Below are 72,089 nucleotides of genomic sequence, written 5' to 3'. Positions count from 1 at the left end.
TCAGAATCGCAGTTTTACACTCATTTTGCACAAATGTAAATGACTATACAAATTGCAGGGCTGTAGAGAATCAGGTCCATATATTTTTTTTAATGATTAGGCAAGCTGCCATGCTATGGCTTCATTCCTCTATATTAGACAACACTGATGGAATTACACTGAGTCTCTGTTGTTAAGAGATTTCTTCTGTTTATTAGGGTTGGTGCAGGGAAGAAGACCTGGGAAGATACTTCCTTCTCTTTAATGCCCAAGTGCTGTGCTTGGGAGACAACCCTGGGAGAGGGACTGGCTACTCTATCTAGTTTAATAACCTAAAATCTCCCTGGGGGCAGAAAGTATAGGAGGAAAGGGATCGGCTAATTATATTTAATTGTCTTAGCCTGGAGAGACCGATTAGCATAATTAAGATAGCCCTGTGACTGGTAGCTGTACCAGAGGAAAGTGTTCTTGGATGTACCACATGAACTACAGCAATGAAAGAAGTTAGGAACAGGAAATGTGCAGGGAAACATCAAGTTTCTTTGTCAGAGAGGCAAATGAGTAAGAAGGGAAGCATATATCACTGCTAAGGGCTCACAACAATTCTGAACAAAGCACGTTTCACAGAGCATGGGGAAATTGTATGTTAGTGGGCTGGAAGACTTGCCAGGGTACAAGGGACTCTAGAGAGCTGTGAGTTGCTTGCTAATAGAATATGTGGGCTGGATAAGAGCAAGAGTTATACAGCATGGGCTAGTCATTGTTATATAATGACTGGCCCAAGCCGAGCTGTGTGCTGAAGTTGTAGAACTGCTTTGACTAGTGATTTTTTTCACTATAAAGGATAAGCCTCTGTGAGAGCTAAAAATGCTTTATGTATTTTGTCTACCTCTGGCAAGAACTTGAGATCTTTTGTTCCCTTTAGTAACATTTCTAGAGCTTGGCATAAGACTAAAGTATTTTGAATCTGAACCAGGAAAGCCTGTATAAGTCCTTGGTATAAAAGCTTCATTTTGTAGTTTAAACCACATTTTTCTTCCAATGGAGAGAAAAACCAGTGTCCACTCCTGAAAAAAGAAAAGGAGTACTTGTAGCACCTTAGAGACTAAGTACTCCTTTTCTTTTTGAGAATACAGACTAACACGGCTGCTACTCTGAAACCTGTCCACTCCTGATCACTTTTGATTACTGGATATCTATGGCACTTTTTGCATATTTATTCAAGTTGGAGATAAATCTGTTTTTGTAGTACTCTGAATGTGTGTGTAGTTTCAGTTTGCCAGGGCATGCTTTAATTTTTTGCCATAACTAATAGGTAGCTTTGTTATGTTGCATTTCACACAGTGAATTGTAAAGAGTAAATGTGAAAGGTAAAGAGTTTTTTTGCCAGTACAACTCTTTGGGAAAATTGGGCGGGGTGGAATTTCATGAACATTTTTGCAAAAAATATGTTCCTTTTTAGTCAGAAAACATCTAAATTTGAAACTTCTCAACCAGCTCTAATATAAAGTACTTAGGGATTGTTCCTGGGATAAGGCGGGGTCAATAAATCCAAATTAACCTTTTCTGTGAAAAACTGAAATTGGAGTCTGTCTCATGGTGATCTTCATTCCCATGCCTGACTTGCCCAAATAAAAAGTTTCTTCATGGGACAGTTTGTTTCAAATTTTGTCTCTCTCCAGTAACTTTCTTGTGCTGCTGTTATCCCTCTCTTGATAGCACATCTGAGTGTATCAGCTGTACAACGTCTTCCCTCCTCCACTCTTCAGTTAACCAGATTTAGTAGTTGAAGAGTTAGGCACTGGAAGTCTTTACCTAAACAAACCGAAAACAGAGGGCTCCACTGCTCTGATATACTGCTTTATTCGTTTTCAGCAATTTCAACACAATTAGTTCAGCCATCCCCAGAGCTTCATCTCCTCTTTAAGATGCAACATGTGTGAGGAAAGCATACCAAACACCACACAAAACACTGATGATAAAGTATTCAGAATAAATCATTGGTAAAAGAAAGATGACGCAGAATTTTAATCATATTGCATGCAACACCTGTTGAAGATTGTTTGGAGGGAGGAGGGGGCTGGAGTAAAAAAGTGAGTCTTAAAGTAATCCCTTTTTAAATAAGTGTGACATATAAGAGTGCTGCAAAGAGGCTGACAGGAATTATTTAAGAGATGTTCTCAGCCCTGTGTTATGCAGGAGGTCATACTAGAAACTAGATGATTGCAGTGGTCCTTGTGGTGTTAGAATCTCTGACCCTAGTCACATAGCAGGTGTCAGGTTACATCCCTGTCCCTTCCCCTATCTGCTTTTAACCCAAACCCTCCAACTCTGAGGGTTTTTAAAGCAAAATTGTAAGCTGTTGAATGTTCCAAACTTAATTTTATTACTGAGCAAAATGATCACTTAATGATAGTGAAGAATGTGGTAGGACATATTTCATTCACCCAAGACCGTAAGAAGTTAAGGGTAAAAGCATGATTCTTCCTACCTCACCTGCTGGCACCACCTCCTTCCAACAGTTCCTCCCTCCTCTCACAGGAAAAGCTTGAGAGAAGAAATATGCCTTGCAATGTGACCTAAAGGCCAATGTGGACTTATGTAACCTTATGAGAAACTAGTTGTACAGTTGAGGTCTCCTCATAGATTATCAGAGTTGGAAGGTCATCTAGTCCAATCCGCTGCTCAAAGCAGGACCAATCCCCAATTTTGCCCCAGAACCCTACATGGCCCCCTCAAGGATTGACTTCACAACCCTGGGTTTAGCAGGCCAATGCTCAAACCACTGAGTTATCCCTCCTCCCTCACTAAAGATGGTTTGCATCCAGCCCCACTGCAGTTAAATTGGGAAAGAGTCATGGGGGCGGAGGAGGAGTTAGCTCAAGCACCACTGATCTCAAAAATTGTTGTATCACATAAGGAGAGAGGAATTGTGAGGTACCTGTAACCCAGCCCATGTAGGGCTTTATATTAACCATACCTGAGACTGCACCTAGAAACAAACTGTGCGGATAATGGTGCACAGATGTGTAGATACAAAGACAAAATAATTGCTGCAAATGCTAGGTAAGCTATTAGGCACCCTGTTTTGCCTGACATTTTGTTTTAATTGGAATCACAGCACTCAATTTTTCTACCTCACCTGAAAATGCACTACAATAGATAACTGTGGAACATAAAGGATTAACAACAAAGTACACTTCTTTGAAGAGCTGGTGGTGTGAAATCTAATGAGGCAATACGACTGTTTCCCATGAATATTGTTCTTTAATTAGCTAAATTAAAATTTATCAACATAAAAGCTCTCAACTAATTATATTTCCAATTACATGCTATTTTTCCCTAGTCATAGACACAGCCAGTTCTGGGGGCAGGCCAGCAGGGCGGTCACCCTGGGCACCAACTTCTAGGGAGTGCCAAACTGCTGTGCCTCATGGCTTTTTTTGTTTGTTTGTTTAGCTTTGCTCTGATTGGACCGCCGTGGTTTTTGTTTGTTTGTCTGAAAACATATTCCACCCTGGCCAACAACATTGTTAATGCCACTCTTGATCTGAGATACCTAAATTATTAACCTAATAGGGTCAATGACTATTTGTGTATTTTATACAATCCTTTAGTTTATTAAAAATCATAAATTCTTTCACATGCACTAGTTTTCATGGTTAGTGATAGGATGTATTGATGGGGAAGAAACATGCTAAAGATAGGATTTTCAAAAAGGTTTAGCATTGGCCTAACTCACCTCCCACTGAAGTCAATGGTAAAATTCCCTTTGATGTCAATCAACGCGGTTAGGCTAATGTGCTGAGCCTTTTTGAAAATCCCGCCCTATCGTCTTTTCTACGTTAAATCGAACAGGAGATTAAGAGTTAATAGTTCTAGCCCAGCTCTGTACTGATTTGGCCACTTATGCATGCAGAAGGACAAAAAAAAAAAAGAACTAGACAACCTAGATTACCAATCTGTAAAAGAGATAGAGTGACCCTTACTTACTTCATAAATATGCATAAGGTGTCTTTTAATGGGAACTGTTTTGCAACTTTAACTATAGCAGTGCCTCTAAGAATACCAGGAAGTTAGGAAATATTTTGCCACCTCACTTCTTACATATTTTTCAGATTAATCTAATCATGACCTGGGAAGGAAAATTCTAACTATCGAGGTTACATTTTGATGTATGTATTTTTTACATTTGTGTTTTTAAGAATAATTTAAAACCCATGTCTATATCATGATGTGTATTGGATCCTGAGAATCTTAAATCCTCTGGCAGTTTGATACACTTTGCTACTCTGTATCAATCCAGGCCACTGCTTCTTTAATGTGTCTTTAAAATGGACATGGCTCAAGTCAAAGTCCCTTGAAAGAGAAGAACAATATTTTTTAAAACTCAAAAAAAAATGGTAACATAAAATAAAAAATAGTTCATGGTTGAAAAATAATATTATAGGTCTCAAACCCAAAGAGATGTTTTTAATTCATTTTAGGATGCCATTTTACTATTATTATTTTTAAAACAAAAAAAAGATGTTTAGAAACTGATGACTGTAAACACAAATATGTTTTCATATTTTTAATATGCCAGTACTGACAGTTGAATGTGCTGTGTGTCCATATTATGGTCTGCTGTTTGACTTGAACCCTCACTTCAGTCAGATTTTTTTTCTTTATGTAATTAGAGAGGACCTAATTAGTTTAAAGCTTACCCAGAATGTGAAGAAGTGCAGTCCCTACAACATTATTCTCCCCCGCTGCTTGGGACATCACAGTGCAATTGGGCTCTGTGTGCCAGAGAGATGTAGTTCTCTACTGTATTCTCTCTAGCTGCTCCCACTATTATCCTGTCCAAAATAAACATTTCTTCCAATAACATTAAATCTTCTTGTGATGTGCATACTGTTTCTTGAAATCTGTAGCAGGAAGCCAGGCAGCAAGGACTGGGGGGAAGGTTCTAGTCAGAATCTCTACAATGACAGAGATGGGGATAGAGTCACAGGGACAGTATAGCAATAGGCATTATATTGTTTTCCTTATTTAAATAAAGTTATTTTCTCAGTATTAGAAATCAACTCTTGCTATGATTCTTTGCCATTAACATAGGAGACAGTATCTTTGAGGGGCACTACTGCCTGCCAGTGAGGGATTCAGCCAATGAAATCAAAGTTTATTGCGGCTACCTTTCTCTCCATGCATATGGAAACTGCTTCCCTCATCGATTACCAGGATGCACAGGATTAGGAGACTGTGCTGCCTTGGATGAGCAAAATCTGAATGCACAAAATGCTCTAGACTTGGTCATGTGACTTCCACCAAGTACCACTTTGGTTCAGCCAGGGGAGAGACGGTGGTGCATCTTGGAAGACTTAGTCCAGTGGGAAGTCAAGCTCATAGGGGAGAATGCGGGCATGAGGCAGGCAAACTACAACTCCCATCTGGTACCACAGCAGCTCAAGTGGAAACAGACTAATGTCAAACCAAAAGCTTTGATTTGTGTTGACAAACTGAAATGTTTCAATTCAAGTCAACCCAACCCAAAGCAAGATATGTAGTTTAACTTTTCCTAATGGAAAATGACAAAAAACATCAGCCAAATCCAAGTTTTCCATCTATTACATTTTGTGGGAACATTTTCAATTGATAAAACATTTTGATTGAAAACTCCTGACTAGCTCTGCTTCCTCGTTCTTTGGAAACTCTGATCCCAAGAGGAACCGGTAACGCAGTTCCTTGCTAGAGACTTCCCCTCTTCCCTTCCTTTATAACCCCACACTCTCACTATAGGCACTTGAGATTGAAGGAGAGGGAGTTCAGAGCCTGTATATGCTAGTGCTTATCCCTAAGGCCTATCTGTCATAGTGCTCAGTTGCTGACCTCTGCAGGAATATGGTAACACATTTTTCCATTTTAAACAAGGCCAAAGTGTTTATGGATCTTTAGTGATCAGAAAGCATACATAACGTTAAGAGCCACACTAATAAGGATATAGTACTTACTCGACTTAATTTTCTCCTGACCTAATAAACAGAATCAGTCTCACTAAACAGATCTAACTCCTACACTGAACCATTCTTCACCCAGGCTGACTCCCTCAAATGCCTATTGCCGGAGGAAGGCATGAGAGACTAATCCTAATACTTTAATATTACTATATACCCTAATAATCTTTTACAGTAGAAAAGGTTTCTCTGTGGGCTGAAGATTGTTCATCATACATTTCAGTTATGGGGTTTCATTGCTTGCTGTGCTCTGCCCAAGACTGCTGTTACCAACTTGATAAACATGTTCTTACTGAGCTCAAAATCCTTGACTGTTTTTTGTCACCAAATACTGAGACAAGTACTTAATAAAAAAGTGTCAGCTTACTTTCAGGTCTTGTTCATAAACTCCAGGGGGAGGAGGTACATGTTGCATGCTTACCAATTTGCACATATCTAGAGAATCCATCAGTATCATATTACTGTCTTACCTGTCCTACTGGCATTTTGAAACACATCAAATAGCAAAGTAATAGCAAAATCCTCCAAAGCTCACTGAAGACTCCAGAGACCCTGGCCATAAATCTCTTCTGGCATCTAGTACTCCAAGGCATTTTACCTTTTGATCCTAACTTGCAGCTAACAATCTCTCCAAACAAAATTAAATCTAAAAGAAAGTGGGAGCAAGCTCTAGAATTCCCATACTGCCATTCAGAGAGCTCATTATAAAATACAATCGATAGCTGTGAGCTGAATCTTTGCTTCTGGTACAATACTCTGTAGTAGTAGTTATCCTATGTAGTAATGATTTAATTGATTTCACTATAGTTAGTGTAATAGATTCCTTACTATATGCTCACTTCAGAGTTCTTAAATCTAGGAATGCAAGTCATTAATAGTCTTTCAGTAGCTTTTACTTTTATATTTGATCATGTGAATAATTTATAGTCATCCTACTTGAGGTGTAGTTAACTGCCAATATCGAAATCAGTTCCTTTCCTGACTTCCAGTTTATTTAGCATATCTGAACTAATTAAAACACACCTTATCTAACTGCATTCTTTTAGATGGGAAGTAATTTTATAACATCAGTAAATGAGTTGCCATCCATGCAACTAATTAAAAATTCATTCACTTTAATATTGGAATTAATTTTCAGAATGCAATTAAAACTGCTGATAGTCCACTAAAAAAATCTTCTGAAATATAGTATTACATTAAATCTGTGCTCAGGCCACACACTTGCCCTGAGGAAGTCCAGATAGCTAGACATAACCTGGTAGGGGAAGCCATAGTTTTGAAATGGGCCCACATTACGTTTAGCCAGGGTCCTTTCCATTCCTAGGTTTACTGCTGTGTGCCAAAGAGACTTAATAAAAAGTCATTTAAAACAAAATCTGTGCACTATCATTTTTCTTAGATGAAGGAGAATTGGTTTTGAGAAATGTTTATCCTGAGCTCCTAAAGAATGGTACTGTGCTATATGCTTATAGGAAACAAGTAGCTTAATAAAATAGCTTAAAATGACATAGTAAGTCATTCATTTTAGGCCAAATATTCTCCTGCAGGTAAAGACATTTTTTGCTAAATTAGTGCTCACTATTTTATCAAATATTAGCAGAAAAGTTACAGAACATATAGTTTAAATAATTTAAAATTATTCCATTTGACTATAAAGCACCAGAGGTCTTTTAATTGCCAGGGTAGTGTTGGTTCTGCATAAACCTCACTAAATTTGGGATGAAGACTAAAAATGATGTGTGTTATTATTTTGTTTGTAACAACAGGAAGTTATTTTAAATTTAGCACATCCTTCTTTAGCCCATTTGAGTAAAGATTTGGACATGTTATGGCAGAGAAAGGACATATAATAGGAATTGAAATTAGACTTTTCATAGGTATCTTTGTGAAGGATTGAATACTTCTGAGGTTTCCAAATGAGTAAAGAGAGTGTTTGTTATGTGTGACATTTTTTCCCCCATGCTCCTACCCCCTCAGGGGAATTATATTTTGGGGAATTATGTGACTGTAAGAGAAGTCAAAGAGTACATTGGTGAAAAGGAGGTACACATGGGAAGAGGATATGTTTAAAATCAGCAAATGCCTAAGAGGAAAGCATTTGACAAGCCAATACTTGGAAGAGAGTCAAACTTCTGTAGTGTTAGCATAATGTTCTTCTGTGCAGTAACCTATTTTTTGTACACAGTATAAGCATTAGAAAGAATAGGTCTTTCCATACTGTTCCTTATGCCTCTTTTCAAGGAAATGGGAATATACAGGGAGTCTTCGCTACACAATGGTTCCTTTATAGTGTAGCAAAGGGTAACTTTTCCATTCTTCTTTTATGTAGCCATGAAACATACAATAATTTTCAGTCATTTTGGACTGACAGTTGACTTGCTCTGCCAGACATCACTGAAGAGAAAATTCACATGAGTGCAGAAGGGCCCACACACGAAGGCTTCTACACTAATTAAGCCTTGCATTGGGTCTGTGCAGGGGATCTCTGCGTGTTGCAGAGGTGTTTTCTGTAATGGCTCTGCAAAGGCTGGCAGGGAATGCAGTGATGTGGAGGGGGACACACACCAACAGAGGGGCTACACGGAGTCCATGATTACACAGATCCAATTGCTGTATCACCCCATACCAGTAGCTAGAGGAACTCTGAATATAACCTAGCTCCCACACTTCAGTACCACCTACAGTCAGGTTGCATGTTCATGACCTTCATTCCTCACCATGTATGAAACTCAGACAAAGCCCATTTATGCTTTTTGATTGATTTTTTTTGCACTATATTGATGTTGCACATTTACAATATATTAATTTGTTTAACATTTTTATAGTATGATCTATTCCTTTTTCAGGGACACATACGGTAGCAGGAGGCCACAGTGTTATGTTCTTAAAACTGCTGAAGTTCCTATTAATACAGTGACAAATATTTCTATCAATAGTTGGGATTTTTTTTGTAAAAATAGAACTGGTTAAAAATGTGCATTCACTTTTTTGACAAAAAATATTTTTAATGGAAATCTTATTTGAGTTCGTATTTTCTGGGTTTTCTGTGGAAAATAGAAATCCCAAACATATTTGCTAATAATCTTTGGTTTATGATTAGGGTTTTGTTTTGTTTTTTTAATCACATTTTGGATAACAAATATATTTTTACCAAAACCTTACATTTTGCCAAAAAAATTAGAGGGAAAAAACTTTTAAAATTGCCATGAAAAAATATTTTTCCTCCTCCTCCCACCAATCAGCTCTGAAAGTCTTTTGAAAAACAAAACAAAACCAACCTAATTTTTTGCCTTAACTTGAGTGGAGAGTGTCCCTTTAAGCTTATGGACTGTTTAAAACACAGCAAACAAGCAAGTTCCCTCAGTTTGAGTCTTCTTTTTTAATGAGAGCCAAGGGTTTGATCCTACACCACTCTTCTGACTCTTGAGGACTTAGCTCAGGAAAAAAAATGGTTTATAAACTATTCGGTATTTGGAAGCCTTATCACTTGCTGCATTCCACATCAAGAAATCTGGAGTTCATAACAAGTTGATCTTTTATGGATAGGTTGCTGAGAATACATTGGGCTGTTTTCATGTATAATACTCTAGCAGTTTTTTTTTAAAAAATATTTCTCTCATTCAGAGTTTTCCAGATATTATGCCTGGTAATGAAAATGGTATTATCGGGGCCTTATAGGTTTGTTGGCAATTTTATAGAACATAATTTTCAAACAGCAAATTATTCTAGTACAAATTCCATTTGTTTTACATCTTCCTTTTCCCCTTTCAAAATTACATTTTTTGTTGATTCTGATAAAGGCTGCAAGTCTGTCACAGAGGTCACAGATCCCATGCCTTTCCAGGACCTCCTAGACTTCTGCAGCCGGCAGGTGCAATTGACCCCAGGGCTGCCCGAGCAGCGTGGGTGGTGCCGGGGCCAGCCACACTGCACCCCCCTCCCATAACAGCAATGGTTCTGGACGGCCCCGTGGTAGCAGTCCCAGGCCACCCCCCACCAGCAGCAGTGCGGCAGTCCTCAGCCAGTGGGGCCGCCCTCCACTAGTAGCAGCCATGGCAGTCACGCCCCCCGCCATTAGCAATGGCTGCGGTGGTCCCAGGCCAGTGGGACCATCCCCTGCCAGCAACAGCGGCAATGGTCCTGGGCCGCCCCTGCAGCATCAGCAATAGCTGCACTCCCGGGCCATATCAGCAATGGCTGCAGTGCTCCCATGCTCCCCCCGCCCCAACAAGCACCAGTGGGAGCCCTGGAGATTTCCCAGCACCAGTGGGTTGCCCTGGAGCCTCTCCCCAGCACCAGCGGTTGTCCCAGAGCACACACACACACCCCGACACCAGTGGGCACCCCGGAGCCCCCCTCCCAGCATCCAGAGTCCCCCCTCCAGAGCAGCAGCTGCACCCCCAGAGCCCCCCAGAACACCAAAGATTTAGTCAGGGGTATATGTCAGAGACAGGTCACAGAGCTGTGAATTTTTGTTTATTGTCCGTGACCTGTCCATGAGTTTTACTAAAAATACCCATGACTAAATCTTCACCCTAATTATGATCCAGAAAAACTAAACTTAATTCCGAGAATGCATGGAGTTGTCTGACCCCCTCTGTTTGACTACTGCAGTGAAGCTGGCTGGAAGCCACTAGAATCAATATTTAAAAAGATGGAGAAGTTTCTTGGGAAAACCATGAAAATTACCCTAACAGACACAAAACATTGTAATTCGGAAAAATAACTTCATCAATAATATGGAACTCCAATTTCGAATTGACTGCTATAACAGTCTTGTGTAAACATGATGTTCACATTATATATTACCAAAAATGTCTAAAGTTTAAATAAAAATATTAGCAGAATTGTAATAATCTCTAAGCTCCCAATACCTGTATACTTACTTCAATTTCAGATATATTCAGCACACACCCTATCCAAACCATCTGCTCCCAGATTCAATGCTGTTTACACTTCCTCCCCAATCTGATCCATATGGCAACACTCCAACACTTTAACTTTTACCCCTTTGGCAGGTGTGGGAAGTACATGCAACATAATATTCGGACTAACTAGGGTCACGGAGGTCAGGGGGTTGTGCTTTGTGCTTAAGAGGCTTTAGAGAGCCATGCCTCAGGATTAGTGGCTGAGTAGAGAGAGAGGTGTGCAGAGGGACAAGGTGGAGGAGGTTGTAGTATGTATGGGGGGGCGGTTATATTAAGGGAACAGAAATAATTTGGAGGGAACCTGAGACCCTGCACTTTAATGGAGAATGTGGATGGAGGAACTGTAAGGGGAATAAAAAGAAAAAAGAAAAGGAGTACTTGTGGCACCTTAGAGACTAACCAGTTTATTTGAGCATGAGCTTTCGTGAGCTACAGCTCACTTCATCGGATGCATAGCATATCCTGGAAACTGCAGAAGACATTATATACACACAGAGACCATGAAACAAAACTTCCTCCCACCCCACTGTCCTGCTGGTAACAGCTTATCTAAAGTGATCATCAAGGAGGGCCATTTCCAGCACAAATCCAGGTTTTCTCACCCTTCCCCCCCCCCCCCCACAGACACACATACAAACTCACTCTCCTGCTGGTAATAGCCCATCCCTCTTTGAAACCTCTCTTTATAATGCGCATGATAATCAAGGTGGGTCATTTCCAGCACTAATCCAGGTTTTCTCACCACCACCACCCCCACACACCCCCCCCTCCAAAAACCACACACACAAACTCACTCTCCTGCTGGCAATAGCTCATCTTACAATGTGCACAGCAATAATCCAAGTTTAACCAGAACGTCTTGGGGGGGGGGGGGGTTAGTAGGAAAAAAACAAGGGGAGATAGGCTACCTTGCATAATGACTTAGCCACTCCCAGTCTCTATTCAAGCCCAAATTAATAGTATCCAATTTGCAAATGAATTCCAATTCAGCAGTTTCTCGCTGGAGTCTGGATTTGAAGTTTTTTTGCTTTAAGATAGCGACCCTCATGTCTGTGATTGCGTGACCAGAGAGATTGAAGTGTTCTCCGACTGGTTTATGAATGTTATAATTCTTAACATCTGATTTGTGTCCATTTATTCTTTTACGTAGAGACTGTCCAGTTTGACCAATGTACATGGCAGAGGGGCATTGCTGGCACATGATGGCATATATCACATTGGTGGATGTGCAGGTGAATGAGCCTCTGATAGTGTGGCTGATGTTGTTAGGCCCTGTGATGGTGTCCCCTGGATAGATATGTGGGCACAGTTGGCAACGGGCTTTGTTGCAAGGATAGGTTCCTGGGTTAGTGGTTCTGTTGTGTGGTATGTGGTTGTTGGTGAGTATTCGCTTCAGGTTGGGGGGCTGTCTGTAGGCAAGGACTGGCCTTTCTCCCAAGATTTGTGAGAGTGTTGGGTCATCCTTCAGGATAGGTTGTAGATCCTTAATAATGCGTTGGAGGGGTTTTAGTTGGGGGCTGAAGGTGACGGCTAGTGGCGTTCTGTTATTTTCTTTGTTAGGCCTGTCCTGTAGTAGGTGACTTCTGGGAACTCTTCTGGCTCTATCAATCTGTTTCTTCACTTCCGCAGGTGGGTATTGTAGTTGTAAGAATGCTTGATAGAGATCTTGTAGGTGTTTGTCTCTGTCTGAGGGGTTGGAGCAAATGCGGTTGTATCGCAGAGCTTGGCTGTAGACGATGGATCGTGTGGTGTGGTCAGGGTGAAAGCTGGAGGCATGTAGGCAGGAATAGCGGTCAGTAGGTTTCCGGTATAGGGTGGTGTTGATGTGACCATCGTTTATTAGCACTGTAGTGTCCAGGAAGTGGATCTCTTGTGTGGACTGGACCAGGCTGAGGTTGATGGTGGGATGGAAATTGTTGAAATCATGGTGGAATTCCTCAAGGGCTTCTTTTCCATGGGTCCAGATGATGAAGATGCCATCAATATAGCACAAGTAAAGTAGGGGCGTTAGGGGACGAGAGCTGAGGAAGCGTTGTTCTAAATCAGCCATAAAAATGTTGGCATACTGTGGGGCCATGCGGGTACCCATAGCAGTGCTGCTGATCTGAAGGTATACATTGTCCCCAAATGTAAAATAGTTATGGGTAAGGACAAAGTCACAAAGTTCAGCCACCAGGTTAGCCGTGACATTATCGGGGATAGTGTTCTTGATGGCTTGTAGTCCATCTTTGTGTGGAATGTTGGTGTAGAGGGCTTCTACATCCATAGTGGCCAGGATGGTGTTATCAGGAAGATCACCAATGGATTGTAGTTTCCTCAGGAAGTCAGTGGTGTCTCGAAGGTAGCTGGGAGTGCTGGTAGCGTAGGGCCTGAGGAGTGAGTCTACATAGCCGGACAATCCTGCTGTCAGGGTGCCAATGCCTGAGATGATGGGGCGCCCAGGATTTCCAGGTTTATGGATCTTGGGTAGTAGATAGAATATCCCAGGTCGGGGTTCCAGGGGTGTGTCTGTGCGGATTTGATCTTGTGCTTTTTCAGGAAGTTTCTTGAGCAAATGCTGTAGATGCTTTTGGTAACTCTCAGTGGGATCAGAGGGTAATGGCTTGTAGAAAGTGGTGTTGGAGAGCTGCCGAGCAGCCTCTTGTTCATATTCCGACCTATTCATGATGACAACAGCACCTCCTTTGTCAGCCTTTTTGATTATGATGTCAGAGTTGTTTCTGAGGCTGTGGATGGCATTGTGTTCTGCACGGCTGAGGTTATGGGGCAAGTGATGCTGCTTTTCCACAATTTCAGCCCGTGCACGTCGGCGGAAGCACTCTATGTAGAAGTCCAGTCTGCTGTTTCGACCTTCAGGAGGAGTCCACCTAGAATCCTTCTTTTTGTAATGTTGGTAGGCAGGCCTCTGTGGATCATTATGTTGTTCAGAGGTATTTTGGAAATATTCCTTGAGTCGGAGACGTCGAAAATAGGATTCTAGGTCACCACAGAACTGTATCATGTTCGAGGGGGTGGAGGGGCAGAAGGAGAGACCCCGAGATAGGACAGCTGCTTCTGCTGGGCTGAGAGTATAGTTGGATAGGTTAACAATATTGCTGGGTGGGTTGAGGGAACCATTGCTGTGACCCCTTGTAGCCTGTAGTAGTTTAGAAAATTTAGTGTCCTTTTTCTTTTGTAGAGAAGTAAAGTGTGCATTGTAAATGGCTTGTCTAGTTTTAGTAAAATCCAGCCACGAGGAAGTTTGTGTGGAAGGTTGGTTTTTTATGAGAGTATCCATTTTTGAGAGCTCATTCTTAATCTTTCCCTGTTTGCTGTAGAGGATGTTGATCAGGTGATTCCGCAGTTTCTTTGAGAGCGTGTGGCACAAGCTGTCAGCATAGTCTGTGTGGTATGTAGATTGTAATGGATTTTTTACCTTCAGTCCTTTTGGTACGATGTCCATCTGTTTGCATTTGGAAAGGAAGATGATGTCTGTCTGTATCTGTACAAGTTAGGTCGGAATATGAACAAGAGGCTGTCCGGCTATGTAGACTCACTCCTCAGGCCCTACGCTACCAGCACTCCCAGCTACCTTCGAGACACCACTGACTTCCTGAGGAAACTACAATCCATTGGTGATCTTCCTGATAACACCATCCTGGCCACTATGGATGTAGAAGCCCTCTACACCAACATTCCACACAAAGATGGACTACAAGCCATCAAGAACACTATCCCCGATAATGTCACGGCTAACCTGGTGGCTGAACTTTGTGACTTTGTCCTTACCCATAACTATTTTACATTTGGGGACAATGTATACCTTCAGATCAGCGGCACTGCTATGGGTACCCGCATGGCCCCACAGTATGCCAACATTTTTATGGCTGATTTAGAACAACGCTTCCTCAGCTCTCGTCCCCTAACGCCCCTACTTTACTTGCGCTATATTGATGGCATCTTCATCATCTGGACCCATGGAAAAGAAGCCCTTGAGGAATTCCACCATGATTTCAACAATTTCCATCCCACCATCAACCTCAGCCTGGTCCAGTCCACACAAGAGATCCACTTCCTGGACACTACAGTGCTAATAAACGATGGTCACATCAACACCACCCTATACCGGAAACCTACTGACCGCTATTCCTGCCTACATGCCTCCAGCTTTCACCCTGACCACACCACACGATCCATCGTCTACAGCCAAGCTCTGCGATACAACCGCATTTGCTCCAACCCCTCAGACAGAGACAAACACCTACAAGATCTCTATCAAGCATTCTTACAACTACAATACCCACCTGCAGAAGTGAAGAAACAGATTGATAGAGCCAGAAGAGTTCCCAGAAGTCACCTACTACAGGACAGGCCTAACAAAGAAAATAACAGAACGCCACTAGCCGTCACCTTCAGCCCCCAACTAAAACCCCTCCAACGCATTATTAAGGATCTACAACCTATCCTGAAGGATGACCCAACACTCTCACAAATCTTGGGAGAAAGGCCAGTCCTTGCCTACAGACAGCCCCCCAACCTGAAGCGAATACTCACCAACAACCACATACCACACAACAGAACCACTAACCCAGGAACCTATCCTTGCAACAAAGCCCGTTGCCAACTGTGCCCACATATCTATCCAGGGGACACCATCACAGGGCCTAACAACATCAGCCACACTATCAGAGGCTCGTTCACCTGCACATCCACCAATGTGATATATGCCATCATGTGCCAGCAGTGCCCCTCTGCCATGTACATTGGTCAAACTGGACAGTCTCTACGTAAAAGAATAAATGGACACAAATCAGATGTTAAGAATTATAACATTCATAAACCAGTCGGAGAACACTTCAATCTCTCTGGTCACGCAATCACAGACATGAGGGTCGCTATCTTAAAGCAAAAAAACTTCAAATCCAGACTCCAGCGAGAAACTGCTGAATTGGAATTCATTTGCAAATTGGATACTATTAATTTGGGCTTGAATAGAGACTGGGAGTGGCTAAGTCATTATGCAAGGTAGCCTATCTCCCCTTGTTTTTTTCCTACTAACCCCCCCCCACCCCCCAAGACGTTCTGGTTAAACTTGGATTATTGCTGTGCACATTGTAAGATGAGCTATTGCCAGGAGGAGAGTGAGTTTGTGTGTGTGGTTTTTGGAGGGGGGTGTGTGTGGGGGGGGTAGGTGAGAAAACCTGGATTAGTGCTGGAAATGACCCACCTTGATTATCATGCGCATTATAAAGAGAGGTTTCAAAGAGGGATGGGCTATTACCAGCAGGAGAGTGAGTTTGTATGTGTGTCTGTGGGGGGGGCGGGAAGGGTGAGAAAACCTGGATTTGTGCTGGAAATGGCCCTCCTTGATGATCACTTTAGATAAGCTGTTACCAGCAGGACAGTGGGGTGGGAGGAAGTTTTGTTTCATGGTCTCTGTGTGTATATAATGTCTTCTGCAGTTTCCAGGATATGCTATGCATCCGATGAAGTGAGCTGTAGCTCACGAAAGCTCATGCTCAAATAAACTGGTTAGTCTCTAAGGTGCCACAAGTACTCCTTTTCTTTTTTCTTTTTACGAATACAGACTAACACGGCTGTTACTCTGAAACCTGTCTGAAACCTGTAAGGGGAATGTGAATGCAATGCAGCAGAGTGTGCTGGGTCCTGGTTGATGGAGAGCAGACAGCAAAAAAGATGTCTGGAATGAGGGCTGGAGGAGGGAGAAAGGAAGCAGATATGGATATCTAGCAGGGACGCAGACCCCAGGATTACAGTGAGAGGGCCCTTACGGGTACAGGGCTCAATAAGGGTAGTGAAGAGGGGCAGGCAACAGCAAGGAGGGTATGAGGGGAGGAAGGGAGTGAGATATTTGAGAAGGGTGTTTGACAGGAGGCAGCAGGGAGGGTAATGTTGGGGCAGTTTCTCTGTGCCTCAGTTCCCTGTCTGTAAAATGGAGATAATAGTCATTCCCTTCCTCACAAGGCATTGAGGATAAATACATTAAATAAGGTCAAGTGTTCATGTACTATTATATTGGAGGCCAAGTACCTATGAGAGGTAGCTAGCTGGTGGTTCTGGGGAGAGGTAGATGGGTAGTAAGGATGCAGAAAGGGGAGGGGAAAGCTGCAACCTGATGCCTGCTGAACGATAGGAAATGAGGCAGGAGCAGGAAGGTTGAGGGGATAGAAGGAAGCACTATGAATAGTGTATAGGGAAAGACAGCAGTGAGGCACTCAGAGGAGTTGTGGGGGAAGACAAGCTGCAAAAGGGGGGGGTTCAAGGTGAGGTATCAGTGAGTGAGGTTGTGGAGGGGAAAAGGAACGGGCAGAAGGGATCTGAATGGGAGTAGGAAGCAGGAGCAAGGAGAGATTAGAGGTGTTAGGGACAAGGGGTGGGCACTTCAGGGGATGAAAGGAGGGAGGCAGCAGAAATGGGCCTGTAGAGTGACAAAGTGAGGGAAGTTTTGGTGGAATGAAGGAAAGGAAGTAGTGGAAAAGGAGAGCTTTGGTGGAATGAAGGCAGCAGTGGAAAGTATCTGAGGACAGATGGAGGCAGTGTCTGTACCTCAGTGATTTGCCTTTCATTCCTGGGGAGAAGGAATGAGAAAGGGTATGAGTTAACACACAGCAATGGAGAGGTTAGAGGGAGGGAACTGGCAGCAGCAATAAAGGAGATCCTGACATTGAGAAGAATAGCAGCAATTCAGAGAAGTCTTGGGCAGGGGAGGGGGAGAAAGGCAACAATAAATGCAGGTTTTGAAGGAAGCTAATAGCATCTGGCAATGGAGGAGAGGTGTTCTAGGCAGCAGGGCTGAATTACAATAATCCAGAGCCCTAGAGATACCATGGCACAGGGTCATCCATTGACCCACTCCTATACCGTGGCCCCAACTTCATTGAAGTCATAGTGGTAGGGTTGCCTTCCCCTCCCAGACAGGCAAGGGCAGTGTCATGGGGCCTCCTCTTCACCTCCCCAGGGATGCAGCATTGCCAACTCTGAGCATTCAAAAATAATGAGCCAGCCCCCCTAACTCAAGAGATTGTTAAACCAATGAGGTTTGAAAAATAATTCACAAACAAAAAACTTTAATGTTTAATGTTAATTAAGGTTTCTCTCATCAATAAACTAAACCATAAAAAAATCCAGAAACACAAATGGAAAGATTTAAATTTTGCAAAGTCCAGCACTCAGGTCAGGAAATGCCAAAATGAACATTGCACACAGAGACTTAATTTGCTCCCCTTGTGTGTATGCAAGGTGATACTTCTGCATGAAATTAAAGACTATTTCACCAATGAGGGCCATGTTGACCAATATATTGAAAGTAATTATACTGCATTCAAACAAAATACTATTTTTAAATGCAACTTCAGTTTCACTGCAACTTCTAAGTGACATTTTTTAAATTGTGTAACAGAAAACTGAGCACAGGCTCAGATTTATAATTTCCCACTTTTTTGAATGGTAAATATTCGGAAAGCATTACCTCTGAGGTAATTAGTAAGTAACAATCTACGTGAAAAGGAGCTGGAATTTTGTAGTTTGTCTTGTAACCTTTTTGGAAGAAAGTAATAAACAATTACCCTTTGAAAAGAACCAGTGTAACTTACCCCAGTACAAACCCAAAGGAACACTGGAAGCTGATCCAAACCCTGTCTGCTTCCATTACAGCTCCTCCTGGGACCCTTCTTTGTAACAATGTTGTGGAAGTATGAGGACAGTGTGGTGTTTAGATGCTGCTTGTAATTATTAGAACTGGGAACACGGGCTGTTGGGAGTCTGAAAGGACAGGAAAGGAGTTGAGGAGGCTGAGTAAGAGCTATGGGGGTGCAGCAGCAGCTTGGTAAAGAGGTTTCCACTTTAACAATAAAGTCCTGTTGAAATTTGTTAGTACCTTGCCTGGTTGCTATAGACAGTCAGTTATCAAAGGCAAATGCTGCCAAAACAACCAGGGTAATGGTGACTCTCTCCAAGTACACAAATGATGGGAGGGAAAAATGAGTGTCTAATTATCTCTGACGTCACAGTCTTCCAGCTCCAGGGTCAGCAAATGTGCATTGTGTGAAGAGGAAAATCAGACTTTTCTGGTTTTCCCAAATTTCCCAAAACCCAACAACATACAAACCCAAAATACACATTGGAGATCACTCTAGAGACTCCTTAATTAGTGGCTGATATTTGGTTTAAATTCCTTATGGCATGTTTACAAAAAAAGGTTCCAAATCAAGGCAAGTCACTGAGGTACTGACCCTGCAAAACCAAAAATTTGGAAGCAACCTTAACTGTGGTCTCGCTACTGGGAGAACATGAGTTTGGGGAGCATTTAGGGTTCAAGTTTTCAAGCTTTTCTCTGCAACCTTGAGGGCTAGAAACTTACTGAAAGAAACAAAGCTGAGATTCTCTGAACCTAATTCCAGTAGCTGGGACTTTAAGAAAAACATGAACTACTGTGGGTGAGGTAGTATCTTATATTGGTCCAACTTCTGCCGGTGAGAGAGACAAGCTTTCAAGCTTCAAAGACAATAAAAGATATTACCTGACCCGTCTTGTCTCTCTGATATCCTGGCACTGACATGGCTACAAGAACACTGCATATACCAAATATTGAGATGGTTGGAAACACGGGAAATGGCAGGAGGAGGAGCCCTTTCCCCTTATAACACACAGGGAAAGCAGCAGGGGATCTTTTCTTCTCTCTAGAGAGGCAGGGTTAGTAGAAGTAGCAGTGGCAGGCAGGGTGTATCTGCTGTGCAAGATAAACAAAAGGACTGGACTCTCACCGGTTGATCTGCAGGTCAGTTCTTAATTGCCTCTGGTAGAGGGGTAGCCTGGAGGGAGTATTCCTGGCATTAGGCTGGAGAAGACCCACATTCATACACCCTGTGCCAGACTGCTCTTAGGGGCTGAGTTAAAGTGACTTTTGCACCAGATTCATCTTTTCTTTGTCCCTGTAAGACATCGGGCCTAGGATAATTGTGCTGTTTATTTATGGGAACCCTAGCAAAGCAATCCTTTGTTCTTTGTCAGCCTCTGAATTTTTATGGGAATCCACCAAGGGCTTGAACCTGAAAGGCCTAGTGTTTGAAGCACCTACAGCACTTGCCTTCAAGTTTATGGTTCACTCAGCAAAATAATGGGTATGGGTGGACCAGGGCACTTGCAGCAACTCTCCGCTGCAGGGTTGGTTACAATAAAATGATCCCATCTAATACCAAAGTGTGCTGTTGTGTGGAATGCTACACATTCCACCAAAAATTATACTGATAATTTGCTAAGCGAATAAACTCTGGCAGTTCATTTTTTTTCTCTATCACACTCCCCCCGGCCCCCTCCCCGGCCCGGATCTGAAAGTTGTAATGTTTTATATTTAGCACATTCATGTCATTGTAATATTTTTCTAATATCTTTGTCACTAATTTATTCTCTTGTTCTGCATACAATTCTTATGTAAATGTATTATATGAAACAATCTATATTTTATTGTTTAAAGTGTTATAAAGTTAATTGCCTGGCACCATTGCCAGATTATTTAGACTAAATAACAGTGCCATCTGCTGAAAAGTAATAGTGACTTGCAGGCCAAATTTACAGACCATTGTACTTGAATGAACACAGCACAAGACAGAGGAGGAAACATGGGGGGGGGGGGCGGGCAAGGAGACAGGAAAAAGAGTGAAAACAAGAAAAGAAAAAAAGCCGAAGCAGAGATAAAAGGAACAGGCCGCCAGTGATAAAAAGGAGATGACAGAAAAGTACGATTTCAAAAGAAATAAGCTAAGTGAGCAGGGAGAGAAGGGGCTAGCTGTTGTTAGTAGCAGTGTCAATTTGGAGAACAAAAAAAAAAAATAGGCCCAGATCATTTAAACTGCTCCATAATGGCGGATTACTGCAGCAACACGGAACCTCACTGACATTAAAATAGCCAGAGTCTGCCTGTGTGGCTCAGTTTTCAGGATCAGGGCCATAGTCTTGGATAAATTAAATTTCATGGATCTCTGGTGATTTCCCTCCTCCCCCCTTGAATAATATGTATGTACATTGCCTAGAGCAATTGGCTATTGCCTCTACAAACTACCACAGAACAAATAAATAATTATAATTAATAATAAACTAAGCAAATCCTTGGTGTATTAAATATTAGTGGGGTTTCTGATATCATGGACCTATCTAGGCTCTCTCTTTTTATCATCTGAAAATGAATTCTGGTCAAAAAAACCTTAGGAAACAGAGAAGACCTATTTTCTGATATAACCTGCGCAAAATGAGCAAGGAGGCAGGGAGAGCCTATAATCTGTTTGTTAGCATTCACTAACATTACTGTTCACTAAAATATTCATGGGCCGTTGTGTGCACTTGTAACCTTCCCCTTCCTTTTGGGATGAATGAGAAACAGGAACCCTCTCTCACATTTGCTTTGCTTTCTACAATATTTTTAATTTGACTTTTTCCCCAATGACAGTTCAGCAATTAGAATTTGGAGGTCTCAACGTGAATGGCTGCTGTGATCTTAATGAAAGGTTTAATGTATTCTGGGTTGTTTTGGTTTTTTTTGAGTCCAAAGAAGTGGCATGTCGCTTTTAACTTCTTTAGAAGAAGGATAATAGAGATCTCCACTGATGATTAAGAGATCAGGATGGAAAGAGTTGCTACTTTTATCACTTTATTACACATTTGAGGGCAATTTATTTCCTGGAGATTTCAAACCAGAAATTATGGTATGAACGTGAATCTATAACTTTTATATGAAGAGCTACATTTCATATTCTCTATGCATTTATTTTCAATATACTGTGAATATTCCAACTAGCTTTTTTATTTATTGTTTAGGGTTTTTTTATAATATCCTGTTTGGTTAAATAGAATACATGGTTTTATTGGTAGAAAGGTTATTATTTATTTAATTGAGACATTTATTTGATGTCAATCTTTGCACTCATAAGCAGAACAGCACCCAAACTATAGTGGTATCATTCAAATAGACAGTGGATTTAAGGATCATTTGTCAAAAAAAAAAAGTTACAGCAGTTACACATACAGCAATACTGTATGTGTAATTACCTGGCAGCAGGTTTGGGTTATAGCATCATTTTGTCATTTTCTACACTTGCATATTTTTGATTTAATTTCCCATATGTCAACTCAAATCAATAGATATGTTTACCCATTTTTTCTCTTTTAAAAGTACTGATTAAGGCAGAGATGATATATTTTCCCAAATGAGGTGTTTATTAATTTTTTTTGAGTTAGGAAAACATAAATTGTTCTCCTCTGACAAACAATTATTCTGAATACCTTGTCTTTTTGCATGCTCCTTAGTGTTGGTGCTGTACACTTAGGATGTGATACATAATTCTTTTTACTGATGATGAATAAACTGATTATGTTGCTCTGCCATCTTGTAGGAATAGCCTTTTAAATACCTGGCATGCTTTTTGAAAATCAATTATTTTGATCAATTTATCATGGTTGTCAGGTTTGGGATAATACCATTCCTTTGTTTTTCAACCATTATATACAAGTTGTGAATTTCTGTTCCAGAAATGTAGCTTTCGCTGCAATTAATGATCTCACAGAGGTTTAAAATATCAGTGGAAGAAAAGCAGTGTTCATATACATTTGAGGTAATTGCAAACAATGTGACTTACAAAAATAAATACTGTTCTATCTATATCTCCTACATAGCATGACCTCTCTGCAGAATATGTGATGAAAGTTTGTAATTGGTAGAAATACCAATTAAAAATAGATAAAAATTACAGCCATGCAAGATTTGATTATTTCAATTTTCAGAGGATTTGTTGAAATTTTTTGTTTGCTTGCTCTAGTCCTTGTTGATTTTTTTCCACATGGTTTTCACTTTGCATTTGAACTATACAATCATACAAATCCAAAGCAAACCTCTCTGTTGTATGCATAAGATTTGGACTTTAAACCAAAATGCCTCCCCAAAACCAAGGAAAAAGAGGGTATTTTCACATATGTCAACTCAGATGAATCTGAAATTTGAACAGGTTAGCCATTCTGAAACACTATCTTTCTATAAACCTTGACCAACTTTGGGGTTGTAACAAAACCTGTGACCAAGCACTAAGGTTTCATGTGACTTTAATAAAATGTCACTTTAAACTATGGTCTTTTTCTGTGCTCTGCTATTAGTGTACTATTGCTTTTGTGGAGGTTCTGAATTGCTATGCATTATTTTTTCTTAAGAAATAGGGACCAGGAATATGTATCTTGGTCATTAATGGCTTGAGGGAGATTGAGATATTTAGTCCCAACTATTCACTTTCTGCTACAAAATGCCAGACCTAGATGTCCTTATTATAAATGCAATATTACACCACAGTATTTTGTATAGCATCTTGCATATTAACTGTATCCCCAATCACTTTAAACAGTTAAATTAAAATTACTGCAGTAATGGAGAGATACAAAGGCACAGGAAAGAAGAAAAGATCTGTTTTCAACTAGTTAAATGAGTAGAATAGTTGATGAGTTGGAGGGACAGAGATAGAAAATCTGTTCCATATAATAGGTGCTGGAAGGAAGGAGACGCTCACTGACACCAGTGAGATTGCATGGAAAAGAAAGGAGGCTTCTTTCATATAAATAGGGGGGTGGGGTAGGAAGAAATATGATATATGGTTTAGAACAAGAGTGAGGAGTTATAAACAGGAGAATTTTAAACTGGATATAGACTGAATGGGAAACTATTGCAGTTGTCTGGAAATGGAGTAATGGGATTCTATTTTTTTTTGTACATACATATATGGATAGTTGAAAAGTGATATTCTGGAGAGCTGAGACTTTTAAGACCATAAGGAAATAAATTGCAATAGTCAAGGTTAAGGGATATTAAGACATAGATGAGAAATTAAACAGAGATGCTTTGAGGCAGTACAAAGGCAATATTATGAGGCACTGACAGAAATTTCCTTGTAATAATGGTATATCTCATGTCACAGATATCCCCTATGATTCATTCACTAATGGATTGGGGGAAAGAACTTTCAAAGCAGCCATGAAAAAAGATTATATTTCTGTTCTATCTCAGTATAGGCTGGCTTCATTGACTGCTATGGGTATATTCCCAGGGAATTTTAAAGTACTCAGGGGATATTTGAGACCAGACTATTAGAATGATCAGCAGGTCACATGAAAACACAGAGGCTTCACCAAAGCTTTCTAACAAGGATTTCTGGTATATATCCAGAATTTTGAATTTGGGAACAAATGGTTTAAAGGAAGGGTTGAGAGCAGTGTTATTCATGGTGATGACTGTCACACTGTCTAGAGTGGCTCATGACCGTGAGTGCCTACCTCAGGTCAGACTGTCAAAAACAGGGCAGACACCACCCCAAACTGGTGGTGTGTTCTATAATTAGATTTCACCAAGCCAGTAACAAATGTGAACTCCTGGATCCCTGTAACAGTCTTACCATGGAGTCACAGACAGTCCCCTTAGACTGTCTATCTTGCCACCCAGACAAACTGGACTTTGTGATAAATGGTCACTTATACCAAAAATCATACCACATTCAGGTTGCTTTGAGTCCCAAGAGACCAGTAACTTACCCTTGATCAATTGGTACCCTGGATCTTACATCAAAGACAATACCTGTAGCCAGTCCTGTATTATTAACTAGGAAAAAAGAAATGAGAGTTATTTACAGATTTAAGCAAGCAAACACATAAACACAAATGAGTTACCATCTAAATCATAAGAATGACAGAGGTGTAGTGATCTGTCAATTCAAAGTATCTTTCAGGGCAGACCCAGAAGCCTGGGGATCTCTGGCTTCACTTTAGTGTCTGGCCCTTCAGGGTATGTCTACACAGCAAAGAAAAATCCGTGGCTCTCCTATGCCAAACAACTCAGGTTTGTGGGACTTGAGCTGTGGGGCTTTTTCATTGCTGTGTAGACGTCTGGGCTCAGGCTGGAGCCCAAGCTCTGGGACCCTCGCACCCCACAGCATTGTTGATATACCAGTTCCTGAAAAGGGGAGAGAGTTAGTGAGAACCACTCGCAATGTGAAATGGATTTCCTGGAGAAGAAGGGGAAACTGAAGCAGCAGCAAGACCTAAAGCACAGGGTAAGACCTGCTTAGGTCGTCTTATGTTATATAATTTATGGGTGATTCAAACATAGTGTTACCTGTGAAAAGATACAGAATATTCTGTTTCCCTGGTGTTATGTTCTCACTGGAGGCTTAGATGAATTCCTGTCCCCATTCATGTCAATGGGCATTCTGAAGTCAGTGGCAGTCTGGCTCAGATTTCACAAATGCACTGTAGGTTTTATGATTCACTCACACCATTTTCACCTCAGAGGTAATAACAATTACATTTCAAAACTAGCTTTCATGAGGAGATCTCAAAGCACTTCCAAAGTCATTTAGTAACTGAGCTTCACAGCATAGATGTGATGTAGATAAGGGATATACTGTAGAGAGGGATCATGGCACTTGCCACAACAATCCTGGCATTTCTGAAGAACAGGACAGCTATTCCCGGACAACCCTTAGTACCATTCTACAACCACGGGAGGCAGAAAGTGAAAGAGAATACCACAACCAACTGAAACTGCAAGAGCACTGAGGTAGGCAGAATGAAACCTAATTAATTGAGCAGAAATTTCCTCAGGACATAAGAACGGCCATACGGGGTCAGACCAAAGATCCATCTAGCCCAGTATCCTGTCTTCTGACAGTGGCCAATGCCAGGTGCCCCAGAGGGAATGAACAGAACAGGTCATCATCAAGTGATTTCTACTCTTTCAAAACGTTCATTTTACATCTCCTATCAAAGTGCTCCCTGGGACCTATGCTGAAGTGTCGATTCAACACTGATTCAAAGAGGGGAAAAGTGTCACTCACAGAATCGCCATCTCCACTTCCTGCAGCACCTAGATGCAGAGCTGGGTGCTATTTTTTGGACAAATATAATTTTGGTTAACCCTAAACTATTTGGGAAATTGACACATATAGTTTTGAGCCATTCACAAAATGCGGCAGGAGGAGTAGGAGGAGTCACCACTGCCCTCACCTCCTCCCCCTTAATGCCCCTGAGCCCAGTTGTTAGGGCACTCACCTGACAGGTAGGGGACCCAGCTTCACATCCTTACCCTGGAAAAGACTCAAAACTAACTGTTTCAGTTCACCAGCAAGTCTGAAAATTTTCAGATCCAGTTCAACTGTAACAGATTTATTTTATTTTTTTCACAACTGCCACTGAACTAAAAAGTCAGCTATTCACCCAGCTCTACCTTGATGTTCACTGGCAGTCTCCCAGCAGAGTACTGGCCTGGCCCCTCCCTACTCAGTTCTGATTCATGCCTGTTTCTGACTCCAACATTTGAGTTGCTTTCTTCTCTGTTAATAGACCAGAGGCAATTCAGCACTTGTCCACCTGGCAGCCTGACAAAATGTGTGTCACTAGCAGTCCTATAAGTCATGGCGGTTCAGTCAGCATCCCAACTTGTTCCTTTTCCTGGTTCGTTTGCCACCATTATTTTTCATGGAAATATCAAGCCTACTCCTTTGTCCTATTTTCTTACCCTTTGTGTTTGTCTTGGGCTATCCTAGGTGTGTATTTGACTGGGTAACTGGCTTAGAAAGCTACTTACTGTAACAATCCCTCTGAAATCCCCTACAAGATAGCAGAGCTGGCAATGGTGTGTAATGAGCACTCTCAGCATGCAGTGAGAAGAGAATTTACCCGGTTATGCCATTAAACAAATAAAATTGCCCTTCTCTGAAATCTACCTATTATCTAGCCATCTTCACCGAATTGGCTGAGTCTTACAGTGAGATTCTAAGGAGATATTTCATACAATGGATTAAATGTACTGAACACACACTGAATGACAGATAGTGTTCACACTAGTGGCCTCCATTAAAAAAAACAAAACAAAACACTGACATAAAAAAAAACGAATTTTGAAAACAAGGTTTAAAAAAGGGAACTTCTTAAACAGCAGTTTTCAGAGTAACAGCCGTGTTAGTCTGTATTCGCAAAAAGAAAAGGAGGACTTGTGGCACCTTAGAGACTAACCAATTTATTTGAGCATAAGCTTTCGTGAGCTACAGCTCACTTCATCGGATGCATACTGTGGAAAGTATAGAAGATCTTTTTATACACACAAAGCATGAAAAAATGGGTGTTTACCACTACAAAAGGCTTTCTCTCCCCTCAACCCACTCTCCTGCTGGTAATAGCTTATCTAAAGTGACCACTCTCCTTACAATGTGTATGATAATCAAAGTGGGCCATTTCCAGCACAAATCCAGGGTTTAACAAGAACGTCGGGGGGGGGGGGTAGGAAAAAACAAGGAGAAATAGGTTACCTTGCATAATGACTTAGCCACTCCCAGTCTCTATTCAAGCCTAAGTTAATTGTATCCAATTTGCAAATGAATTCCAATTCAACAGTCTCTCGCTGGAGTCTGGTTTTGAAGTTTTTTTGTTGTAATATCGCAACTTTCATGTCTGTAATCGCGTGACCAGAGAGATTGAAGTGTTCTCTGACTGGTTTCTGAATGTTATAATTCTTGACAACTGATTTGTGTCCATTTACTCTTTTACGTAGAGACTGTCCGGATTGGCCAATGTACATGGCAGAGGGGCATTGCTGGCACATGATGGCATATATCACATTGGTGGATGTGCAGGTGAACGAGCCTCTGATAGTGTGGCTGATGTTATTAGGCCCTGTGATGGTGTCCCCTGAATAGATATGTGGGCACAGTTGGCAACGGGCTTTGTTGCAAGGATAGGTTCCTGGGTTAGTGGTTCTGTTGTGTGGTATGTGGTTGCTGGTGAGTATTTGCTTCAGGTTGGGGGCTATCTGTAGGCAAGGACTGGCCTGTCTCCCAAGATTTGTGAGAGTGTTGGGTCATCCTTCAGGATAGGTTGTAGATCCTTAATAAGTGTTGGAGGGGTTTTAGTTGGGGGCTGAAGGTGACGGCTAGTGGTGTTCTGTTATTACTATTACTATTATTACTGTTCTGTTCTATTACTACAGAAGTTACCTACTACAGGACAGGCCTAACAAAGAAAATAACAGAACGCCACTAGCCGTCACCTTCAGCCCACAACTAAAACCCCTCCAACGCATTATTAAGGATCTACAACCAAACTGGATAGTCTCTATGTAAAAGAATAAATGGACACAAATCAGATGTCAAGAATTATAACATTCATAAACCAGTCGGAGAACACTTCAATCTCTCTGGTCACGCGATTACAGACATGAAGGTTGCGATATTACAACAAAAAAACTTCAAATCCAGACTCCAGCAAGAGACTGTTGAATTGGAATTCATTTGCAAATTGGATACAATTAACTTAGGTTTGCATAGAAACTGGGAGTGGCTAAGTCATTATGCAAGGTAACCTATTTCCCCTTGTTTTTTCCTACCCCCCCCCCCCAGACGTTCTTGTTAAACCCTGGATTTGTGCTGGAAATGGCCCACCTTGATTATCATACACATTGTAAGGAGAGTGATCACTTTAGATAAGCTGTTACCAGCAGGAGAGTGAGGTGGGGAGAGAGAAAACCTTTTGTAGTGGTAAACACCCATTTTTTCATGCTTTGTATGTATAAAAAGATCTTCTATACTTTCCACAGTATGCATCCGATAAAGTGAGCTGTAGCTCACGAAAGCGTATGCTCAAATAAATTGGTTAGTCTCTAAGGTGCCACAAGTACTCCTTTTCTTTAAACAGCAGTGTGTTTTTTAATGATGTAAAACAATCTAGATGTACAGAAAGATACCCCGCCTCAGAGCTCTGTAAGAAGTAACATATTCTTGGATGACAGGTTTTCATCTACAGTTAGTCATAGTAAACCTATATACAGATAAATTCTGCAAAATCTAGTGTCCATCAGACTTCCTTTTAGAGTACTATTTCTTGCACAATTTTTGCTATGCACTGTGATCTGTAATGACTTGCAGTCCTTCTGCATTCTCTGTGAAGTCCATGAGTCCTGTATTTGCGCTTGATTACCTGAACACAGTCAATAGCTTGTACTGTAGTATGCATTTTGAGTTTTTTTGAATTTTTTTGTTTTTGGCTGATGCGTCTATTTTACTCGAGTCGTAGTATAACAACAGCCACGCAGTCAATTTTAGTATGCAGCATTCTGCAATATGCATTATACTGATGCATAAATATCCACAGCTATTAATTTGTGGATTAATCCCTTGACCCTAATTTGCAGGAGTGAAGGAAAAAATAGGTCATATGTACAATTCCAGAACAAAGAAAATAAAAAAGAATCCACTATTTCTGAAGCCTGTTTTTCTCACCAAAGCTGAGTTCCCCCTCAGTCAGCATCAGTTTTACATCAATATGCAGTTAAATATTTTCATTTTATAAATATTTTTAAATGTAATGAAGTACCATTATGGTTGAAAAACATACAAATTCCATAAAATGCACATTTTTATTATTCCTTCTTTCATTTGTTCATAATTTCTCTTCTAAAACCATAGAGAGAAATTCTTCAGATTTTTTTAAAAAAGATTTTATTTCCTCATATATATTTTGTGTAATTTCATGCAACAGACTAAGAACATTAAATACCAATATGGATTATGTTAAGCATTTTTGTAAACCAACCACTATACAGGAGCTCACGCTGAAATAAAATATCCAAGGCTAGCACATGTACAGAAGGTTAAGTGAAGGGCGCATCACTTAGGGTCCCTGTAGAGCCTATTGGGACTGGAGCTTCAAGGACGAGGGGAATGTAGGGGCTGTAGCTTAGTTCCTCAAAAGTACTGAGCTGCCCAATTCTCACTGAAATAAATCGAATTTAGGTGCTTAAATACCACTGAAGTTCGAGGCCCATGTGCCCAATATATCCTCAAGAACAAATGAGCAAGTGGGGAATAGATAGCCATGGCTCTACCCATCACACAAGCTAGTAAACAGATTACTGGATACAAGAAGGGAAGGTGGAAGTATGCTGCATCTTGTAAAGTGTTAACACAACATCCTTTTTAGGAGCAATGGGGAAATATGGAGGAATTGTGCCTCTGTGTGGGGTCTTCTCAGCATTTCTCCTGGGGTGGCACAGCTACATACTGTGTTGAAAGGCTGTATCTAGCCCCCCAATAAACGATTGGATGAATATTTTAAAAAAATCTACACAGGTTGTTTTTACCCATCAGGATCACGAAGACTTCTCATTTGACGTAAATTCACCGGTATTTTAAGAAATCAACTATACTAAGATTTTGGTAGAACCCCAAAGCCAAGAAAAGGAGGCAGGAAATGAAGGAAAGATGTGCCCTGGAGGTGGGAGTTGGGAATACCACATGACTTTCTAGTTTGTTTTATTAAAGTTGCATTCCTTTCTCATTCACTGGTTTGTTACTTAATGAACCCCAAAATTGTTACATGGTGTCAGAAGTGCTGAATGAGAAGGAAACTGCAGTCATTCTGAAGTTAACTCCTGTGTTTGCAACTGAAAGCAGAGACACAGGGAGGCACCAGAGAAGTGTGTGGAGCACCAGGCGCAGAGGCTTCTGTATGTATTTGGTGAGCACAATAGTATCTTGACTAACTTAAGAATGGAGGGAGGGGTGAAGCCAAAAATGTTTGTGTTGCAACTTCCATCCAATCTGCAATTGTCAGGCAATCTTGAGGAGAACTGGAAAATATTCAGACAGAGATTTGAATTGTATTTAGCAGCCATAGGGGCATAGGAGAAAAATAATAAAGTGAAATCATCAATCTTTTTGCACAGTTTTGTGGAGAAAGCATTGGATATTTATAATAACTTTAAGTTTGAAGAAGGTAAAAGCATGAAGTTAAGTAAAATACTGACTAAATTCAAGGAAAATTGCATGCCAAAAAAGGAATGAAACCTTTGAGAGAGCCAAACTTTTTACATGCATGCAAAAAAACTGATGACACCATAGAGCAATATGTCACATTATTAAGGAAAGTCAGTAAAACTTGTGACTTTGGTGAGCTTACAGTGTCCCTGGTCAGAAACTGAATCATTTGTGGCATTAAAGACAATGTGTTAAGAGAGAGACTGCTCCATGAAGGAGACTTAAAAGCTCTCCAAATATGTAGGATGGCACAAATGGTGAAAGCACAAGCCAAAGTTCTGAATCCACCAGAAGGTGTTATCCATGTACTAAGTACAAAACAATATAGCTGGAATAGGTCAAATCACTCACTATGAAAACCATCCAAGGGGGAAGATTGTGTACAGACAGTCATGTGGAAGTTGTGGATCATGGAATGGCTCCAAATGGTGTGTTGCCTTTGGGAAACTCTGTCATAAATGTGGGAAGAACAATCATTTTGCAAAATGCTGCAGATCCCAAATACAGAAAAGGTAAGTGCATTCAGTTAAAGACAATCTGTTTGAGGAGTTTTTCATAGATGTACTGGGATCTAGCAAGCCTGATGAGAGGGTCTAGATACTGCATATGACAGTGAATGGAACAATTATTCCACTGAAACTGGACACAGGAGCTCAGGTTAATATTCTGTCTGAACAAGATTATGAGAGACTGAAAATAAGACCAAAACTGGGACCAACAAAAATAAAAGTAACTGGTTATTCTGGAACAAATATGCCAGTGAAGGGGAGGTGCATTGCTTGCATTAACCATAAAAATACAATGTACAGGCTCCCATTCATTGTAGTGCCAAAGGAGGAGACATCAATCTGAGGCTTAGCTGCATGTGAGAAACTCAGTCTGGTAGATCATACTGAACTTGGCTATGAGGCGCTCTTTCGGGAATATCATGAGCTATTTCAAGGGCTGGGTTGCTGGCAGGCTGAACATACAATCCAGATAAACAAGCAGGTCCTTCCAGTTATCCATCCATGTAGGAAGGTGCCATTTGCACTTCATGTTAAACTCAAAACAGAGCTTGCAAGGATGGAAGCAATGCAAGTAATACAAAAAATTGAGGCACCAACAGAATGTGTGAACTCCTTCATCATTGTGGAGAAAAGTAACACATATGCTTAGATCCCAGAGACCTCAAGAAGACTATAAAAAGAGACCATTTCAAACTACCAACTAGAGAACAGATTATAGATCAATTTGCAAATGCTCAATATATCAGTAAATTGGATGCATACTCAGGTTTTTGGCAGATACACATTGCAAGGAGAGTGATCACTTTAGATAAGCTATTACCAGCAGGAGAGTGGGGTGGGAGGAGGTATTTTTTCATGCTTTATGTGTATATAATAAGATCTTCTACACTTTCCACAGTATGCATCCGATGAAGTGAGCTGTAGCTCACGAAAGCTTATGCTCAAATAAATTGGTTAGTCTCTAAGGTGCCACAAGTACTCCTTTTCTTTTTGTGAATACAGACTAACACGGCTGTTACTCTGAAACCTGTCGTTATGCAAGGCACTGCATTTAGCCGTATGGAGTGGAAATCTATCAACTGCATGAAAAAACTTGTACAGATACAGACAGACATCATCTTCCTTTCCAAATGCAAACAGATGGACATCGTACCAAAAGGACTGAAGGTAAAAAATCCATTACAATCTACATACCACACAGACTATGCTGACAGCTTGTGCCACACGCTCTCAAAGAAACTGCGGAATCACCTGATCAACATCCTCTACAGCAAACAGGGAAAGATTAAGAATGAGCTCTCAAAAATGGATACTCTCATAAAAACCTTCCACACAAACTTCCTCGTGGCTGGACTTTACAAAAACTAGACAAGCCATTTACAACACACACTTTGCTTCTCTACAAAAGAAAAAGGACACTAAACTTTCTAAATTACTACATGCCACAAGGGGCTACAGCAATGGTTCCCTCAACCCACCCAGCAATATTGTTAACCTATCCAACTGTACTCTCAGCCCAGCAGAAGCAGCTGTCCTATCTCGGGGCCTCTCCTTCTGCTCCTCCACCCCCACGAACATGATACAGTTCTGTGGTGACCTGGAATCCTATTTTCGATGTCTCCGACTCAAGGAATATTTCCAACATACCTCTGAACAACATACTAATCCACAAAGACCTCCCTACCAACACTACAAAAAGAAGGATTCTAGGTGGACTCCTCCTGAAGGTCGAAACAGCAGACTGGACATAGAGTGCTTCCGCCGACGTGCACGGGCTGAAATTGTGGAAAAGCAGCATCGCTTGCCCCATAACCTCAGCCGTGCAGAACACAATGCCATCCACAGCCTCAGAAACAACTCTGACATCATAATCAAAAAGGCTGACAAAGGAGGTGCTGTTGTCATCATGAATAGGTCGGAATATGAACAAGAGGCTGCTCGGCAGCTCTCCAACACCACTTTCTACAAGCCATTACCCTCTGATCCCAGTGAGAGTTACCAAAAGCAACTACAGCATTTGCTCAAGAAACTCCCTGAAAAAGCACAAGATCAAATCCGCACAGACACACCCCTGGAACCCCGACCTGGGATATTCTATCTACTACCCAAGATCCATAAACCTGGAAATCCTGGGCGCCCCATCATCTCAGGCATTGGCACCCTGACAGCATGATTGTCTGGCTATGTAGACTCCCTCCTCAGGCCCTACGCTACCAGCACTCCCACCTATCTTCGAGACACCACTGACTTCCTGAGGAAACTACAGTCCATCGGTGCTCTTCCTGATAACACCATCCTGGCCACTATGGATGTAGAAGCCCTCTACACCAACATTCCACACAAAGATGGACTACAAGCCGTCAAGAACACTATCCCCGATAATGTCACAGCTAACCTGGTGGCTGAACTTTGTGACTTTGTCCTTACCCATAACTATTTTACATTTGAGGACAATGCATACCTTCAGATCAGCGGCACTGCTATGGGTACCCGCATGGCCCCACAGTATGCCAACATTTTTATGGCTGATTTAGAACAACGCTTCCTCAGCTCTCGTCCCCTAACGTCCCTCCTCTACTTGCGCTATATTGATGACATCTTCATCATCTGGACCCATGGAAAAGAAGCCCTTCAGGAATTCCACCATGATTTCAACAATTTCCATCCCACCATCAACCTCAGCCTGGTCCAGTCCACACAAGAGATCCACTTCCTGGACACTACAGTACTAATAAACGATGGTCACATAAACACCACCCTTTACTGGAAACCTACTGACCGCTATTCCTACCTACATGCCTCCAGCTTTCACCCTGACCACACCACACGATCCATCGTCTACAGCCAAGCTCTGCGATACAACCGCATTTGCTCCAACCCCTCAGACAGAGACAGATACCTACAAGATCTCTATCAAGCATTCTTACCACTACAATACCCACCTGCGGAAGTGAAGAAACAGATTGATAGAGCCAGAAGAGTTCCCAGAAGTCACCTACTACAGGACAGGCTAAAAAAGAAAATAACAGAACGCCACTAGCCGTCACCTTCAGCCCCCAACTAAAACCCCTCCAACGCATTATTAAGGATCTACAACCTATCCTGAAGGATGACCCAACACTCTCACAAATCTTGGGAGACAGGCCAGTCCTTGCCTACAGACAGCCCCCCAACCTGAAGCAAATACTCACCAGCAACCACATACCACACAACAGAACCACTAACCCAGGAACCTATCCTTGCAACAAAGCCCGTTGCCAACTGTGCCCACATATCTATTCAGGGGACACCATCACAGGGCCTAATAACATCAGCCATGCTATCAGAGGCTCATTCACCTGCACATCCACCAATGTGATATATGCCATCATGTGCCAGCAATGCCCCTCTGCCATGTACATTGGTCAAACTGGACAGTCTCTACGTAAAAGAGTAAATGGACACAAATCAGATGTCAAGAATTATAACATTCATAAACCAGTCAGAGAACACTTCAATCTCTCTGGTCACGCGATTACAGACATGAAAGTTGCGATATTACAACAAAAAAACTTCAAAACCAGACTCCAGCGAGAGACTGTTGAATTGGAATTCATTTGCAAATTGGATACAATTAACTTAGGCTTGAATAGAGACTGGGAGTGGCTTAGTCATTATGCAATGTAGCCTATTTCTCCTTGTTTTTTCCTACCTCCCCCCCCAGACGTTCTTGTTAAACCCTGGATTTGTGCTGGAAATGGCCCACCTTGATTATCATACACATTGTAAGGAGAGTGGTCACTTTGGATAAGCTATTACCAGCAGGAGAGTGAGTTTGTGTGTGGGGGGGGGGGTGAGAAAACCTGGATTTGTGCTGGAAATGGCCCAACTTGATTATCATACACATTGTAAGGAGAGTGATCACTTTAGATAAGCTATTACCAGCAGGAGAGTGGGGTGGGAGGAGGTATTTTTTCATGCTTTATGTGTACATAATAAGATCTTCTACACTTTCCACAGTATGCATCCGATGAAGTGAGCTGTAGCTCACGAAAGCTTATGCTCAAATAAATTGGTTAGTCTCTAAGGTGCCACAAGTACTCCTTTTCTTTTTGTGAATACAGACTAACACAGCTGTTACTCTGAAACCTGAAGAAAGCTCAAATCCATGCACAATTAATACCCCATTTGGAAGATACAGATTCTTACGCTTACCCTTTGGCACAGTGTCAGCACCAGAAGTGTACCACAAAAACATACATATGCTCCATGAATATATTAATGGTGTTGACACATCCGTGGATGATATCATCATCTGGGGCTCAACGAAAAAGGAGCATGATCATAGATTTCAGGAAGTCCTGGTTGCAACTAGAGCTGCAAACCTCAAACTAACTAGGGAAAAATATGTTTTAGGGGTTACAGAATTGACTTTTGTTGGGGACATTATTTCCAATGAAAGTGTAAATCCTGATAAGAGGAAGATTTCAGCCATTGAAATGATGCCATGTACCCAGTCAAAGAAAGATGTCCAATGGTTCCTGGGAATGGTTAATTATCTTGGAAAATTCATACCTAATCTATCTACCAAAGCAGCAGCTTTGAGAAATCTCCTAGAGAATAAAAATGAATGGTATTGGGGTTTTAAACAACAACAGATACAAGAACCAGTGTTGTTTTATACACCAGGAAGGCCTATTAAAATTTCAGCAGATGCTTCCCAGTGTGGGTTAGGTGCAGCGATTTTAAAGAAACATGAGGATTGTTGGTAATCAGTGGCATATGCATCCAACTCACTGACTGAGGCAGAAACCAGATATGCCCAGATTGAGAAGGAGCTTTTAGGAATATTGTTTGCCTATGAGATATTCAATCAGTATATTTATGGACAGACAATGGAAATTGAAATGGACCACAAGCCCCTGATAGAGCTATTTAGCAAACCACTAAATGACTGTACCTTAAGGATTCAAAGAATTATGATAAAGCTGCAAAAGCATGATTTGGTTGTTACGTACACAACCGGTAAATCCATGTTCACTGCTGATGCACTTTCCCCCAGTCAAATGGACTTGTAGAAAGGTCTATACAGAGAGTAAAGAACCTTATGAAAAAGATGTTTGACAGTGTGGTGATTTGTATAAGTCTTTCTTGGTCTACTGAAGTACACCCCTGGAGAATGGCTTTTCTTCAGCTTAGCTGTTATTAGGAAGAAAGATCAGATCTAATTTACCAATTAGTGATAACTTGCTGAAATCTCATAAATATGAAACCATATGGAAGATGAAACAAAACCAGAAGTGGAAGCAGAAATATTATTTTGACAACAGGGCCAGTGATCTCCCAGTTCTTAACCCAAGTGACAGCATGTGCCTGAGGAAACACACCTCTAATACTTGAGGCAAAAGGGTTACCATTAAAGAACAGCTGCATCCAAGGTTTTACGTAGTCCAGTCAGACCATAATTGAAGGGTTGTACACATAATCCCACAAAGTTCCAATACATTGACAGTAGAGTGGACTCTGGCATTTCCCATCTGACTGATCCTTTATCATCAACACACAAAGGAGAAACTGTCAAGGAACAACAGAAAAACTCAAATTCTAATGAAAGGCTGATACTGAGAAGATTAGAGCAGGAGATTAAATGTCCTGAAAGACTCATAGAGACTTGCTAACCTGGGTGGAGAAGGGGTATTTGAGGAAAGTCAGTGATAAAGACTCACTCGAGAATGATGTGGTGATAACCTCTCCTCTCTAGATAGTTGACACACTGGCGATATGGAAATGTACTACATGGGTTGAGAATTTAATGCATTTGTTATTAGATTGTTGTTAGCTGTTTTTATATATGTATATAAGAGTTAATTTGTTTTTCTTTAAGAGGGAAGATGAAGAGATATGTTTGTAGAAGATTATAATTTTGAGAAGCTCCCTCATAAGGGACAGTAGTATGAGCATAGGTATTTGGACATGTGCCCTGGAGACAGGGTTTAGGCTGTATGCAGCAGTTCATCAGAGATGCTCTCTAACTTGTCTTATTAAAGTTTTATTCCTTTCTCATTCACTGGTTTGGTATTTAATGAACCACAAGATTATTACATCATCCACCCCTTAAAGTGAACCCAATCCAAACCGGTTTACAACATTTGTTTAAGGAAAAAATTCCCTCAGTCTGCACTTTCAGGTTTCCCTTGTACCTGGAAGATGATGTATGAAAATAAATGTGAGAAGCCTTGCATTCATAGTAATTATAATGCATCTGAAAACAAAAGTGCTTGAAATCTAGAAAGAAAAAACATCAGTTTCCAGGTGATTTCTCTGTAGACCAGGGATCGGCAACCTTTGGCACGGGGCCCATCAGGGAAATCAGCTGGCAGGATAGGACAGTTTGTTTACCTGCAGCATCTGCAGGTTGAGGCGATCACAGCTCCCACTGGCCACGGTTCGCCATTCCAGGCCAATGGGTGCTGGAGGAAGCGGTGCGGGCCAAGGGATGTGTTGGCTGCTGCTTTCTGCAGCCCCCGTTGGCCTGGAATGGCGAACCACAGCCAGTGGGAGCTGTGATCGGCCGAACCTGCAGACGCTGCAGGTAAACAAACCGTCCTATCCTGCCAGCTGATTTCCCTGATGGGCCGCATGCCAAAGGTTGCCGATCCCTGCCGTAAACTATTGTGATGCAGGAATAGTATAATGTTTGGATAACATGTCACATAATGGGTGCTAATAATTGGGTAATATTCTGACACTATGGATTACGTTTGACTGTAGCCAAGGACATAGGGTTTTTTGCGTCTCTATTGTTTCATGGTTCTGGACCAGCTGTGTGCCAGCTGTGTCTTACTACCCACACCTAAGTTAGTTCACCTGGACTCTGGGGAGGAATACACTGGAGCAGAAGTTCCCATGACCTTTGGAAAGTCCATAGTAGTAGTAGTTTTCCACCTGATTTGAAATGTGCTTCCTGCTTCCTTCTCCAAATTTCAGTACATTTAACAAAAGTGTTTCTCTTTCTATTCCACAAAAGAAGAAAAATTAAACGAACAAACAAAACCCCATAGGTCTTAGAATCTTTCTCCCCAAGGTCATTTATCTAGTTTCCCCATTTTAAAAAATATGCAATGCTATGTGGGGAAGTGGGAAGGGGAGGAGAGGCAATATCCATGCAACCTTGATCAGTTTCCACCAAGTGTAACATATTTGCTCTATTTCAGTGTTTCCCAAACTTGGGACGCCGCTTGTGCAGGAAAAGCCCCTGGCAGGCCCGACCGGTTTGTTTACCTACCTTATCCATGGGTTTGGCCGATCACGTCTCCCACTGGCCACGGTTCGCTGTGCCTGGCCAATGGGGGCTGCAGGAAGTGGTGCGGGCCAAGGAACTTACTGGCCACCGCTTCCCGCAGCCCCCACTGGCCGGGCAGATGAACTGCGGCCAGTGGGAGCTGCGATCGGCTGAACCCGCTGACGCGGCAGGTAAACAAACCAGCCGGGCCCGCCAGGCGCTTTCCCTGCACAAGCGGCATCCCAAGTTTGGGAAACACTGCTCTATTTGATCAAAATAGACCCCCCATTAATTTATCAGTATAAATCATATGTGTGAGTCAAATGTCAGTGGAGAAGAAAATTGGATAGTCAACAGTTTGGGTCAATTGAAGGTTTGCTGCATTGTGGAGTCTGGTGTGGTTTGCCATTGGAGTGACAGGTAGAATACACAAACTAACAAGCAATTCAGACCCTACATTCTTTTGTCCCGAAGGAACCCTTTGCTTTTAGATAACAGGCACACAGATCCACACCAACTAGACAGTCTATAAGTCCCCCAGGGTGTCAGCTTGCCAGTACATCCACTAGTTTTGCTTGGTTTATATACAATTGACAAAATTACCCTATTTTTCATAGCCTTTTCTTTTTGTCAAGTATCAGTGAAGGAGAAGAAAGCAAATGTAAATATACTTATAGTGAAAAAAGTGAACTTTTTGGAATCCAAAAGAGTGCCAGCATGGCTTTTCCATAGGGGAATTATAGGTAGAAGGATGAAGAATTTTCACAGCTGTAGTCAAAATAACTGGAAAAAAGATAGTGACTAAATGTCAAGTTCAATTATTCTGATCTTTCAGGATGTATGATTTATAATTTAAAAGTTATGCCAAGTTTGTAGATGTAAATAAGCACTTGTGTGATTTATTTATAGCCTTACTCTGGTAGGATGCATTGCTTTAGAATACATTGTTTCAGACTTGATGATAGAGAAATCTAAAATTAGAGCAGAATGAGACTTTCTGCAAAACCATCATGAAATACACGTGATTTCAGACTTGCACACAAAAACTGAACCAACCTGGCATAATTAGAATTGTCTTTAGGCTTGTGAAACAAGTTTGGAGAAATATTTCCAGCCTGTACGAAAAATAAATCGATTGCTTTATAGGTTTGGGGTATTCTATCTGTAAGCAGAGTCAGGATGAGCTCCACCCTGACATCTGGTGGTGAGTTGTGGCAAGTTGTGGAAAAGAACTTCAGGGGCTGATTCATTTGCATAGGCATACCCACCCCGCCTAGCATGAGCCCGTAGCTGCCCAAATGGTCACTTTGGCTGCCATGGGATCCCCAGTTTCTCTGTTATTGGGGCAGGAAGAATAAATTGTTATTATCCTGATTATGTGACTCAAGGACAGTGGGACTGTACTTGGCCTTTTGTTATGACGGAGGGACTTGCCATCAACTAAGTAGCACTTGCTAGGCAAGGGACATGGGTTCCAAAATTCAGTGAATTCAGAGAGGCTGGGAACAGGTATTAATATGTGGTGGTATGGGGCCCCTGGGGAGGGCCTTACATGCTAATTGTACTGTCTCCTTTCTCCACTGTGGAATATCAGAGCTAATTCTGATTCTATTAAGAGTCTAGTTACAGGCTGTTGAGCTGAATTCACTTTAGGCCAAGGGTGCACCAGCACTGAAGCTCCCCTCCTACAAGCTGAAATTATAAAAGAGCTAAACTTACTAAGAACTGAAATCACTGAGTGTTGTGTTAAGTGTGGGGGGGGCTGAAGATATATTGCAGAGCAGTTCTTGGGACGGCTGGTAGAGCAGAGTGGCTGGCGGAGTGGAGCAGTTTGTGGGATGGCTAGAGCGGCTCATGGGGGTGGCTGGCAGAGCGGAGCGATTTATGGGATGGCTGGCGGAGCAGAGCCCCATGGAGAGGCGGGGCAACCGGCTTTGAACCACGTAAGGTGCCCCCTTAAGCTCCCCCATATCCACCCAGGTTGGGAGGTAAAACTGCAGATAAACTTTCGAACTCTGGCTCTGCAGACCAGGGACAGAGACTTTTGGATTGTTGGGACTTTGGGTTGCTGGACTCAAGAACCAAAGGGAAAGGACACGCCTCAATTTGCTTGGAGTGGGTTTTTGCTCATGGGTTGTGTTATGAATTCTGTTGGTGGTGTTTCACTAACATAATGCCACATTGTTTCTCTCTGTTATTAAAAGGCTTTTGCTACATTCAGACTCTGTGCCTGCGAGAAGAGAAGTATTGCCTCTTGGAGGCGCCCAGCGGGGGGGGGTATATATTTGTCCCAGGTCACTGGGTGGGGGCTTGAGCTGGTTTTGCATTGTGTTATTGGAATGGAACCCCTAGATACTGACCCTGGCCCTTGTTGCTGCCAACTCTGACAGGCAGAAGGGTTACATATCACTGTGTGTGTGAGTGCAGCAGGGTGATAGAATACCCTGCTGTGTTTAAAGAAATTATTGAAGGAAAAATAAATTGAAGAAATTAGTTTTGCATTTAATTCTGAAAGTAGTGAGGCCTCTAGTTATTCTTACCTCCTATGGTTTCATAGGTTCAGCTGCTGTGAAAGATCTGTCCCCCACACTCTCACAAACCTCACTCTGTGATTTCTGTGGACCTAGCTATAGTGGGTAGTCACAATCAGAGAGGTAGAGGTAATCTGGAAGCAAGAGTCAATCACCTGGAGAGCTCTTAGAGAGGCAATCAACTGGAATTTTTATTCAGTGCAAAGAGAGGAGCACCAGGTGAATGTCATCATGCTCACCTGTGTTGCTAAGCACACAGGGACTTTTGTACTAGTGGAGCTTTCTCAGTGTGTGTTTCAGAGTAACAGCCGTGTTAGTCTGTATTCGCAAAAAGAAAAGGAGCACTTATGGCACCTTGGAGACTAACCAATTTATTTGAGCATAAGCTTTCGTGAGCTACAGCTCACTTCATCGGATGCATACTGTGGAAAATACAGAAGATGTTTTATACACACAAACCATGAAAAAATGGGTGTTTACCACTACAAAAGGTTTTCTCTCCCCCCACCCTACTCTCCTGCTGGTAATAGCTTATCTAAAGTGATCACTCTCCTTACAATGTGTATGATAATCAAGGTGGGCCATTTCCAGCACAAATCCAGGTTTTCTTCCCCCCCCCCAAAAAAAACAAACCCACTCTCCTGTTGGTAATAGCTTACATTGTAAGGAGAGTGATCACTTTAGATAAGCTATTACCAGCAGGAGAGTAGGGTGGGGGGAGAGAAAACCTTTTGTAGTGGTAAACACCCATTTTTTCATGGTTTGTGTGTATAAAACATCTTCTGTATTTTCCACAGTATGCATCCGATGAAGTGAGCTGTAGCTCACGAAAGCTTATGCTCAAATAAATTGGTTAGTCTCCAAGGTGCCATAAGTGCTCCTTTTCTTTCAGTGTGTGTTGTTTCAATCCTAATATAGGCACCCTTCATTAGAGGGGCATCTGAACTTAATTGGGAGTGTTCCAGCTGGGAAGGTCCTGTGTGCTGCAAATCCAGCCTTGGAGATGACAACTCCCATGATTTCTTGGGGTGGGGGAAGAGAAAGAGAGAGAGAGAGATTTCCTCCTCCTCTTCCTCTTCCAGAGAGTGCAGGGCATGTGATGGGCTTCATTTTGCGAGAGGAGCTGTGCTGGCTTGTGTGGAGCTCTGTCCATATCCAGAGCTGCTGCTAACTGCTGCTAGGAAGCCAGAAGCTGTGGCTGGGAGCCTGCTGGGGCTTTGATTGAACAGGGAAGCCTCAGAGGTGGCTTCACTGGACACAGAGCAGAGATTGTTGCTGTGCCCAGAGCTGACTGAGGTGGACCTGGAGTGAAGGAACTGTGAGTAACCACCACCCCTGTTTGGGAAAGTACTTGCGAGGGAAGGGACACAGCAAAGAGACTTTAAGGAATTGTCTGAGTCTGAGAAGAGGCAGAGTGGTCTTATCTTCAAACCAGAACCCAGGGTTGATGACATTTGGTTAAGATAACTCCAGTCTTCAGAGAGGTTGTGCAGCTTGTTGCTTCGGCTAGACTGATACGCTGGACCAACAGAGTGCTGTCTCCAGTTTCAAGATCCCCATGCGTGCATGGAAGCAAGTGTTTAGAGCTCTAAAATCCAGAAGAGTATTCACTCCGGGTGGGATAAATGGTGGCAGTGTAAATGCAAGCTAAGTCAGTTTCATTTATTACTGTAAACTATATTTGTTAATTGTTTTATTCAACTGCCCCCCTGCAGATTTAAATTCATCATTTAATCTCAGTCCGTTATACCATGAGTCCTTAAATTGTTAAGAATAGGGGTGGTAGCTCTAATATAGGTATGTTAAATGTATATTATTTATAAATGGTATTTTTGAGTTAGACCCATGCCACAGATTATGATGATTTATTAGAATATGTTTATTCATGAAGGCTCCCAAGGCACACCATTGAATGTATACAGGGTCCAACCAGGTAGAAGCATGACCAGTTTTAAATTCCTTTCTGAGTAAAAGAACTGCATCAGAGGGGTGGATAATGGAGTCCACTCTATCCAACACCACCACTGGGATACTCGGGATCTCCTTCACAGTCAACAACATCAGGTGCCCGTGAACACAGGTGAATGTTGAGTGCTCCTGAGTAACCCAAGGAGGAAAGGGAAGGAGGAGGGTTTACACTGGTTACAGTGAATCATAAAAATCAATTCTGGTGGTCACCAAGGTGTGTATGATTGTGACTAATTCTGAGTTGGATAAGAGAGGACACAAACTTTTAGCCACTCATAGACAGGACTTTCCCACCCACCCCCCATAGCTATTTGGGCATCTGATAGATGTGAAAAGTCAAGAAAGACCCCAATGCTACAGATAATTTGAGAGCAGGTGTCCTTAAGAGGTGTGAGATTTGAATAATTTTTGTTTTCCTATCAGCCTCACCTCAGTTTTGCTAGGTTTTTTTTGTTTTTTGTTTTAAACCAGCTGTAATTCATCAGCAAATGCTGATTTTGGTTATGTATTGAAAAGACTAGACAAAGGTGGTGTTTATGTTAAATACATGGACTGTGCAGCTGAATGTCCTCTGCATATTGCTGTCTCATCAGCTCTCCCAGTGGCTTCAAACAGATGTTGAGTAATACAGGAGAGAAATCTGAACCTGATGGGACTCCACAGATGAACTCTTTGGAGGTGAAGGAACAGTTGAATGTAATGATCCTTTGGGGTGAAACTGAGACGAAAGACCCGAAGCATTTTAAGGTGTTTCCATTCATCTCTGAAACATCTTGGAAGTGAGTGAAGAATATTTTGTGGCTATTGGTATCAAATTATGGTAGGAGGAGTATGAGTGTACGTTTATGGAATGCATGAGTATCTACAACTATGCTAGGGCAGAACCACTTTGTCTTCTACATTCCTCCAGATTTCAACCTCTTCGTTTTATGTAGAAAAAAAACAAAAAAAACAAAAAAACCCTGTGTATATGCCCTACACTTCTAGCATGTGATTTTGGACTATAGCTTGAATTTTTCTGAGGAGTTTCAAGAAATTGATTAAATGGTTTCTAGGTTTTACTCCATTTAAAAACTGTCCCCCACAAATTACTTTCTGACTTTCAATTTTTCAGACCTATCTAACTTAAAAATCACAAACTTAGACAAAATGTTGTACATAGTGAAAACTTGTGTTCTCTGGGGTTTTATACTTATTTTATTAGTTATCTAACTAAAAGGAAAAATACTTTTTCTTTTAGTTAATGTTTTTTTTAATAACTGAATTCTTATGTGCAGCCTTTGGCCAACAGAGACCAAAGATCTACAATGACCTGGATTCTCTACAAAGTAGTACCTGCTGATTCATCAAAGACTAGGACGTTCATGAAACTGTTCTGGGACTTTGGGCACCTGCTTCCCCAGACACGAGTGAGTTTTGTTCCCCAAATTGTGCTGAATGAATAGTAGGTTGGGGAAGGTTTATGGTGGTCAGGAGTTAGCTAAATGCTGAGATGCCAACTGGAGCAGAGGTAAGGGTGTAGTGTGTGTTGTCTGAGTTCTATGTGGTGGTTCTCGGGTTGAGGTGTGCATCTCCTGGTGGAGGAGTAGAACTTATATACTGTTGACTTTTCCACTTCTGTTTGTAGTTCTGTGTTAGGTATGTTATGCATGCAACCATAGCTCATGTGCAATTTAGTGTTCTTGTGTATTAATAAATATTGAGCCTGATTTGGCTCTAATTTATAGCAGTGTAATTTAGGAGTAATTCCACTGAAGTAAATGGACTATCATTGGTAACATGAACAGTGTAAATGGTCGGAATTAGGCCCAATGTAGTTAGAAAGTGCAATGAAAGGAAACAAAGTTAATAGAGAAAAAGAGGCAGAAAAAATGTAGAGCAAGCTGTCCTTGCTGTTCTTAATACCAAAGAGAGGTTGCATCAGTTGCTGCTTTTATCTATGAGAGGTGTTAGAGGGATTCAAATGGTGTGCCTGTGTAATGATTAAATATAATTATGGGTTAAAGATAAATACTCTGTTAATCTGGGATTCAAGTGTCCTCATGGCATATCTCTAGGATAGGAATCCGATGGTATACTCCAGCAAACATTCCTTTCTCACTGAGAGATCAGTTGATGTATGGTAGCAGTTGCTGGTTTTTTTGCACTGAGTCTTTTTACTTACACACACACACACACACACACACACACACACACACACACACACACACACACTTTATGCTGCGGTGAGAGGTATATCAGACTGCTCAAGCTGTTACACCTAACCCATCACATATTTGAGTTGATTCCAAGTACCAGAGGGTAACATAGTGCTATACAGATTTCATCCAAATCAAATTGACAAATTAAGATAATTCTGAAATGGATTTGAGAGAGTACCTGCCAAAAAAAGGCAGCCAATTTAGAATCTAATGTCAAGGCTCAGCTTCCACACACACGTAAAATTCTACAAATGCATAATTGATGAGGGTTAGAAATTTTACTAGGCCAGAATTGTCTTCTGTGCTCACTCCTCTTTATGGAGAAATTATGATAATCATCTCTGGAACTTCTGAGGCTTTAAAAACAAAACAAAAGCTTTAAAAATATTTTCAAAAGAAATGCATTTTCAAAGCACTTCTTATTCTTTTTAATTTAAAGTATTCTCTTTGTAGAAATAGCACTGGTCAAAGAGAATATTGTTAAAACATTAATTTATTTACAACTCTATTTAAGGGCACTATATCCTGCCATTATATTGGATAGTATTTTCAAACTATGAAACTATACACAAATATCTATATCTATCTATATATTGTTGCTTGAAGGAGGGCTTCAAGGACAGCCACTAAATATGAAAGTTTTTTTTTCAATACCCAGCAGTATAGCATGTTTTCATAAATAATCCATTACCAAACTGCAGGCTAGTATTTTTATATCATAGAAGTGGGAACTGTTTCAATATTCTATTTAATGGACAATCAAGGGTACCTATACAGCTCATAGAATATATGTTATCATTTTATTAGTCACAAATATTTATATTTAACGGGAAATTTGTCATATGCTATTTATGGTAATACTTTAATAGAATATCAGAGTTGGAAGGAACCTCAGGAGGTCATCTAGTCCAACCCCCTGCTTAAAGCAGGACCAATCCCCAATTTTGCGCCAGATCCCTAAGTGGCCCCCTCAAGGATTGAGCTCACAACCCTGGGTTTAGCAGACTAATGCTCAAACCACTGAGTTATCCCTCCCCACAAAAAATGGAAGGGAGGGAAAAAAACAGGGTCTCTTTTCAAATCTCCTTAGCTTTGATTTAATTATTGCTCAAAGACATCATGAAGTCCAGTAAAATGGAAATTATTATTATTATTTTTAAAGAAAAAGAAACACTGACCACTTTAAGGTTCAAGAGCAGAAATTTAGCAAAGTGCAGAATCCTTTCTATCTTAATGATCACATCTTGGAAAGAGAATAGAATCTCTAATGATCTGGCTTTGATGTGCTTTTCACATTTCAAACTCCAGGGCACAATCTTGCTGCTAGATTACCTGGCTTTGTAAAATAATGTCATTAGGCAGTATATTAGATCTGTGCAAATAGACTTCACTTTGTAAAAAGCCTGAATTGCTCTTTTCACATTTTTGTCTCTTCCTCCATATATGAAACCCATTAATATCTGGGGGAAAGGATTGATTAGTTTGCAACCTGTCTAAGAATAGTGGCCTTATTAAGTGAAGATTGTTAAACGATCAGTTCCTTGAACTGTAATGCTCCCGACATTGTTCTGTGGTCTCGAATCTGACAATCTCTTGAGGTGATTCCAGCAAGTCTGAACAGAGAATCCTGGACTAAAGTTGAACACAGAGGTAGGCATAGATGGGAAAGGGAAGATGAACTGCAGTGATTCATGACAGAAATGTGGCTCGGCACTTTTAATGAAGCATCTCAGTTGTAAGGATGAAAATGACTGTATGCTCCCGAATTTAATAGACATGGTAGACCAGTTGTGTTTAAAAAAACAAAACAAAAACAGTTCTTACACTCCCAAGAATGACATTATTGGAGAAATGTCCTGATTTTCATCATCATAACAAATCCGTCTCTATTTCCCATTGTTATTTAGTGGTACATTGATACAAAAAAAGCCCCAGAAGATTAGTCTGACATTTGACTAAATAAAATTATTTCTCCATTTTAGCACAGCTGACATGTTGCCGCACATAGAGATGTAATCCACATAAAATATACTTTGGTTTCAGATTGCATCTGAACTGAATCACTGATCCATGCTAGATATTTTAATTGCACAGCTCTCTTTCTTACTCTTCAGGATGTAGCGGAAGGGAAAGCACTTTTTGTAACTGAATAGTTACCAGCCTCACTTCAGAGGCTGATTTTTATAAGTGGGATTTGGAGGTTAGCTGCAATTAAATACTTGGCATGTGACTTTGCTATTAATGTTTTCCATAGTGTTAAGATTTCTTAGCTAATTTTTCTTAGAATATGTTACAAGGACAAGAAAACGGGCTTACTGGTAATACATCGTGGGATCTCTCTATTGAGGCTGGCCTTATATCTGAAAGGAAAGGAGACTGATTTCAACAAAACAAAATTGCAGTAGAAAAAACAAATCTCTCCTTGATAGGTTGCCATTTCTTTGGTTTAGCAACATAAATTAAGGACAGGTTTCAGAGTAACAGCCGTGTTAGTCTGTATTCGTAAAAAGAAAAAAGAAAAGGAGTACTTGTGGCACCTTAGAGACTAACCAGTTTATTTGAGCATGAGCTTTCGTGAGCTACAGCTTACTTCATCGGATGCATAGCATATCGTGGAAACTGCAGAAGACATTATATACACACAGAGACCACGAAACAAAACTTCCTCCCACCCCACTCTCCTGCTGGTAACAGCTTATCTAAAGTGATCATCAAGGAGGGCCATTTCCAGCACAAATCCAGGTTTTCTCACCCTCCCCCCCCCCCCACACACAGACACACATACAAACTCACTCTCCTGCTGGTAATAGCTATTACCAGCAGGAGAGTGAGTTTGTATGTGTGTCTGTGTGTGGGGGGGGGAAGGGTGAGAGAACCTGGATTTGTGCTGGAAATGGCCCTCCTTGATGATCACTTTAGATAAGCTGTTACCAGCAGGAGAGTGGGGTGGGAGGAAGTTTTGTTTCGTGGTCTCTGTGTGTATATAATGTCTTCTGCAGTTTCCACGATATGCTATGCATCCGATGAAGTGAGCTGTAGCTCACGAAAGCTCATGCTCAAATAAACTGGTTAGTCTCTAAGGTGCCACAAGTACTCCTTTTCTTTTTTCTTTTTATAAATTAAGGAGGGGATTGAAAGGTCACTGATAATTCTTGAATCTTGTCTTTTGTGCATGGAGACTATCATGCCTACTCAATTCAACAAAAATCTGCAAAGGCATGGGAGAATGCTTTTAAAAATTACACCATCACTAGTCAGTACTGTGCTAAAACTGACTTACTGAGCTTTGGGGGCACAAGCTGTCAACTGCTGATGAGCATCCAAACTCAAAGTGAGGTCATGGCAGGTTTCCTGAGAATTTCACAGAAATTGACTTCCTATATTCTGAAGCACTGGACAGTTGGGCTGTTTTTTGTTTAATGGCCTATGGTAATTTAGGGGTTGTACAGTCAGAAGTTTGTCTACTTTTAACAATAATCTTAATAACGATTCAGTATCTTCTTGGGATTAAAAGGTCTGTCTGTGTGCCTAATCTATGTAGATATGTCTAATGAACCCCTTGCCTTTTTAACCTAGACACTTTCAATGAAAGCAATGTGGGTTGTATATGCCAATGAGAATGTGACTGCACACCATTTTAGTGCTATTTACTGGAATTTGTCTAGTGAAGTTTTCCTTCTTGCCTTTGACATAAGTTTTGGACCATGAAATTGAAGAGAACCAGGAAGGTGTCCTGGGAACATAGAAGATTAATTTTGGCATGAAAGAAATGAAATATAGAAATATGCTGAGAACTGAGAAACTTTTGGTTTATTTTTATGTGACTCAGGTCCCCTATTAACTTATATTCTTACCAGCTGAGTGAGAGAGATTAATTTCTTTCCTGAAACAAGACAAATAATGAAATGACTGTGAGGAAGTCACATAAGCATACATGAAGGATCAGGAACTAAAATCACTGTGGGGAGGGTAATTCATTCAGTTTCCTACACAGGTAAACAGGTCTGTAGAAACAACACCCCTTGAGAAAAATTGCGTAGGCAGGGTTTGACCAGGTTTAAGAGGGCTCAGTGAACAAAAACTGAAAATTGTCTGAAGGCACCAGCCTGATAGAGGAGTCTTGGTGGACCCAAGAACTGATTGTAAGACTGTATTCAAGAGGGATAGACCCTGCTGAAAAGATCTGAAAGACTTTGAAACCTACCAGTGACACTTGGTAAGAGAGGCATGCATGTCATTGTTTGTTTTCAAGATATGTTTTCTCTGTCATGCTTTTGTTTTGATTAAATAGTGTGTTTTCTGAAGCTGGCTGGCCATAGTTAACCAGGATTAGCCCTTGGGAGAGGGCAGGATGGCAGGTGATGACTTAAACTCAGACTTGCTAATTTAAGAGGAAATTTGTTAAGCCAGTAACATGCTCAAACCGCTGCCCACAGCTGGAATACCAATTGTTATGCTTATTGTTGAAAGCAGCTAAGAGGAGGACTTCTGAAATCTTTGCACAACTAAGAGGCCAGGAGGGGAGGGGGAAGTGAGTTACCACAAGGAGTAAACATGACCCGGTGCCCCCCTTACTTGAGCTTTTTCCAAAGCGTGAGGTTTTGCAAGGTAATTAATTGATAGAAAAACTACAGGCTGGAAAACTCCACACTTAACTTTGCTTCTGCTCAGCAGTTTTTTGGATGAACAAGCTTATGTAATACTAACAAACTGGGTATAAAAAGAGGTAGAAATCTGAGCTTGATGGACACTTGAACACCTTTCAAATTCCCCTGCAGACAGAAGGCCAGCCACTGGAAGTTGACAATTATCCCCTAGAAACCTCCCCAAGACCTTAGGTAAATATGAATCTGGGATTTTTTGGGGTGTTACACATATCCAAAACTGGTTAGTAAAAGCGCTTGAGACTAAATAAAGTAAAGCTTTAAGTGAAAACACTGTTGTATTGTATAGCTTGTGCCAACCATCTAACAATCAGACAGCTGTTGATTTATTTCCTGCCACTGCCTCACCAAGAGTAAAAGTTACCAAGAGATCTGGGTTCAGAAATCCCATGTAACACTATGGTGATCCCAATGAATTGCATTGTGGAATTTCAACCTAAACCTCTGATCTAGAGAGAGGAAGGCAGATTACCTTCCTCAGAAAGGAATGGCTGGAGCCCTGAGATATGTGAAAGGTGCCCTCAAGAAGTCATGAATGGGATAAAAGTGCAGTTATCTTGGGAAGTGTGACATATATGATTAAGTATTTCTGAAAATATGATTGGATATGCAATAGTAAAAGTGAGGGGAAAGTGATGGTATATCCTCTTCCCTTTTTACTTCTACTGACTCAGATTCACTCCCCTGTATACCTTGGAATTGTGATTAGCTCAAAAACCTTTATAATGATTTCTATTTTTTTCCCCAAACATTAACGCTTTTTCCTGTTGCACTGCTCCTTCCACCCAGCGTCTTCTCCCAATGTATCATCTGGCAAAGAACTGTCACTGGAATGAAAAAGTGGCAGTTCAGTTTTCTGCAGCCCCCTATGCACTTTTTTTTAGGAACTCAGCTAACTCAGTGGTCAGTTTCCATTTGTGGAAGCAGTGTCCAACTTCAGTTCTCACTTTCTATTCTAAAAATAAATGGAGGTCTCTAGTACCTATTGCTCCACAAATTGTTGCTGAAAGGACATTTCTTCAGGGTAAATAAAGACAAAAGAAAGGACTCAAATAATATAGGGAACCTTTTTAAAAATTATAAAATAACTAAGATTCAAAATAGTATAAATAGCCATGATCACACCAATAAGCCATTCTTGTGCATGCATTAGCGAGCTGCTCAGATGTTTGAAGACATGTAGCCTTTGGCCTCATGTTTCACAATGGACATCAGACTTATTTCTATATGCTTCAATCAACCAAAGAGCTCCATGCAGGTGGAACCTGGAGCTCTTCTCAGGTTTGGAGCCATCTTTCAGAACCTGGAAAGACAATGAAGCAAATAATTAACAATCGATTTGCAAACACCTAGAAGATAATTAAGGTGATAAGTAATAGTCAACATGGATTTGTGAAGAACTAATCATGTCAACCAACCTATTAGCTTTCTTTGACAGGGTAACAAACCTTGTGGATGGGGGTAAGCAGTAGATGTGGTATATCTTAACTTTAGTAAGGTTTTTGATGACCTTCTCATAAACAAACTAGAGAAATAATAGCTCCATCTAGGCTATATAAGGAGGGTACATAACTGGTTGGAAAATTGTTCCCAGAGAGTGGTTAACAGTCAAGCTGGAAGGGCATATTGAGTGGGGTCCCACAGGGATTGGGCCTGGTTCTGGTTCTGTTTAATATCTAAATCATTTATGAAGTTAAAGGCATAGAGAGTACATTTATAAAGTTTGCCAATAATATCAAGCTTTGGAGGATAGGATTGAAATTCTAATGATCTGGAAAAATTGGAGACATGATATGAAGTAAATAAGATGAAATTTAATAAGGACACATGCAAAGTACTTAGGAAGGAAAAATCAATTGCACACCTAGAAAGTGGAATGGGAACTGACTGCCTATGAAGGAGTACTGTGGAAAGGGATCTGGGGGTGGATCACAAGCTAAATATGAGTCAACAGTGTAACACTATTGCAAAAAAAAATTAGCATTCTGGGATGTATTAGCAGGAGTGTCATAAGCAAGACACGAGAAGTAATTCTTCCACTCTATTCCTCGCTGATAAGACCTCAGTTGGAGTATTGTGTCCTGTTCTGGGCACCACATTTCTGGAAAAATGTGAACAAATTGGAGAAAGTCCAGAGGAGACCAACAAAAATGATTAAAGGTCTAGAAAACATGGCCTGTGAGGTCAATCAATTTTGTTTAGTATGGAGAAGAGAAGACTGAGGGGGGAGACAATAACAGTTTTCAGGTACATAAAGAGTTGTTACAGGGAGAAGGATGAAAAATTGTTTTCATTAGCCTCTGAGACTACGACAAGAAGCAATGGGCTTAAATTGCAGCAAGGGAGGTTTAGGTTGGAAATTAGGAAAAGCTTCCTGTCAAGGTTCCTTCCCCACTCTGAACTCTAGGGTACAGATGAGAGGACCTGCATGAAAAACCCCCTAAGCTTATTTTTACCAGCTTAGGTTAAAACATCCCCAAGGTACAAACTATTTTACCTTTTGTCCCTGGACTTTATTGCTGCCACCACCAAGCGTCTAACAAATATAACAGGGAAAGAGCCCACTTGGAAATGTCTTTCCTCCCAAATCCACCCAAGCCCTACACCCCTTTTCCTGGGGAAGGCTTGATAAAAATCCTCACCATTTGCATAGGTGAACACAGACCCAAACTCTTGGATCTTAAGAACAATGAAAAAGCAATCAGGTTCTTAAAAGAAGAATTTTAATGGAAGAAAAAGTAAAAGAATCACCTCTGTAAAATCAGGATGGTAAATACCTTACAGGGTAATCAGATTCAAAACATAGAGAATCCCTCTAGGCTAAACCTTAAGTTACAAAAAGACACAAAAACAGGAATATACATTCCATTCAGCTCAACTTAATTTATCAGCCATTTAAACAAAACAGAATCTAACTCATATCTAACTAGATTGCTTACTAACTCTTTACAGGAGTTCTGACCTGCATTCCTGTTCTGGTCCTGGCAAAAGCAACACACGGACAGAGAGAACACTTTGTTTCCCCCCACCCCCCGCTTCGAAAGTATCTTGTCTCCTCATTAGTCATTTTGGTCAGGTGCCAGCGAGGTTATCTTTAGCTTCTTAACCCTTTACAGGTGAAAGGGTTTTTCCTCTGGCCAGGAGGGATTTAAAGGTGGTTTGCCTTCCCTTTATATTTATGACACTTCCTAACTGTCAGGGTTGTTAAGCACTAGAACAAATTGCCTAGGGAGGCTGTGGAATCTCCATCACTGGAAGCTTTTAAGAACAGATTAGACCAGAGGTTCTCAAACTGTGGTCCGTGGACCACGAGTGGTCCGCGAGCTCCATTCAGGTGATCTGAGGATAGTTCCCTCTAAGATTCATGCCTGGGTGACCGCACATGAGAGAATGAAGGGCCACCCACCTAATTAGTGGAGCCGCGCAGGCATAGCTCCACTAATTAGGTGCCTGGACCCTGGAGAAGATGCACATGTAAGGTGAGGTGGTGGCCTTGAGAGGAATAGGGGTAGGTGGGAGGGGACAGTGGGGTGAGAAGAGGAGTGGGAGGGAATTTGGGATGTGCAGGGCTGCGGCAGCCAGAGAAGGAGGCAACTTTCCCCAGCTCCAGGGCTGCGGGTGCTGGGGAGAGACAGTCCTTCCCAGCCTCAGCTCTGTGGCTGCTGTGGTGGGGGAGAGACCCCCCCCTCCTTCCCAGCCCCAGCTCAGGGGCTGCCATGGCGGGGTGGAGGGGACACATCCAGTGCATTAGAAAGGTAAGACTGCTGATATTAAAATATTAGTTGTGTGCTTTTATTTGTAGAACTTTTTTTATCCAAAGTGCTTTACAATAGTTAGCTAACAGTACAAACAACATTTGGAAAGATCATTAAGTGGTCTGCTGAGACCATCAGCAATTTTCAAGTGGTCCGCTAAAAAAAATAGTTTGAGAACCACTGGATTAGACAAACACCAGTCAAGAATGGTCTAGTTTTTTTTACAAAGTCCTGCCTTGAGCACAGGGGACTGAACTAGATGGCCTACTGAGGTCCCTTCCAGTCCTGCGCACCATGATTCTGTGATTGTGTGTGTGGGTGTGTTTGTGTTTCGGGGGGGCAGGGGGAATGTCTGCCTGTGAATTTGTTGTTTTTTAATATATTTCTGACCAAAATAAAAATATTGATAGAAGCAATAATCCATGACATCTATTATTACACCAATATACCTTACAGTGCTAAGTTCAGTATAGCTGGTTTTGAAGCTGAACCAAAGCACATTTAGCCTGCTGGAAAATGTCCCATTTACTTCAAAGGGCTTTGGATTGGGCCCTTTTGGGGTATGCTTATACTGCAATCAGATGTTTGGCTACAGCACATGTAGACATAGACCTGATCTACAGTACACCGTTAGGTCAATGTAAGCCGCCTTGTGTCAACCTAGCTGTGGAACTGTCTTCACTTACTTTCATCAGTGGGAACCAAATGTAACTCTCTATGCTAATTTAGTAACAGCACCTCCCTGAGCGGTGTAGAGTCACAGTCAACATAATTAGGTCAACACAGTGTCAGAGTAGACACTGTGTTGCTTAGGTCAACTTTTACTGGCCACCAGGAGCCATCCCATGATGCCCCACACTGACAATACTATCAATAAAAATGCTCCTGGTGAGGACGTGCACCTCTGACACAAAGAGCCAAGTGTGCACACACAAAAGCGATTTAAGAACTGTCGGGTCAACATCATCTTGTAGTGTAAACATGGTCATAGTTGAGGATAGCTTTGATCTGGTTACCTCGAATAACAATAGCAGTGAAGCTACAGCAGGGGTGGGCAAACTTGTTGGCCCCAGGGCCACATTGGCGTTGTGAAATGGTATGAAGAGCCTGATAGGCAAGGCTGTGCCTCCCAAAACAGCCTGGCCCCCGCCCCCTCCCACTTTCTGCCCCTCAACTGCCCCGCTCAGAGCCCTCAATCCATCCAACCCCCCCCCCTGCTCCTTGTCCCCTGACCGCCCCCTGGGACTCCCACACCCCATCCAACCGCTCCCTGTCCCCTCACTGCCCCCCAGGACCTCCTGCCCCCTTACTAGGCTGCTCAGAGTGGCAGGACCGGCTTATTGGAAAGCCTGGGAGGTGAGCAGGCGCAAGCCATGCTGCCTGGCAGGAGCAGCGGGCCAGAGTGCTCCTGGTGAGGCTGCAGGGGAGGGGCCGGGGGCTAGCCTCCCCAGCTGGGAGCTCAGGGGCTGGGCAGGACAGTTCCGCAGGCCACATGGGGCCCACGGGCCGTAGTTTGCCCACCTCTGAGCTACAGCTACAGCAACATGTGCTTCAGAAGTACCCCTGGCACCCTGGGTACATACTCGAGCAGCTAGGCCATGCTGCCACAACTTCACTGCTATTGTTATTCAAGCTAGCTCCAGCAAAGCTAGCTCGGATTCACCTATATGTTCTGACATCACACCTCTGCATGTAAAATAGAATTTGTTTGGTAGAGCAATGCAGATTTAGATGCTTTAAATGTATATTCCCAAATCACGCCCATTTTGAATCAAGGATTTTAGTGTACAGTTCTTCTTCTTTTCCAAGCTTTTTGCAGGAATGAACATCTTGTAACACTTAATGTTCTGAAGCAGCTATAAATTGTATAAACTGAAAGGCCTCTCTCATTAAAAATAAGACACTCTTCTTCCATGTTCAAATTTGGCTCTATCTTTGAAATATCTTCCAAAATGGCCTTAACACATGGTACCATTTGGTGTTATTTAAAATATGCATCAAGACAAGAGAGAGTAGAAATGTTTGAGTTCAATAAAAAGGAAAATGACCTTCTGAATTATCCATTATGCCTTTCAATCTTGCAACGCCATTTACTCCAGAATATAGATTTGGGATTTATTTTAACATAGAGGTTATGACAAAGGAAATAATTTCTTGTTTGGATAATTTACTTTGTACTAATTTTTATCCAAACACTGAAAACTTCAATCACTATTCATTAATTTAACTGCAATTGAGCTACTTTGGATTTTTACCAGTATAACTGAGGTCAGCTTTTGGTCCTGTGCTTTGAAGGGGAATAAAACATAAACCATGCAAACCCTGGCATTAAGATGAAGGATGGGATTTTCAAAAGTGCTGTAATGACTTAGGAGCACAATTTCCCGTTGACTTGCATCTCAACTCTACCATAAAATTATATGTTAAATTATCCTGTAAGTCAACAACATCGGTAAACTAAATATGAAACCAGACTTTCAACAATCAAGTTAACATAACTATATCTATCTGTCATGTAATGATGGAAACTCAGAACTAGCTACAGAGCTTGGATGTTTGTCTGAACTGATGAAACCCAACAGGTTACATGTCCTTGATTCCCATCATTCTCATCACCCCTATCAAATATTGTCTTGTAGAGAAGTATTGATGGCCTGTTACCCCCTTCCCTCTATCATTTCTGAGGAACTGCTACATAGAGGCACAACACCTCTTCTTTCATAAATGGTTTTCAGGAAGTGGTAGTGGGAAGTGGCCATCCTGCCTATGTTTCAGACAAGAGCAGCACAGAACAAGTATCTGCTATTCCCATCAACATTATTATCATTATCATCATGTCATTGGATAGAGCGAGCCCAGAAATGCAGCTATTTTACCTCAGAAAATGAGCCAAGATGACTTTACTATTCCTCCTAACCATGGCCGAGATTTCCCCCACCCATGAGGGTGCTCTGGGGGAGAGAAATGTAATGAAGTAGGTTTTCATCAACAAATATTTTCTCCTATTCTAACATCCTCAGTCTAATACATTGTCTAAGATATTTTCCATTATGTGTTTATGATCATGTTTATCATTAATACCCAGACATTTAGCAGGTTTTGGGGAGGGTGGGAAATGGAGAAAAAGAGATCACTTAAGGTGGAATTTCTCTTTTGAGACAGTTTATTTTATAGAGAAAAGAGGGAAAATGCAGTAACCTACTTCAAGTAAAGATTTAATTGAGCTTTCCAGATCTATTAGAAGTAAGAAGATATCATCAACATGGAATGAAAATTCAACTTGAGTAACCCATGGGGATAATCTTTTAATTTGATCGTTAATCCTAATTGCACAAGCCACTGGTTTGAAGGCTAAAATAAATAACAGGAGAAAAGGGCAGTCTGTGTGTTTTGGTGCCTCTGCTATTAAAGTAAAAATTGGGACATTAACAAAAATCCTTGAAAAGGGAAACTGACAAATGTTTTATAAATACTAAGCCAATATCACTGACTGCATATTTTACATGCAAGGAATTGATTGTAGATGTAATTATGAATTGGTAATGGGCGAGTAAAAGAAACTGCAACATTTCCTCATATTGTCTGAAGACAATGGGTCTGAGTCATATCTTACCATTTCTGCACTAGCGAAAATCCACTTGGCCAGATTCTGACCTGAACTACAGTGGTGTAATGGTTGGCTCCTGCTGTTTAAAAGAACAAGATGGTGCTTGCTTTAAACAACAGTGAGCATTGTTTAAAAATAATGGGGCAGATCCTCAACTGGTATAAATTATCACACCTCGATTTACTTCAATGGGGCTGACAGTTTATGCTAGCTGAGGCTCTCGCCCAGTCTTTTTCACTCTTACTTGTTCTGTTACTTATCCCCCATGTGCAGCGCTCGCTGTGCTGCATTATTTCTCATGGTCACTGTAAAGTCTCGTAATCTTGCCCATGCAAATGACAGCTAACTCTCCATTGGTTGTTGAGATTGACTGGAACACATTTGCTCATTGCATTGACTCACCTTGGATCCCTTCCACACAAAATTATAGAACAACTTCTTTAATTATGAAAACTAAATTCATGAAAAAAATGTTACTGTCCAGTCTTGGGAGTGTAAATTGATATATAGAGCTGTGCAGCAACCAGAATTTCTGGTCCAAAGACAATTTCACATTTCTGAAAAAAAAGTTAATTCCTGAGCTGGAACCAAAAGTCAGATATGCAAATTTTTCCATGGGATTCCATTTTCCAAAGATTCTAAGGTAATTTCAGGATACAAGAAGTAGGTTAATTAAAATACACTCATTTTATGTCTGACTTGCCTTTGTTTTACTGGCTGAAGATTATATTACTCAACAGATGGCCAAATGTCTGCAGATCATAAACCTAATACTATTCTAGTAAAATTCAACATAAGGTTCTTATTTCTTGAAGGGTACAGCAACTTTATGCAGATTAAAGTACACAATAAAAATATGACTTAGCACTTACTACAGAGTCCCAAATCCAAATGTACATTTCAGGATTTTAGGACTGGCTCTCTTTACAGAGACAACAGGGAATATCTTTTATTGGACCAACTTCTGTTAGCGAAAGAGACAAGCGTTCGAACAAAGCTCTTCTTCAGGTCTACTTTGCAGAAGTAGATGAGAGTTTTATAAAAACTTGCATTCCCACTTAGATTAGACTACATTGTTTCCTTATGTGTTCAATTAATTAAGCTGGTAGAATAGCAGAAAAAGTATTGGAGAGGAGGGCTGGCTTATTGGTTATGGCACTGGACTGGAACTCAGGAGATCAGAGGTCAATTCTTATTCTTTGTGTATGGCCTTGCCTCAGTCACCAACTTTTTCTATGAGTCCTCAGGTCCCTATATATAAAGTGAAGACGGTAATACTTCCCCTTCTCCCACCATTAGTCTGTCTTGTCTCATTACCCAATCACTGTCCTGAAGAGCATACAATCTAAAGTTTTGAAAAGTGCCCACTTTGAAAAGTGATTTAGAAGCATGAATCCCATTGAAAGTCAATGGAGCATTTGCTCTGAAGTAACTTCAGTCTTTTGAAAACCCCACCCATGGTGCCTTTCTATACGTATGTAGGGCATAGCACACTCGGTCTCTGATCTTAGCTAAGAGCTCTAAGTGTTCCTATAATAATAATTTGGATAACGTATTATTCCATGAATAGTTTCAGCCAGCTACATAGCTGATTGAATACAAAAACAATTATTAGATTTGTTTTTGACCAATTAAAGTAAGAGGCAACAGATATAAGGCTGACAGAAGGAACTAATATTTTTACCCAAGACATGCTAACCTTGTGGAACTCATTGAGGTAAAGTGCATAGTAAGATATCAAAAACTCTGGGAATATTCAAGGTTAGGAAAAAATTTAGTCTGAGCTTTACACTTTTATTGTTGTTTGACTTACCCTCTTTGCTGAAGTTTTGCTTTATTAATATCTCTGGACTATATACAGCATGAATAGTTTTTATTCTGAGCAAGGTGGAAGTGCCAAGGTTTCCAATGGACCATTGATCTGCTATGGCAATTCCTAATATACTAATCTAGTTTTGATTGTGCTTTCCAAGTAAACATTAGTTTCATGAGCAAGGTTGGGTGAACTTCTAGGTAGGTGCTTGCTCAATATTCATCCATAGGATACTAGATTCAGCTTAATTTTCTTTGGACTGGGTATTCTTTTTTAAAATTGGTGCAGTTGGGGAGAGATTTTATTTTGAACTATTTTCTACAATTTGGAAAAGATCAGAGAGCAAATGTTAAAGATGGGCTTGAAAATGAAAAATGTATAAATTTTTACTAAAGCAGAGGACTTAGCCTCGGCTAAGAGAGAATTTTTGGATGTTTCAGGAAAAATAAAAAATCTGAAAACTAAGCAAAAGAAGTTGAAGAACACATTTCCTTCAGACCCCAGTTCTAATTTCTGTTTCAAAAGTGTGGAATATATTTCATTACAATATATTTCATGAATGCAGTTAAATAATGTCCTCTCCCTTCCCACAAGCATGTGACATCCTTAGCGTAGTCCCCTTGCAGCTTGGGGCTTGACAGTAGTGGCCATCAGCAGCTCCCACAGTCTGCAGCACAGATAGAGGCTGTGGAATCAAAGCTGAGACTTCCTGCCTTGCCTCTGCTTGGGACATGCAAACAGCCAGGTGGCAGCTGAAATCAGGAGTCCAACAGGCAAGTCAGACAACCAATTGCAAGCACCAGATAGCCTGTACATGGCTGGAACCACTCCAACTTATGAGCTGAGTTGGGCTGGGTCCCTTTGCAGCTTTTTGGTGGTGCAAAGGTCTGAGAAACAACCAGATCTCACAAGCAGAAGCCACCAGTTTACGTAGGAAGTTCCTCTGCTACTTCCCCACCCAATGTCCCCCAACAACTTCAGAATCAGAGAGCTGCAAACAGCTTGTCAAGGTTCCTTCCCCACTCTGAACTCTAGGGTACAGATGTGCGGACCTGCATGAAAGACCCCCTAAGCTTATTCTTACCAGCTGAGGTTAAAAACTTCCCCAAGGTACAAACTTTGCCTTGTCCTTGAACCCTATGCTGACACAACCAAGCGTGTTAAACAAAGAACAGGGAAAGAGCCCACTTGGAGACGTCTTCCCCCAAAATATCCCCCAAGCCCTACACCCCGTTTCCTGGGGAAGGCTTGATAAACATCCTCACCGATTTGTACAGGTGAACACAGACCCAAACCCTTGGATCTTAAGAACAATGAAAAAGCAATCAGGTTCTTAAAAGAAGAATTTTAATTAAAGAAAAGGTAAAAGAATCACCTCTGTAAAATCAGGATGGTAAATACCTTACAGGGTCATCAGATTCAAAACACAGAGAATCCCTCTAGGCAAAACCTTAAGTTACAAAAAGACACAAAAACAGGAATATACATTCCATTCAGCACAGCCTATTTTACCCGCCATTAAACAAAAGGAAATCTAACTCATTTCTAGCTAGAATACTTACTAACTTTTTACAGGAGTTCTGAGCTGCATTCCTCGTCTGTTCCCGGCAAAAGCTTCACACAGACAGACAGACTCTTTGTTTTCCCCTCCCCCCTCCAGCTTTGAAAGTATCTTGTCTCCTCATTGGTCATTTTGGTCAGGTGCCAGCGAGGTTATCTTAGCTTCTTAACCCTTTACAGGAGAAAGGGTTTTGCCTCTGGCCAGGAGGGATTTTATAGCACTGTATACAGACAAGTGGTTACCCTTCCCTTTATATTTATGACACAGCTCCTTTGCAGGCTATGGTCTTACCTCTCAGCTGCCTGTCAGGGATGCTGGGCCCTGAAAATCCTGACCCAATGAAGGCAACAACAGGTTTGCATGGGTTTTAGCTGAATCAGACTTTTTGAGAGGGAGGGGCGGGGGAATCATGCTCCCCCAAATTACATGAGGGCACCCTCCACAGGCAGACATTTGGTAGGTAAGTGGTGCACATCTCCTTCCAATGCACTTTTCCTTGGTCATGTGGACTGGGTTCTGCTGATCCGGGATTCATTTGTGGGGAGGAGTTTGGAAATGGGCAACCTAGAAGATAAGGGGTTGGGGTTTTAAGGATGCACATTGTTTCCTCCTCTGATATTGGACAATAAGAATAATTCAGCCTGTGATAATATTTATCTTTTTTTGCTAATTCTTATCCATAATTGCAGTGGGGGACGGGGGGAGGAAGGGGCTTTAAGAGGTCCTTGAGGCAGTTCTGGCCTGTGACTGGGGTCAGCACCTTTGGGGTCAGCTCTGCCAGGGCCAATGAGATCACAGACCAGGTATAGATATACAGGTTATTTCCCTTCTGCTGTTTCTTTAGAATCTGCCCAAATTCCAGAGGCTCCATATAGTTTTGGAGTGGGTTCTATGGCCTGTTCCACAGCAGGAGGAATAGTATATGTATGGCCTATGATGGAAGGGTAATAAAGTTTGTCAGGTTGTCTACACAATTTTAGCTCTATATACTCTTGTTTCAATGAACATTTGATCATTTAAATTGAGAATCCTGTACATTCCAAGTTACTTTCCATCAAAACAACAGTTGGTCTCTGGGTATCAAGTAGTTTATTAAAAATAAAATTAGTGGTTGAAATTATACCTCCAGGGAACTTTCATTATCCAAGAATGATTCTGAGGTAACAATGAGAATGTAATTACCGTTTAATTTATAACAAGTGGGTTCCAGAAGAAATAATTGAAAGGAAGGAATTATTATTAACAGCCAGCATCCAGAGCGCTGAGATTTTTGTCTGCAAATGACTCATTTATTTGTTGTCAAATAAACAAAAAGTAACCTCCATGCAGTAAAGACTCTCAAAGGTTCAGAAAGGGAGATCTACCTTCTGAAGTTATGATTAAATCTCTCTTCTTCTGCTCTTAGCTAACCAGTGTTTTCAATTACACCAATGTAAATCTGGCTTAATACTTTGGACTTGAAAATAGTTACTATAGATTTTACTGGTGTAACTCAGCAGAATTTGTCCCAAGATATTTACCAAAGCTGGTCAAACTATTACTTGCAAATAATTAATTTGATGTTTGTCTTTTTGACTCTTTGCACATTGTTCACACTTTGAATTTTTACAAATGTGTCCATTATTAAACCAATTCCTTGGGAGGGCAGGGGAAGGGAAGAGTTCAGTCTATAGGATGTTAGTGAACTGTGTTCTTAGCCTGTATTTGCTATTCATTACTACTGCTGTGTGATCACTCATTTTAATTGCCATCTAAAGTTTCTATTCCCTGATTGGACAAGTATAACGCTAATAAAGAGAGCAAGGGAATGAACAAGCCATTGCACCTTTGAGAAAAAGGGTAAGAACAGCTTGTGAAACTATGTGAAATGGGGCTAGTGAAATGTTATGGCACTGTAAACCTTTGTTTAAAGTTGTTGGTAGAGTGTTTAAACTAGAAGCTGGGAGAAAGCCAGCAAGAATAGAGGAGGACATAAGCCAGACAGAGACACCTGTTGAGGACATTGGTAATATAACTGTAACTGAATCAATTAAATGGTAGGATGCAAAATACAACTGATCTAAAGCATGGGCAGAAAAAAGCACAAAGGCCATTTCTGTGAAATCAGCAGTGGTGTCAACCTAAGGAGTTAAATAAAAACAGGCACCTGGTCAAAAATAAAGCACCAAATGTTTATATACAAACGGAGTAAGTCTGAGAGCAAAACTGGGTGAACTAGAATTCCTGGAAATTCAGTAGGATATTGCTATAATAGATATTACAAAAACATGATGGAGCCCTAAAAATTATTGGGGTACTATACAAGAAAGACAGACTAAACTTAAGAGGTTTGGTAATGAATCTAAAGGATTCTCTTGAATCTGTTGGGATATAATCATATACGTTGGGACACATATACATGTACACATATATATGAATAAGTTGCAATACATTATAGGCCAGTGGAGCCTAGTGTGTGTGAAGTATGCTTGACATGAGTACGTGGGTTGCGTATTGGCGAGGATTTAAGGTTGCGAACAGTCAAGGACTGTTCCATGCAAAACAACTTGTTGTGTCCATGGGAAAGATAAAGAATCAGCAGAAAAAGGAATAACATCGGTAGTGTTGTCACGGCAATGTATTCACTACAGCTGTGGAGCTGTGGACAAAAATTGGGGGAAAACGCCTGGGATTATGGTGGCCTGCCCAGGACTGTTTTCTTGGCAAAGGTAAAGGACTGGTGACGCAACGGAATGGACTATAAATGGTTGTCTATGATGTCTGCAATTTGGAGTCAGACATCAATCCAGAGCCCTAAATTTGAAGAGGTGTGCAACACCGGGTCCCCACGCCTTATGATTGTAAGCAGACCTTGACTGGCCATCGGGACTTTGTTCTAATTGTCAGACACTGGAGCAGTATGAAAGGGGTATGAATATGGAGTGAGTGGGGTTTATATTGTAATCAATAAAAGTCTAGAGTATTATATACCAACACTGTATCCGGCATCTGCCTGCTCCCCCATCCCGTAGGGAGGCCTCTATCAGGGCGAACAAATCTAGTGGGATAAAAATTACATGTTGAGAGGACCATAGAATTGAATCTCTAGAGATACAAATCCCAAGATGTAAGAATAGAAATATGTTAGTAGGGCTATTCTACCAGCCTCCAGATCAAGAAAAGGACATTGAATTCATAATTATCAGAGGGAGCAAAATTGAACAAAAATGATTATAGTGAGACACACATGAACTGCCATATATAAACCTAATCAAATGGCACCACAATGGAACAAAATTTAGAAAAGCAATTTCTTGACACTTTAAGTGATTGGTTCTTGGAACAGCTAGTTCTAGAGCACTCAAGAGGAGGGGCTGTTCTTTAATTCCTGCATGTTACTTGAGTCTAAATCAAGAAGTAGCAGTAGCTGAGACGCTAAGGGCTTGTCTACACTCAGCACTGCAGCAACACAACTGCACCAATCCCACTGTGCCACTGTAGTTCTTAGTGAAGACGCTACCTATGCCGATGGGAGAGTTTCTTGCACTGGCGTAGGTACTCCACCTCCCTGAGAAGCAGGAGGTATACTGACAGGAGAAGCCGTCCCATTGGCATAGTGCTGTCTACAAAGGGAGTCCTGTCAGTATAATTGTATTGCCTAGGAGTGTGGATTTTCCACAACCCTAAATAACATAGTTTTACTGACATAAATCTGTAGTGTAGACCAGGCCTAAGTAATAGTGACCACAGTATAATTAGATTCAACATCACATGAGGACACAGTGGCACTAAACTTTAGAAAGGCAGATTTCAGTGAAATGAGAAAGCTAGTCTCAGACATCCTCAAGGGAAAAGCAAAGGAAATAAAATACATACTTTTGTCATGGATGTTACTCAAAAAAACAATTATAGTCTCGGAAAGCATGAATATTGCTGATGAAAAAAGGGAACCAGCAGTGCAGAGAGTAAATGCATATGGGTAATTGGCAAGGTTCAGGAGTGTAGTTGAGCCAAAACCTTTTTTAAATTTGAAAATCTTAACCCTAGCGAAGTCCATAAACGGGAGCATAAACTACAGCAGGCAATATGCAAGCGGGAAATTAGAAGAGCAAAACATGCATTTCTGAATGCAAATAGCTAAAGGTATAAAAACAAACAAGACATTCAACTGAACTTGCAAAAGAATCAACGGCTGGCCAGTAGACGGAGGGGGCCAGGCGGAGGGAGCAAAGAGGTGCGACTAGTGGGGGTGGGGGGCTCAGAGAGGGGGCCAAGTGGGGCTGGGGGAGGAGGCTCAGCTGGGGCGGGCCTTGGGACAGGGCCATGATCTGGGCACATGCAGCCTTCCCAAATGGAGGAGTCACACGCCGCCTATGGTCATAACAGAGAAATCTAACAACAGGGATAATAAAGTACTGACTTTTCCACATGTGGGACTTACAGCACAGTCTGAAGATTTTGGCTCTCTATAAAATCTTTCCTACAAAGGAACACTGAGGAAGCTTTGTCCTTCAAAACTGAGAATGTACCACTGAAAACTAACACTGTACTTGAAATTCTGGCTCCAGGGAAGTCAATAGAAGTGCTGCCATAGACATCAATGGGGCCAGGATTTACCTTGTTACTCTGGATGTGATCTGAGTGAAAAAACTTTGATTCAGAACTGGTTTGATTGAATTGGATAGTATAGTATTTAAATACATTGTTTTTGGTAATCTAATATATGATCAATGTTGGATCTTATTTATTTTTCTTTGGCAGTAAATTTGATAAAATAGTGCTGTTATGGTAGATATTGTTCTGAGCTGGGCAAAACCTTATTCTGGGTTGAATTAAAACCCCATTGAGGATGGTACATATGAACTCACCCTTTGATTAACATAACGGCAAACATAAGTCCCATCTAAGATAAAAGGTGTGTGTGAACCACCCAGGTGCTTTTGGTTGAGTATTGCTTTGGGTAGTGCAGTGGGGGGGAGGGAAGGAGAGATTTCACAGAAACTGCAGTCAGACAAGTTCAGATGAGGGAGAGAGACAGCCTGAAGGAGCAGATTAAAGCATGGTGGCTGACTCTGGAAGAAACCTGGGGAGAATGTGTTTTTGGGTCAGGATGCAGGCTAGAAAGAGCATTCTTGGTATTTGAGTATTTTTGCTGCTATTTGATTCCCTCTGTATTCAGAGAGACAGTACTTTGTACATACTTTGTAAATAAACAAAGCTGCATCAAGGAAATACCTGACTATCACCAATTTCTACTCCCCGGTGGAATGCTCACTGGGCCCCAAACTTTGACTGGTCACTCAGGTAGAAAAGAGCCAGCAGTATAGTTCATTATTCCAAACACTAATGAATAAAAGTATGTAATGTACCTTCTATACAGTGCTGCATCAAAAATGCAGTAGTGCTTTCAAGTATATTAACACCAGATCTGAATTTCATCAGTCCAAAACCAGACTAAAACACAGACAGTACAGAAAAACCTAATACCTATTTTTCCATATAAGTAGGTGACCATCAGAGGTTACAAGAGAGAGAAGACAAACCATCCATTAGCATACATCAGTGATTCATATAAAGGACTAAATTGTACCTTTGGATGCACTCGCAGCTTTTCCCATTGACATTAATGGGCCCTGATGTGCACAGGAGAAGGGAGATTTTGTTTCACGCTATCTGATTTCGGTCAGATTCTCCTTTCCCAGCTAATAACTAGAAGTGTATTTTCTCATTCAATCTCAGGCTCCCTTGCTTTGGTTACAGGGTCAGTGCCTTTGTGTACCTCAGTTCTTGCTTGTGAAAGTTTGAGAAATATGGGCTGAGGTGGTTCAAATACCTGCAAAGCCAACAAACCTCTCTCCCCACCACTCACCTGGCCTCCCTAATTTCCCCATAACAGCCATACCTGCAGCTCACCAAACCCATTAGCCATGAAGGTTCCTAGAGGCATTCTTATGTCTTGGTCTAATGCAGAAGAAAGATGTCAGGCTTTGTTGATGAGGCAGCAGTGAGGTGATATAGGGAGATTTACTTTTTTCTAATATGAAATTCTAAGGGGATTTCTTTGCTCCAGTTCCCTAAAAAACTGCAGGGGTCTGTTCACAAATCCCTTTTAGAACCAAACCTTCCATAGTTTAAATGTCTTTATTACTAACCTTGGCCTGGATCACTGCGGCTGATGTTAAAATGCTCAGGAGAGGTAAACTGTAAGGATCTACTAATGGTTTTACTCAGGGCATTGCTTGCTCCCTGCAAAATAGGCCATGTGACACATTCCCAAATTTCATTTACCCCCCTGGCTCCATGAAGATTGCAGGGAGATCACTGGGAGACTACGGTCTATGCCGCTTCACCAGCTCTGTCTCCCCAGCAGCTCTGGCCCATATCCTAGATAGGGTGACCAGACAGCAAGTGTGAAAAATCGAGACAGGTTGGGAGGTAATAGGCACCTATATCAGACAAAGCCCCAAATATAGGGACTGTCCCTATAAAATCGGGACATCTGTTCACCCTAGTCCTAGGCAATATAGCTCTAATGGTGCCTGGCCACATCCGCCTTATTGGCCCCTTTAAGGGGGATGCCCATTTACACAATCTCCAAATGTTTGGTGGTGGAACACCATGCTCCCCACAATGGCCTAGCTCTTAACCACCTGGCTCTCACCCTATCCTGCCCAGTCTTTGCCCCTCCCACTGCACTGATCCCTGCACCAGCAGAGAGCCCCCACAGGGTCGAAGCAAGAGGGCAGGGTGCCACGGCTAACTACCCCACCCTAATCTGTGAGGGGGAGTCCCCTAAGCATGAAAATCTGAGGGCATGATCTCCTTCCCTGTTGTGTTGATCACTGCACAGGCTCTTAGCCTCCAATATCCTACACTGTTTTCTGAGACCTTATTCCTGAGAGGTACTCGGCGCCTCCTGTGCCACGAGGAACACCGACAAGCCCCAGTGATTTCAGCAGGATCAGGCCCAACATTTGACATTTCTTCAAGTTTTACCTTTTTATTCTTTAACTCTTAAAATAAATCCAATTTTAAAGATTAAAATAGAAGTTATGCAGAACAAACAACTGAAAACAAATTTGCAGACAAATTTTGTTGCCATTAAGCAAATCAGTCATTGTTATTTCTTTACTGACTGCTGGAAATTAATGCATATCAAACAAATTATAGTGCTGAAATCTGTTTGCAGCAAATAGAGCACATTCTGAAAGTGTGTATGCAATACACAGGAATAGAAAGAACTATAAAAACATCTGCTCAGCACTTCCACAATAGATGTCCTAGACCTGTAAATGTGACACATGTTCTTGGTGTCTGTTTGGGTTTATATTTAGATTTCAAGCAATCAAGATTTCAAACACTGGTAATTGTCTCTAGGTATGGCAAGGATCTCTGTGTAAGTGGTAGCCCACATCTTTATTTCTTAGGGGTTTGTATTTATTTCAGCAAATTCGTTTTCTACTAGGTCATAAATTAATAGTATTTCCAGCAATGGACTCTTCCAGAATATACGGAGAAAATCAATAGCACCAACTTGTTACACATATTGTTTTCTGTTTATAAATCTGACAGGGAAATGAACTAAGAGTTCAGTGCCAATACAAAGACAATGGATGAAATTTTGCTCTCCGTTACGGCCCCGTTATATGAGCTGCCAGAAGCTGACTGCCCTCGCCTTGGAGTCAGTCCAGAGCAACTCCATGGATTTTTAATGGAGTTACTCCAGAGTCACAGCAGTAGTACTGGAAGCAGAATGTGGATCTGTTGTTCTATTACAGAAGGGCAACACCAATCATTCCAATGTGGAGATCAATTTAGTTCCTTTCTAAATTGCCAGTCATGTGATATAACCATTTCAATCTATGTACAGATATTTAAATGTCCACGCCTGTTATGCAATCAAGACAGAAATTAAGGCAACACATGGTTATGTAATATGTGTAACATATGACTGCTTATATGGGCTCCAAGTGAATGTACAATGTTACATTGTTTATGAGGTAATGCTGTCTTAAAATGTTCTGGTCAATCTATTGCTCATGAAAGTGAAAGGCTAATTTCACTGACTTGAATAACATAGTCCAGGTGGCCATTTCAGAGGCTTCACCAGACCTGCATCAGGCCACTTTAGTTTTTACGAGACTGTAAATGTGGGCTCAAACTACAGAGGACAGAACTCTCTCAAATGATCTCAGCCCAGTGTTTAACTTACTTCTGACTGGTTGGTGGCACAAGAGAGTATGGAACTCAGAACCACCTACATCTGGGCTCTTTCCCCCCCCCCCTTCCTCAGGAGCATGTGGTTTCTGAGAGGCACTATCCCCACGCATTCTCTCTGACAGATTTTTCAAAATTCATAACTGAATTTTTAAGCAAAAATAGCTTTTATGGGCTCTTAAACTTTCAGATAAATTCAACATTGCACAAAATTCCTCCAAACGAGGCAAAATTATTTTGAGACAAAAATTTTGCGTACTGTACTCCATTGGTTTTAGGGCACTGACCTGGGACGTAGGGTGTGAAACCTCACTCTGCCTTATGTTAAAGTCCCTGTTCCTACCCAGGCAGAGTGAGGATTCAAACAGTCCATATCCCAGATGGTTGCTTCAGCACCCAGGCTATTGGGCAGTTTGGGGTAGGACTTGTTCGGTCTCTTCTGTCAGAGCTATTCCATTTTGTATACATAATTAAATATTCACAGGGCCACAGAGAGCAAGAATGAATCCACAGCCCAGTGGTTAGGGCACTCACTTAGGAGGTGGGAGACCTGGATTCAAGTCACTGCTCCAAATCAGGCAGAGAGACAATGGACTGACCTGGCTTAGGTGCCTAACTCCAGGACAAGGTTCACAGCAGTGAATCCTGAGCAGAAGGAGGCAGCCCTTTCTCCTTGAGTTAGGTGCCTATTTACCTTCAAAGGCACCCAGGCTTAGTTAGGCACCCAGGCTCCCTATGTATTGTATGGGGAGCCTGGGTGCCTAACTAAGGGTGTGAATTCCACTGGGCTTCAGGGCACCTAAGAGTTAGGCATTGCAACCCTTAAGTCCCTTTGTGGATCTAGCCCATAACTCTCATTGATTTCAATGGGAGTTAGGCACCTAACTTGCATAGGCACTTTTTAAAATCCCACTAGGTGCCTATCTTTATCTTTCAGTGCCTAGATAACTATACAAATCTGCCCTAGGTTCTTATCTTGATGGCATTCAATGATAAGTAAAAACGATGAGATGAAGACTGTCATCTACACTTTCGTGCCTCAGGCACAGTGGAACTTTGTACAATAAAGGTATTGCTCATCTGTGCAGGAGAGAAAGTTTTCTTGGGGTCTGATCTGAGGCTGGGGAACAAACTACAGGAATTAAGAACCTTCTACTCTAAGGGCCAGGTGCACTTTTTTTTTTTACCTTGCCTTGTCTAATATAGATAAATAGAAGTATGTACATTTAAAAACAAAAACAAAACCCTAACAAAACAAAGCACTACACTACACACACAATTCTCTCCCTGAGAAAAGGGCGAGAGAACGAACCACATGGCAGATGTTAAACACTTAGCTTACTGGAAGTGACTACTGGCAGGTGATGGTGGTATAAGAACCTAGGTAGAATGGAATAGAAATCCATTATTGTGCCAGAGCTATTTCTCTGCACTATAAAACAAACAGGGGGTGAGTCTAAACACCAAATTAGGGAGGCATATGGGACTCATCCCCAGCCATTGAAGTCAATAGAAGGACTGTCATTGAATTCACTGAGGGAAGGCTCAGGCCGCATACAGACAAACTCATAGATTCATAAATCCTAAGGCCTAAGACTCCATAAATCCTAAGACTAAACATTGTGATTGTTTAGTCTCACCTCCTTTACAGCACAGGCCACAGAACTTCCCCAAAATAATTCCTAGTGCATGTCTTTTAGAGAAACACGCAATCTGGATTTTAAAATTGTCAGTAGAGAATCCATTGGGACCTTTGTAAATTGTTTTGATGGTTAATAACTCTCACTGTTACAAATTTAGGCCATATTTCCAGTCTGGAAAAAAAAAAAAAGAAGTGATGTAGTCATCAGGGTTTGAACGTGCACAAGGAGTCCTTAATAGATATCTAGTTCACTGCCTTAACTACTCAGCCCCAACTACCTGACCATGCATATTGTTACGTGAAATATTCTTCCCCTGATATCAGATCTCAGCTGCTAGGGCATAGCTTTCAATACACTGGCAACTGGCTAACTGGTACAAAAATTCTGTCCTTAGCTTGCTTTCCATTCAGAGTGTAGTTTAGAATATAAACCAGATTCTCTGCTATGTGCAGCTGCTGTCAGAGAAGAGGAACTGCAATGGAGCCAGTTGCAACTCCTTTTTCTGTGCCTGGCCCTACCCGCAGGGCTGCCCTAATATGCACCAGTCGGCAGTGGTTCCCAAGGGAGCAGATGAGCGCAGCCAAAGCAGTTTCGATGAATGCTTGACTTTGCAACTGTAATAATGTTCTACTAATGGAGTGGAGGGAGGGTTATGTGTAATTATTTGTGTAGCACCTATGCTTGCCTAGATGCTTTTACAGAACAGAAAGATAAAGTCAAGGTCTGTGTTCCCCAAAGAGTTTGCAATCTATACAGACACAAAAATGGAGAAAGGTGAAAGAGTTAAGACTAAAAGCTAAGTGACTAATTAATGTTGTGCACGTATCTTGTTAGCTGCACAGTATTTGCATGGTCAGGGGAGTGGGTTTTAGATGAAAAAGACACAGGGAGGAGACTCAGAGATAGATATGAAGAGGTAGTGAGTCATGTGGCTTCATAAGAGAGGCGGGCAGACATGGAAGATGGGAGCTAAACTGTACAGAGTCTTGAAGGCTAGGATGAGACGTTTAAATTTTATGTACCTGGCAAGAACAGAGTCAGTAAAGATATTGAAGAAGCATTGGACATGATATGAGCAATGGGCATGTTAGCTGATATTTGCAGCAGCATTTTGGATGTATTGAAGTAAGATGAGGTATTGTATTTCCAGGAGGCAGAGGGGGAGGGACTGCAGTAATTGAAATGAGACATAATTGGTGGTGATAAGAAATGTTTTGACTGTTTCAAAATGGAGAGAAATGAACAGATTATGGAGTCATTTTAGAGAAAAATCTCAGAAGACCATCTAAGACCATGGTTGTTCAGAGGTATGGAGCACCTAAGAATGAGTTGTGTTTATATCCTTCCTTCCAGGGAGGGCAACAGAATGTGGACCTTAATCTGCCATCAGCTTAACTATGACACTGTTTAACTGTGGAAAAAGAAACATCTCACATGACATTGAGGAAGGGTGTAAATTCTTTATTTTGCTTGTCAGCCTCCGTCAGAGGTCACAAGGTCAATTACAATAGTGTATAGAGTACTGTCTGTATAGAGTACTGTACTATTCTTTTTAGAAATTATACTGTGATATTATGCGTGCCTAGATTACTGTTCCACCACTTAAAATGTTGTTTTTGGTGGGCTGCGTTTAAGAAAGTCACAGTTG

The sequence above is a fragment of the Natator depressus genome, chromosome 1 (assembly GCF_965152275.1).
Source record: "Natator depressus isolate rNatDep1 chromosome 1, rNatDep2.hap1, whole genome shotgun sequence".
Classification (NCBI taxonomy): domain Eukaryota; kingdom Metazoa; phylum Chordata; order Testudines; family Cheloniidae; genus Natator; species Natator depressus.
Note: the sequence above shows the minus strand (reverse complement) of the source record.